Source organism: Ochotona curzoniae, unplaced genomic scaffold (genome assembly GCF_017591425.1).
Source record: "Ochotona curzoniae isolate NIBS_2020 unplaced genomic scaffold, NIBS_Ocur_1.0 contig_2688, whole genome shotgun sequence".
Lineage (NCBI taxonomy): Eukaryota > Metazoa > Chordata > Mammalia > Lagomorpha > Ochotonidae > Ochotona > Ochotona curzoniae.
Genome location: NW_024465553.1, coordinates 1899498 through 1969829, shown reverse-complemented (window position 1 = coordinate 1969829; position 70332 = coordinate 1899498). Strand labels below are relative to the sequence as shown.

Here is a 70332-nt window from a genome sequence, read left to right as displayed (position 1 = left end):
TGAGGGGCAGCAGAGCCGGGGGCGGAGGGCTGGTGCCCGAGAGCCAGCAGGGTCGGGCTTCCCTTAGGCTGGGGGACACAGCCTGCCCTCCACAAGTTCAGTCCCCAAGGCACCTACCTTCCCCGGGCCCAGTCCCGAATGTGAGGCTGGGGATGAGGCGATGCCGGCTGGCTTCCTGTGCTCGAGGCTCAGTCAGTCTGGTGGGGAAACAGAAGACAGGGAGTGAGTCAGTGTAAACCAAGGTGATCCAGTGGGGATACGACAGCTGAGATGCACAGAGCAGTCTCCAGGAGCCGAGCCCCGAGCTGGGCTGTCTGCCTGTGACTCTGCTGGCAGGAACCCCAGATGCCAGGATCATGAGCCCCATTTGATGGATGCAGAGACTGAGGCCCCGAAAGCCAAGAACCATCCTCACCGTCCACGCGCCCGTGCGAGGTTGGGTCGGGACGGAACCCCAGTCTCTGTGAGGCTCGCCAGCACACCCTGCTGCTGAAGTGGCTCAACGAGGCTGTGCAAGCACTGGGGGGTGTGGGTGGGCAGGCAAGGATTGATTAGCTGCAAGCACCTCCCAGCGGTGTTGGAGATCCCAGCTCGCTGTGGCCCAATCCGTTTGAAGGGCAGATTCAAAATTAGGTGGTAGCACCTATGGGCAGAGGCTTATGAAAATGGCATTATTAGCCTGCTGTGGGGAGGGCTGTGCCTGGCTGCACGCAGATAGCAGGGGGAGATGCGGGGCGGGGGGAGGGCTGGGGCTTGTTGGGGTGGACAGTGAGTTAGAGGAGCCCTCCAGGGCCCCCGCAGGACTGGCTGGCAGGGAGGGTCAGCCGCTGAGGCCCCCGGGGCTTCACTGTTGGCTGTGGGGAGCAGCTATGTCTCCAGCACAGCTGCCCCCCGCCCCGATCACGCCTCTGAAAAAGACCCCCTCCCAAGCCGCAGCTCTCTCGACCGGGAGAAGACACTCCAGCCCCTACTGGCTCACACACGGGGCACCCCAGCCTCCTTGCACCTCAGTTTCCTGTCTGCGGGGCTGAAATAAAAGCTATCTTTCATCCCAGGATAAGCCCCCTGATCCCCGCGACCTACCCCTGCCCCTGCCACGGCAGCCAGACACCTGTCTGCTTGTCACGAAGTCGGCTCCCCTTCCCCCTGCTGCTGCCTTCCCGGGGTGGGGGGTGGGCAGCGCGCGAGCCGAGGTCGGGCGGTCGGGTGAGGGGAGAGACGCCCCCTCCTCACAGGTTGCCGAGCCTGCCCCTGCATCGGGCTGGAGTTAGGCCACTTAAGATTTGTGCCAACTCACGGTGCGGAGGAATCAGCCAGTCTGAATTCTTGACACCAGCCAAGAGTCTGTGGCGCCCCCAAGTGCCACAAGGGGGCTGCCTGGGCCACAGTTTTGAGGAGGGGGAACCAGTCGAAAGAGCCCGAGCGCTTTTGCTGCTGCTGCTGCGGCGGCGGCGGCTCTCGGGCGGGCGCGGGGTGGCCGGAGGGGCTGCCGGCTGTGCCCCTCGCCCCTGCTCAGCTCCTCGCCCCTGCCCAGCCCGTCGCCCCTGCCCAGCCCCTCGCCCCTGCTGGCTGCGGGGCGGTGCAGAGGGCTGCAGCGAGGGTCGTGAGCAGCCCGAGCTGTCCGGCGGCGGCTCTGCGGAGCCGAGCAGCGAGCGCTGGCGGCGGGCGGCGCGGTGGCTGTGCGCCCGGGAAGCCGCTGGGAGAAGCAGAGGGGCGCCCCAACCGCCGAGGCAGGAACAGTGCGGGCGGCGGGCCCGCAGGGTCAGGGGGCTTAGGCGTGGAGGGCGGGCGGCTTGGCACACAGTTTTGGAGCAAAAGCACTAACTCTTGTCCTTTGGAGGCGCCGCGCAGGGGAGAAGCAGACCATTGGTTGCTCCCCAGCTTGGCTGATCTGGCCACCCCAGGATCTTCCTCTAAGTCTGGAAGTGGGTTTAAGGTGACCGGGCGGGCGGTGGCGATTCAGGGACTAAACACCAGCGTGGACCCAACGAGGACTTGTCTGCTGCCTGACCCTCTTAGAGACAGCCCAGAACCTGGGTGCCATGGGGACTGGGAGGCACCAGTTGGGTCCCCCTTGAACCCCAGCTCCTCCTTTGCTACTGCTCATCTCTTTCACCTTATGTTTCCCTGTTCATTTATTGCAGGGCATTTCAAACAGCCCAAAAGAACATAGAATATATGTACTTTTAATCAGTTGACACATCAGTCATGTCATTTACATCCCAACTCGCATGGTAGGCTCAGACCCGCAGGTGCCCCTTGGCAACCGTTGCCATTCCCAGCTCGTCTCGTCTCTCTCTGTAGGATGGCTCCAGGCCTCCTGCCACTGGCACCACTCCCCTGACATCTCCATCAGCCTTATAGCTCCCTTACAAATGTAACCACAGCACCATTATCAAAATTAAAAGACTAACAGCATTTTCTTAATGCCATCCAGCATCTAGCCAGCATTCTAATATTCCTGATTGACTCATAAATTTATTTTATTGGTGGTGCATTTGAGTCAGTGTCCAGATCTCTTTTTTCTTCAGGAGGCATTGGGGTTCTAGGAGGAGAGGGAAGCTGTGGACGCATGGCTTGGATGTCTGCCCGGATGCTAGTGACAAACGCAGACCTTGGGTAGTTTTGCCTTCTTTCTTGCTTTGTTTTTCACTGAAAATAAGGCAAATTCTGAGTGTCTCCAAGGGTCACTGAGAGCAGGACAGGCAGGTCATGTTGCTGAGTCCCCAGTACCAGACACAGCCACAGTAGTAGCTCTGAGAGGGAGTGGGGCTGTAGGGACGGTGGCATGGCCAAACCCAGCTAGCAATCAGCCAGGAAGCAGGAGTGACTTGCTGTCCAGATACCCCATAACCTGGCACAAGGGTGAAAGCAGTGCATGCGTTGGGCACCCTTTGGGCCTTCCTGCCCAATAGCAACGGCTTGGACCTCAAACAAAAGGATATCCACAGCATGCCAACCTGTGCTCTGTGGTGCCCCCTGTCTTGAGCTACCTGACCCCAGCCCTGCTTAGGGTGCCAGCGGGAATGCCCCCTGCTGGAACATGGCATGTCATGTCTGTTAGGCAGGAGGCAGAGGTTTCCTCCCAGCCTGCAGAGGGAGTGGACACCTGGTGAGCATGTGTAGAGGCCAGGAGCTGACAGGTTCTCATGCCCCTTAAACCCTCAGTACCCTCCTCTGCCAGCCGACTCTCACTTCCCCACATGGTACAGATGGAGGGGACAAGTCCAAGACTGGCCTAGGAACAGGAGATTGTTTTGCTTATTCTGAAAGCAGAGACACGGGATGCTGGCTGTTGGTTTTCATAGGTGGATGGAGGACTGCAGCAGCAGCCATCAGTAGAAGAGTGCCATGGGGGAGGTGAGTGGATGTGCAGATGGTGCGTGAGTGTATCTTGCTGGATGTGTCAAGAGAGATCTCCAGTTGATAGAGCTTGCTGGCTGGTGTGGTCCCTGCCTTCTGTTCTGACTCTGAGTATACCAATGGGCTCACAGGGCTCTTGCAAATAACAGGTGGGATGTCAACTTGGGGTTCTAGGTGGTGGTGGCTGGTGCTGGCTTTGTGAGTGGTGCTCACACACCAACTATCCTTTGGGATGAGTCCCTGAGGCCCCTGGCACACACTTGGACCTTTGCTGGCAGTTGGCCTGCTTCTCTTTCCTCCAGGTCAGAACCCTCCACTCCGCTATAGCAGTTGTCATCCTTGATGAATAGTCAGACAGTTAAGGCTAGAAGTACTGGGTGCCTGCCCCAGCTTCATGCAGGAAGCAAATGCAGAGACACAATTTGAACCCCAGCATTCTTGCCTTTGAAGTTTATACCCATGACCATTTCCTTTTCCTCACGCCCCTCCTTGAAAAATAGGAGCTTACTGATGTCAGGGTCACCCTCCTGGTCTGTTGGTTCCCCGAATGTCTTACCCAATCAAATTTAGCTGCATTTCTCAAGGAATGGCTTCTTTAGCATGTCTTACTTGTAATTATCACTTAATAAGGGCCACACCTGTCATTGGCATCCAGGAGGTATAGTTCATCAGATATCCGGTATCTCACATTTCCTCCATGTGCCAATGGAAGCACATGTGAAAGTGACTCCAGCACCTGTAAGCAGCACAAAGCAAAGAGAGAGAGGGGATCAGAAAGATGGCCAAAGAGCCAGTGAATATTTAGCCCCTCAGGTGGACTTCTATTTTGCAGTTGGGTTTTGAGAGCCTGTTTTTGGGCACACCCATCAGGGAAACTGAAAAGTCCTTCCCAGCTCTGCTGTTTACTACTTGTTTGGATGTGGTCTTTACTCCCCATGCCTCAGTTTCCCCAGTTGTAAGAGGAAGTTGCCCTGGAGCTGTATCTAATGGATACCTGGAGATTTTATGACTCAGCCACCTGAAGGGTTTAAGAGCATGCTTCCTACATGGCCAGCATGCAGTAAACATTTCATTATAAGTGAATTATGGTTGTTTGTGATGGTCCCCATAGAGAGGTCATTTCAGGTCTTGGATTGGTTTGAATGGGACTCCTTGAGACAGAAACACAAAATTCTGACCAGGTGATATGAGCTCTGGTTACAGAGGGAGGGAAGGGCCCCGTTGGAATACTGAGCCTCTCACTTTCCTGGCTGGCTGACCACCAGTTTGTCATTTAACTGCTTGGCACTCAGTGTCCAGGACTCATGATGTTTTTGTCATGCGTCACCGTCTTTCTACCCTGAGCCACTTCCTGCTGCTGTTCCCCACTCTTCCATTTCCGCAGGGGATTCCATGCACTTTGTTCACTGCCTCATCCTCTACAGTTTATTTTTTTTGGTGTAGAGGGGGGCCAGGAGGGAAGGAGACAAAAGGAAAGGCCTTTGGGAGGGTCTGTGTCTGCCGCCGTGTCAGTGTGTCGCTTGGCATCAAGGGCGCACTTGTCATCAACAGCTCGTCACGGGTCTCGGTCTGGTTCATAGGACTGCTTTGAGGCTCAGAGGTGACAGGTGCAGAAGTAGGCTGTGAACGCCATGTGCTGGGAGCAGGAGGTCCCAGCTTGTAATCCCTTCTGTGTAGTGGGTTCACCTGCAGGGTGGGAAGGCCACTAGGAGTGTGGCCAGTAGAGGCCTGAGGGAGGAAGAGCTTACCTCAAGGAAAGGCAGGCCTGAGGAAGAGCCCAGCCTGTTGCCTTTCAGTATCCATTGTCATGACATTACACGTGACATTAGAGTTGCACATGTAGCTTCACCCAGCATGATTTTCCCGTGCCCGAGTCAATGCGAGGCCTATGTTTCTGGTAGCTGCCTGGGACCAGTGCAGGAAGAAGGAAGCCGGCCATGCCCTGCTTGTCAGGATTGGCATGGAGGCTCTTTGTTCTTGGCAGAGCAGTTGGAGCATCGAGCATCTCATGGCATGTTTAAGCTTTGATGCCATGTTCTCCCCAACGCACCCCTTAAAAGAACAGATTCCCAACAGTTTCCTGCCCGAGATCAATCCTTTCCACAACCCTTGCTTCTACCTGAGCGTCAACATACCTTTGTCTCCTCTGATTGGGGGCTGCCTGGCTTACAAGGTGGCAAATGGGAGGCAAGCGGGGAGCAAGCGGGGAGCCAGGCAGCAGGGCGCACATGATTGCTCTTGAGGGCCAGCCAGTAGTTGCCATCCTCACTCTACAAATTGCACACGACGCGGCTCAAGACGGAGAAACCGGGTTACTTCTCTTCAGTTGCACAGGCCGTGAGTGCCTGCTGGCGTGGAAGCTGCTCTGCCTGTCTGTCTAGCACCACACCTCAGGTGCTACGATTTGGGTAGGGTGCCAAGTGCGGTGTATGGATGTCGCCTAGGATTCTCGAGCACAGAACCAATACCTGACCCTGCTGGGGCGCGTATTGTGAGTGCAGAGAAGTGGGCACAGAGAGGGCTGTTGGCTTTCCTGCTGCAGCCTTGTGGCCCTGAGCACACAGGGAAGCAGTGCACAGTCAGGTTGTGGGAGGCTGGGTTTGTGTCTTGTCCGTGCTCTGTCCCACGCCCTTCCTCATGGTGTTGGCTTCCTGTCTGTGACTTCCTGCAGAGGTCCAGGAGCCCCTGACCCTTGGATAGTTCCTTTTAAGAATGCACACAGGTATTGCTTTGGGTATCTGGCTGTGCGGTTGTGTGTGCTTGGTGAGTAAGTGAGTGACCACATGGGAGAGGGCCTAGTAGTGTTCATCCTCGTGGGGACAGTTGCATGCTGTGCTAAGCCACTCTGGGTAAGGCGGTAATCAGCATTTCTGTTCTGTATTACTGCTGGCTTCGTCTCTGTTCATGGCCTTTGAAAAGTAAAGGGAGGGAGTCACAGTGAGATTTGTCCACAGAACAAGAGGATTCCTACTCCTGGGCAGTTCCTCCTTTGGGAGAGGTACTTGTGATGGTCGCTGGCTTTGTTTAAGATTAGGGTGGTGAATGACTGCAGCTCATGGTAATAGCAAAAAAAGTAAGTTGGTGACTGTTGGTGACTGGGCTAACGGTGATGCTGAGTTTGAACCCAGAGGTTAGGATGGGCCTTGTTCCGCTCAGCTCCTGGTGGTTTGATGAGACTTGGGTTTTGTCAAGCTTTTTAGCATCTGCCTTTTGTTTGCAGAATGGAGAGTGCAGAGTGGACACAAGGATGGAGACTTTGCTTTTGTGACCCATGGTAGCAGAGCCTGAGACCCACCTGTGGTGGTAAGAGTCAGTGTTGGTTGGAGGCTGGGCGACTGGTACGTGGGTGTGTGCCTTGTGTAACTACACATGAACAGATACAAAGAAAATCAATGACCAAGCACAGATCAGCCATGACAGTAGTATCAGTCAGTCCCACTGAGCTTGTTGCCAAATAAAAAAACAAATAGTAATATTGCTTGGCTGTTCTGTGTGGAAAATGAACAAAGAAGCAACAACTAGATATTTCACAAATATTGTCTGCATACGCAGAGAGGTGCTTCACTGGATTTATGGAGAAGCAGTTACTGCATGAGTCTATCTTGATGCAGATTTTTGCCTTATTATATGCATTTTCCATGAAATTCTGGAAGGCTCTCTCTGTGTGGGTCTCCACAATATCATGTGTTGTATCTCATTTTGTTCTCGTTTTTGATGTGGTTGATGGGTTCATATGTGGCTGTGGATTTAAAATAAGTGTAAGCATGCCTGTGTGAGATGGAACAGGCTCAAGCATCCACTGATGCCGACAGTGCGTTGAGAGTGAGCAGGTGTGCGCAGGTGGGTGTTGTTCATTTGTTTTCATGACATCGACAGCTCATTTATGCACTAGGGTTGTGAGTAGAGTGGAATGCTCCTCTCACACGGGCACACCTTCTCGCTAAGGAGCTGAGTATAGCTCACTGAGGGTAACATCGTATAAACTGATTTACACACGATTGTGAGTGATTACTGAGGACCCAGTGTTACCTGATGGTTCCTTTCTGTTGCAGGGAATGCACACACACAGTTCACCTGAGTAATTTCTGAGGAGTTGGAGTTTTACACAGTCGGAGAACATTATGTGATGAAAATGTAAGAGTTGATATTCTTAAACTTTTTAAAATCTATTTTTATTTTTAATTTTAAATTGTGAGGTACAATTTTGTGTAGGCTGCTTAAAATTTAGATTTGAAAAGCCCTTTCTTTGAAAAGCAGACAGAGAGAGAGGAAATACCTTCCATCGGTTCATTTGCTCTCCAATGTCCCCAGCAGCCAAGGCCAGAGCCAGGGCCAACCTCTGTCTTCCCCACGGGTGGCACCTTGGGGCACCCAAGGGAAATTGGATTGGAGGTAGAGTTGAGACTTCAACTCTAGCACCTTGGTAATGGGTGACCGTTAGACCTGGTGGAGCACTCTGGTTAGGGGTGACAGATCCAGTGGGACTGGCTGATCCCTATCTGTCCTCAGTTTTCTTTTTATTCAAGTATTTTCATAAACTGGTAAATGAATGAATGAATGAACTAATTGGAGAGAGGTGATCTTCTTCCTCATAGTGGATTGAGAATCCTCAATGCTGCAGCACCTTGCCATGTTTCACTTTCCTGACACTAACAGTAGACTCAGTCCCTGTTGGGCCAGGCCTTGGTTTTCCACGTTGTTTGCATGCCCGAAGCCCATGCTGTGTAGTGTGTCCTGGCGACTTCCTCTGTAGCTCAGTGAGATGCAGCCCAGGTGGCGTGCCTCGTGGCCTTCCACTGCACATGGGCTGGGTGACTGTCCTGGCCTGCTCGACACCCACCGGTTAAACTCCAAGGAATAAGCCTGTTTGGGCTGTGTCTGAGGAACCCAGGAAGGGCTCTTTCCATCCTGTCTTCTTCCCGGGCCCTGTGTGCTTGTTGGCAACTCCCTCCTTTGTGTTGCCTGTTCTGTGACACACTGTCTGACTTGTTTTCCAGCTAGGAATTTCCTAGATAGAGGCTGTCCTGGCTGGAATCAGCTGAGCTTGATGAGACAAGTGCACCCTGGGCACCTGCCAAGGAGAGGGACTGCTGGTCCCAGGTGAGACATGCAGCGTCAGGGAAACGTCAGGTAAAGCTCAGATCTGTAGTTGCTCTCTCTAAGAGAGACCTCAAGCCGAAGTCAGAGGAAAATGGAATGCTGTTTATGCCAAAATTTACTGTCTTCCCTATTTTATACATCCAAGATCCATGTCAGAAATGTGTGAGGAGGTAGTCTGTATTCTTATTCTGGCATGGTGCTGTGTTGGATGTTGATTTGAGTCCTAAAAATAAGTAAGTAATTGCATAAAGGTACAAAATAAATAAAAGATGAAGCATGCACTGGTGATGAGAATATTCCGAGGATAAAAGGATTGTAGTTAATTTAATTTTGTCTCCCTGACCATATAAAAAATAATCTGGCCTGCCTCATCCATTTTACAGCTGTTTTACATTTTATTGTGTACATGTACACTCTTCATTTCAACATCTACTCGTAAATAAAGATCTAGGCTGTTTATTCTTTGGGCAAGAAGCACAAAAGAAGATGAACGAGAATGTTAGTGTTCTACTTGTGGAGTAAGAGGTTAGATTTATGGTTATGCGTTTAAAATTCTTAAGAAACATTAAATTAGAGTCAGAAGAAACCCTGAGAAACGTTTGACGAATCGGGGATCCTGAGCTCTGGGCTGCTACCTGAGGGTCAGGGCCATGCCCCAGCCCTGTCCAGTGGGACACACTGCAACACAGGATGAGCCGTGTCCACATGTGGCCGCTGGCACCTCTACAGGAGATGTTGCATATTTGCTTGGCTTCATTTTTATTAATTTATGCTTAATCTGTTATATGTTCCTGAGTGGCTGCTCTATTAGTGTGTTGTGTTGGTGGTTGGTTCACTGGGCTTTTGGGTCAATTAAATATGAATAAATAAGTCAGTTAATTAAAGAAAGGTAATTATGAAGTAATCATGTAATGTACTGTGACGCAGGTTCATAGTGCATCCGGTTCTTTGGAACAGTTGCGCTGGCCACAGGCTTTTGACTCATGAAATGACAGACTTCATCGTTGTTTCTGTGTGCTGCCAAGTCTGTGTGAACATTTCTCCAGTGTTTATGTTTGCAGTGTGTTTATGTGATGAGATCCCCAGTTACTGTTAACATCTTATTTGAATTGTCAAAGAGTGGTTTTTGCGGTATTGCATTATTGGGTATTTACCACTAGAAAGTGATGAGCAGCATGTGTCTCTGTGGTGTGTGGACGTGTGCAGTGGCGGCTGCCTGCTTCTTGTTCTAGGAGATCCCGTCAGTGGTGTTGATGACAGCTGTTACCTGATGAAGTTGACATGGTTTGCTAAGTGTGGCTCAATACTGAGATGGAGGGTCAACCATGGACCAGTGAGGAGGTGGGGCTTGGGATGGATTTCGGCAATCCAGTAACTTTGTAATTGATGTCCATTTAAATGTTTAAGTCAGGTATCTTCACCCTTCCATACCTGTATTCAGATTGGTGGATGAAGGCAATACAGCTGGTGAGGAGGTACCCACCATGGGTGAGGAGCTAGGGGGCTGATGTACATGGCAAAGTTCTTGTTCATTATTTGGTGCTGTGGTCATGGATGTTGGCTATTGTCTAAAAGATACCAACAGCCTGATATGGGGCTTTGTAAAACTGTGGATGCATGAAATTAAAGACAGGTTTATTTTACAGCAAAAAGTTTTCTGAAATCCATGCAGTTTTTTCACAGTATTCATTTCCCATGAACTGTTTAAAGATCCTCCCTCTCCACATATGCATGAATTTCAACTGTTTTGCAACAAACTGAACTCTTACCTTAATATATTCAAAATATCACAGGAAGTGCATCTGCCACGGGTGAGAATGTGACATGAACCAAGGACCATAAGTTTTAGAATTCAGCACAATTTAATTAACAATATACAGTTAGGCCATTTTCATGGTGTTATTGACATTTTAGCATTCCATATTAATTTTATGCAATTGTTGAATGCAGCAGTCTCCACTGATAACAGTCTGTGCTGTTAGTCACTGGCCAACGTGACTTGGGAAGACTGGAAATTTCTGTCCCTATTCTGTCCCTATTCTACCGCATTACAGATGTATTAGGAGAAAGACAGCTAAAGACGGGTGGATGACAAGTGTGGGATTTCTGGATATCAAGGGTGTTGACAGCTCGTTATAGAGCAAAGCCTTGTGCATTACTTCTGTGGGACAGTGCTCACTGGCCAGGATGCTCACGGGGCATCTGGATTGGACTTGTCCAGTTGAGGGAGGATGTACACGCAGCACACTAAACTTAGAAAACTCACTTTCAAATAAATACAATATGTTTCCAAAATTATATTAAAGCAGATGTTTAAATTTTGTATATTTAAATTTATAACTACATTGAAGTATTTATATTGCTCAAAGACTGTAGTGTTAAGATTTTAGATAATAAACACTTAAAGCCAAGGTTGCTTGTTTCTTTTTGCCTTGAAAAAAATGCAGCTACTCAAAAGTAAAGCTGTGCGGATATTGTGTTGTGTTTTATCCTGCTGCACTGCTGTAGTCCACCGAGACATCAGTCACTGGTTGTTTATGCTTTCCTCAGTAGGGAGTGTTGATTGTAACATCAACTGTCCAAGCAACAAATGAATCAGGAACGTGTCAATCAGTGAGAGAGTGTCCTAAAGCAACCACTCACGATACCAGCTTGAATCCAGCATTATCTCACATGTTGTTGTAGGCCACGACAAGCATACAGTGTAAGCACAGTCATATCTTCAAGTTAGGAGCCAACGAGCAGGTGGGTGTCAGAGGCACTGCTGTTGGGTTGGGTTAGTGGCAGCTTCCCAGTCTTTTTTCATTAAATGAATAAATACCCAATTAAGGCATTCAGTGGCAGGGGCTGCAGCCTGGAGCAAAGGTGCTGACTGACCTGTGTGGATTCCACTGGATCCACTGTGAAAGTTGTCCAGTGGGCCCGGAGCTAGTCGTCAGAGGTCCACGTAAGTGTGGAGCCTTGGTTTGAGGTTTTTATGGCTAGTGTTATTTTCCAAGTGAGTCAGTCTCTGAATTATTAATTTGCATACATGTACAGGCAAATTTTAAAAAGAAGGGGTGCCTCATTCATTTTCAATCAATTTTTTTTTCTGCACTACTTTCTGTGTTTCGTCCTCAGCGAAGACTTGGTTTTCTAGCTTATTGGGAGAGGAAAAAATAAACAAAAGACAAGGAAAGCTAGGGAAAAAAAGTAAAGTGAAATTAGAGGTTCCTGGGTGTCCTTTAGTTAACATTTATAATTTTTAATAAATCAAAGAAAGACTGAAGAATAGGGGCCAAGACAGGTCATAAGAAGCATGGAGTGCAGGCACAATGGCCGCCCCGCCTTGGACTTAACCTGTCCATTCTGGTAGAAACCAGCATAAACAAAGAAGTTAGTCCTAACTTGTAGAACTTAATTCTTGCTTTGCTGCAATTCTAGCATATTGATTAAGTAATTGCTAGTGAATCAGCTAGCAGATCAATACACAAATATATACATAAATAAAGGAAAACAGCCCTTAACTTAAATCAAGAGCAAGTGTGCCGGGGTCTATAATTCAGAACACCTGGGTCCCTTGTTGCAGCTTCAGTGGGACAGGCACTGGATCCCGTCCTCCGCAGGCCTAGAATGCAGCAGGCAGCAAAGAAACAGGACTAGCACCTGGGAGAGGTTGTGAGAGTGTGTTGTCCGATGGACACGACTCCTAACCTGTCCCTGAATGGCTGACCCCGCGGGCAGACAGGGCCAGGCTGTGGCGGTGGCTTGGAAGCACCCCGGCGAATACATGCACAAGTGGATCCTCCTGCAGCATCGGTGCTGGTCATTTTATTAAGAAACGGGGAGCAATAAATGGATTACAGAGCCACCTAATTAAAAGAAGACTGAGCACAGGCGAGTGTTAAGAATGTGTTATGATTAGATCAGTTCTACTCAGTGAGTTTCATTAGGAAAAAACAGCTGGTTTTCCTGTGAGTGTTGAGTCCATAGGCAGATGTTAGTGTTCCTGAGAGCTCTTTTGCAGAGTATGTATGTTCACAGATATTGGTGGTGGTGTTGTAAAGGGAACCTTCGAAGAAAGGTATTGCTTAAAAACACATATATGACTCCTAACGCTATATGACCCATGACGCTAGTGTCTCTCTCTTTTTCTTTTTCTTTTTTTTTTTTTGAGATTTATTTGTTTTTAATGGAAAGACAGATTTACACAGAGCCGGAGAAATAGAGAGAAAGATGTTGTATCTGCTGGTTCATTCCCCAGTTGCCTTCTTCTTGGTCTCCCACACGGGTGCAGGATCCCCAGGACTTGGGCCATCCTCTACCGCTTTCCCACCCTTAGGCAGAGAGTTAAATGGGAAGTGGGTGAGCCGGGACATGAAGCAGTGCCCATATGGGATGTTGGAATAGCATACTGAGACACCGTGCCAGCCCAATGATTAGTCACATCTAAAAAGCTGGTTAGTAAGTGCTCTGTTGTCCTCACATCCACACCATTGGAAGGGAACCAAGTTCTGTCCATTTTCATAGAGTACATGGAGATAGTTATCTGTCACAGTGCGTTAGGCCATTTTGCATTTGCCATGGAAAGATGGAAATTTGAACAAGTTATTCAGAGTGTAAATGAACATATGAGCAAATTCATCCAGTGGCCATTATCAAGAACAGAAGACGTTCACCTGCTCAGCTTGGATGCAGGAAGTGATTCTAGATCCTTCCCTGCATGGGAGGTTGATGTTCTAGATGGAGTGGGTGTAGTTCTAAGTCTGCTTTTAGTGTGTGGAGTCTTCATTTTTCTTATTGTATACGCTACTCATTAATGAAGTTAATAAACTTAGTGAAAGGCTAGTCATGTGATTGCTGTGTCCGCTGCAGCTGGGCTAAGTCTGTTAGAACTCCAAATTCTCACTTTTCCCCAGAGCTTAAAGGTCTGTTCTCCATGCAGAGGCTGAGTATGTGAAATGTGCCTGATATATCATCTCGTGGTCATGGCTGTAGATGTGACTTCTGTGGCTATGGAGCCGAATGACTTGGGTAAGTAACGGCGCCTGTGTTCTGCATTTGGGGTGGCTTATTCGTTTTCATTCTCCTTGGATTTATTTCACAGAAATTGATGGTTATTACAAATATAAATAAGACCAAACAATGGTAGTAGATCGGATGGTAAGTGTTTTCATGACAAAAATGACTAGTCGAGGTAACGGATAGGTCCGTTAACTGGATTTAGCCATTCCACAGCACGTGTATGCTTGATCAGTCTGAGAATTGTGTGCATGGACCAGTATTGCAGATGTTTAATGAACCGTGGATTAAGATGAATGCAGCTTGGTCTAAACAAAATCAGGGTGTGTTACATTCATTTCCCCTTTGGTTAGCAGCCCATTGCATTTTTGCAATGGATTTACAAAAGCATTTCTACCGACATGAGTCAAGGTTTTCCAGTTCTTGAGGAGAAGCATCTGTGAGGATGCAGGGTTGTCAGCGTTCCAGCTGCGGGCCGGGACGGCAGGTGCTCCGGTGCAGGCCCTCCGTGAGGAGGAGATTGTGGCCAGCAGGAGGCAAGGTTATTGATTAATGTATATGTGTGGTGCTGAGGTCATCTAGCAGCTCTGTGGCATGTCAGCCTAGACACAGCTGCCTGGGAGAGAGCTTTTTTGGGGGGTTTTGTGATTTATTTGTTTGTGGGTTTTTTTTTAATTGGTAAAAGCAGGAAGGAAACAGTCAATAGTACATAAACGGCTAGCTTGAGTCACTGACAAGCAGTCCTGGGTGTATGAATCAATCATTTTGATTAAGTTTAAACTCTGCTGTCTGTCAGAGACCTAGTTATTCCCTGGCAGTGACTGAAGTTTACTGTTAATTCAGGTTTGTTAGGGATGTCATTATAGGATTTCAGTGGTCTCCACATAGTGGTTGTGTTGGTGCAGGTGGATCAATACAGGCATGAGTAACCAGGTGCCCAAACGATGATCAATATTTTCACAGGTGGATTGCTTCTCAGAGTGTGCCATGGATCAGGCGTTATTGTTAGGTTTTGTGTAGTGATGAGTTACAATGAAACACAAAGGTAAAGTCTGTGCCCTCCTCCCCTCAACCTCCTGTGGTCGTCCATAAGGCACACGCACCTGACTCACAGACACTTCTCAGTGTGCAGCCTGGCTACCTGTGTGCAGGAGCTTGCCTCTCTGCTGGGTGTTCACATCAACAAGTGGTCCCAAACTGAGCATGCCAAGAGTCACTGATGTGTCTGAGAATGTGGTTCTCCAGTGTCCTCCAGGTTTGATGAGGACAAGTATCCCACTGCAAGTGACCTTGGCACACTCAGGTGCTTTTCAAATTTTTTGCAGATTTATTTTTATGCTAAACATTGACTTACAAAGTGACAGAGATCTTCTTGGGCGTGGGGTGGTTTTGCTCACTCATGAGGTTCAAGTTGAGATCCGGTGGGTTCCCATGTGTTCCCAAGTCAGTCTGAGACCCTAGGTGAATATGATTCCACCTCCAGTGTGGGCCAGCCAATACGATATCTGGGGTGCGAAAAAATAATAACAAGGCCACTGGCTGCTTCTAATCTCCCAATGACTGATGTGTGAAGCTCACCGGGACAGCGGGCTGGGCAGTGGGCCAGCTGCATGGGGAGCCCACATGTGGACTGCTGTGTGGCACTGAGTAGTTTGAGTATATTCCTTGAGTCTTATTTTGAAAAGGAGGATTTCGTTCATTATGGCCATGGACCATGAATGTTCAGACAGAAATTCGATGTTCTGGTCCCCATGTTGGCTTTCCCTGCTGACCATGTGGGTGTCAGGGAGTGAAGGAGTTGCTCAAAAGAAGGGCGAGGGAGGAGCGTGTGATACTGCCCCGTGAGCAGCGTCAGGCCCCTCCGCTTAGTGCAGTGTGTATGTGAGAATGTGCGTGGAGCAGTTCTCTAGAATAAGTGGGCTATGAATTATTCCATAACTACATACATGAGTAAATAAATAAATCACAGGAACACAAATTGGAACAATTTGCGCATCACTGGTGAAAAGGTGCCTTTCAACAGAGATGGCCCTGCAGCCCGTGTGTGGAGGTGAGCTCCACCAGGAGCGGGTCCACTCGCTGGAGAGTGTAGATGGGATTTATATTCTTACTCTCATTTTCACTACTAATATTTAAAAATAAGTCGTTGAGCGAGCAGTTTTAATCCGGGTAAACGTGAATTTGTGAGATAAGCCAAGTTTGTGATTAATACAGAAAAGCAACTGCGTATTAAGAAGTGTCTAACTGCAGGCTACTTTTTTCCTTTTGAAAGTGTATTTGGCTTCACCAAGTGAATTTACCCCAGCTGATTCAATCACCATCGTGCTAAAGGTCTTGCCTTTTACCTCTGTGGGCAAGGAGAGAAAAGATTTATGTAGGTAATAGTTGGAGTTTAATGTTCTTGGGTTGGGAGGTTAGTTTATGGGTGCTGACTGAATTTTTCACAGTAATAACCTGTTACATTCATAACTAATGCCAAACACCAGCATGGTCCATGACTAGAATGGGCGCAGAACTGGATCGTGGTTAGCTTCACTGTGCCCTACTAAAGTGCAAGGAAGACACTGCCGGAGGTTTCATTTGTTTTCAGGCTTCATGTTCAGATGAGCCCATTCATTTCTTGAGGGAGGAGTGAGATTGGGGTTCTTGGTTATCTGCTGCCTGAAGGGCCCACATAGTCCTCAGCAGGCTTTGAACTGTCGTGAAAGATGCTGATTGTGCTACGTGTGCCAAACACACAGACTTGTATGCAGAATGCCATGTCGGAAAAGGTCACAGGACTGTTATTACTGCCATTCAAGAGTGTTGTGGAGCTTCTAACTAAATGAGAATTTATCATATTAGCAAATAATATGGAAATGTAAATAAAGGAAGAATTGTGTGTTGAGTATAGTCTAGTGGTGAGCACCGTGAGACCTGTGAACCAAGGACTTTGACTATGCCCTGTTGCTTACAGATTTATCCGGCAAAATGCCCCAGGTAGCTCCCTGTGAGAGAGGACTTCTCGGTGCTTCATGGCTATAAATTGTGTTACAGATGAACCAATGCAAGAATAACTACACATTTGCAAATGAGGCAGGTCTCCAATGTAGCAAGAACTGTTATCTGTTGTTTTCTCAAGTCTGGAGTCTTGTAACTGACCCTGTTGCTGTTCACGACGCCCATGTCCTCTGTGAGAGTCCGCGTCCCTGTTCTGGGTTGGTGTGGGCGGTTGGTTGTTGGTTTTATATAGAATACAAATAAATCATTTGCATTCAATGTGATGGTTGCAATGATTGCTTTATGAAAAGAAGGCCTGGCATGGACTACTACTGTTGTGGCCCTGCTGGGAGTCATTATTAATCCAGATGTGTTCACCAAGTAGTGCATTTGGAACAAGTTGGAGATGTCTGGCCGTGAGCGAGTGCACAGGTTCTCACTGGGCTCTGTTGTTTGTCATGTGCTGCAGGGTCCCGCTCTCATTTATTCTCACTTGTTGCAGTATGAGAGTGAGTGAGGGCTACGTCCTTACCCCAGCCAGTTATTTGGAGGAAGGCAGAACCTGGGACAGGAAGCAGCAGCGGTCACAAGGCAAGCCTAACGTTGTATCTGTTTCTCCAGGTGAAGTAAAAGAAGTCTAGAATCATCTCTCAGAGAAAATGTGTGCCATGAAATGTGTTTGAGTTCTAGCCCCCTGGTAAGTTTATTCTTCTTTATAAAAAATGAATATGCAGATCTTTAAGAGTAATTAAATGGAAATCATACAAGTGAGGCAGTGAATGTGCCAATTGGGGCAAACCTTGGCTACACGCTTCCTGGCACATTCCTTGCAGTGCGCAGACACCAACAGGATGAAGGAGTCTGGGGTGTCTGGGTGGTGAGGGGGTATTCAGACGTATTGCTGTAATAGCCACATTTACAACTCTGGTGTGGAGTTTAAGTGTTCATTCTATGAACAATCAAAGAGTAAATAAATCAATGCATAAAAAGTAGAGTTATTCTTGAGCCAATAATGAGAGTGTGATAGGAACCACGGTTTATGATTAATCTAATCCCTTATGATTCAAGTCCATTACAAGAAGTTAAGGCCTTGTGTTCTAGTTTTAATAAAATGTACTTTTTATTTCACAGCATGGAAGTGCCACAGCTGATTAAATTATTCAATAATAACAAAGTTTTTTTTTCTTTTTTCTTTTTAAAACTTTGTGACCAAGGTGGTTAGAGCTTGTAGGCAGCAGCACGTGTGTCCTTGTCTTATATGGTGTGTTTATCATTCAACTATGTCCAAGGAATAAATGGCCAGATACATAAATAAAGTCACACAGGGACACATTTTGGAACTAAACCATCATTTATGACAAATCCAATTCAGCATCAATTAGTTAAACATGATGGATGATTTTTTTCATTTTTTCAAATTTTCAGTGTTGCATTTTACTTTGTCCCGTGCTTGATGACAAGATTGTGCTGGTAACAAGTGGGAAGAAGACAAAGAAGAGGGATGAGCATGCCAAGTGGCTCCTGGTTGTTCACACCCGGGCTGTACACCCCTAGCACTCAGGGCTCCTGGTTGTTCACGCCTGGGTCGTGCACACCTAGCTCTCAGGTCTCCTGGTTGTTCACTGAACAGGCCGTGCACACCTAGCACTCAGGTCTCCCAGTTGTTCACTGAACAGGCCATGCACACCTAGCTCTCAGGTCTCCCAGTTGTTCACTGAACAGGCCGTGCACACCTAGCACTCAGGGCTCCTGGTTGTTCACGCCTGGGCTGTGCACACCTAGCTCTCAGGTCTCCCAGTTGTTCACTGAACAGGCTATGCACATCTAGCACTCAGGGCTCCTGGCTGTTCACTGAACAGGCTGTGCAACCCTAGTACTAAGGGCATTCTCGAAGCTCCGATCACAGTCAGAATTGAGGTATACTAAAAATATCACAAAATTGTGCTAGGCTATTGGTGTTTAGCATGCTTCAAATGTAAATGAATCTTGTGTTTAGACTTGGGTCCCACCCCCCAGGCAGTCTCGGCATCTGTACCAATCATCCTAGCGTTTGGGTTGATTTCACCCCTGTGTCGTATAGGGCACCTGTTGCTGCATAATGCGGTACCCAGTGACATGGTGCTGAAAACAACAGTAAGCAGATGTCATGTGTCATCTCGTCCTGTGTGGCAGCAACCAGAGGTTGAGTAGGCAGCTTGGGCTTAAGGCCTCTAGTGAGGTTGCCGGCAAGGTGTAAGGAAGGGGGCAGTCACAGAGCTCTGCTGCCCCGGGGGCCCTGCCCCTGCAGCTCCTACGGGACTGGGGCCTTGATGCTGTTGTCGAGGGGACCTCAGTCCTCTCCTCCATGGAGCTTTCCTTCCTCCCAGCACGGCAGCCTGCTTCCTGCACAGGATTCCGCAAGGGCAGAGGAGGCGGAGCCCCAGCGCACGGGAACTGCAGCTCCAGCGCTTGGTGGTCCAAGGCCACGGTGCATCCCGAGGGTCGCCGGGGAGGCAGTGCCGCAAGGGAAGCGTCTTGGCTCTGTGGATGAATCCCGCCAGAGAAAGGCAATGCGGACACTGATCTGTGGGCCATTCAGGCCGGCTGCGCCAGGGACATGGTGTCTCGAGAGTATGGAACAGAAGCCTGTAGGTAGATCTTAGCAGTATTGGAGGATGTTGTTGCTAGGGTTTTTGAGTTTTCATATTGTGAGCAACTCAATAAATGGAATGAAAGACAAAATTCTGACTGAATGCAAAAGCGTGCCATGCCTTGACCAATGATGAGTGTTCTGGGGTGTCTGAATCAATGATTTTGATTAAACCCCGTGACTCTGAGGTTCCAAGAACAGGCCAAGTGAATGCCTGTAATAGTAAAAGCAAAAGTTAGGAATATTCAGGATTTTGTTCATAGGCTAGTAAGTAAGGTTCACTATTATGTATAAATTAATAGATGAGTAATTAAATCAATATATAAATGAGTGAAGACAAGTTGAACCATATGTGACCTAATTGTGAAGAGTGTGTAATATATTCATATTGTTAGTGCAGTTCTGAAACAGTCCGTTCCAACACAAGCTGATTAATTGTGATGCCCGTTTGAATAGGGAGCACATTGAGACAATACTTAGAAATCTGTGTTTTTGCTTTGTACTGTGTAAGTGGTGCTGGTGGCTTATTTATGGACAATAAAGATGTCATGTACCTGACTATGTCTGGGTGTAATGAGCATAGGGGCACGTTTCTTTTGGATGACGTTCTGATTTCTAACGCACTTTTTATGTTCACAGATACTGCTGACCTTATCGGTGAATCTAAAGCTATGCCGACACTTGAGTTGTCTTCAAGAGGGCAGAGCAGCTTCTCAGCCCAGGCGCCGCTGACATTTTGGGCTGGCTAGCTCTTGTTGCGTGGAACTGTCCTGCACATTGTGGGGTGTTTAGTAAGTTCACTGGCCTCAACTTACTAGAGGCGACGCTGTGGCGGTCAGTCACCTTGACATTGGGAAGTGTGTGTAGGGGGCAGTTTTTCTCAGTTGAGAACATGGGGTAAGCACAGACCGTTGAAGTGTGCGTGCTGAGTGCGGTATGTGCAGTTCTCCCAACTGTACCTTACTGAGACAGGAGGAAGAGGGGGAGATGCCACAGGGATCGAACAGCTCTAGGCTCTTCCCACTTTGTCCAAGCTCCTAAGTATAGTTTATATTTCTAAAGACATGAATAAATGAACAGTGAGTATATATCATGGAAAATGCAATTTGTTTTGCATAAATATGAACTCTGCGGCTTCTCATTGTATTCATTTTCCGTGCGTTCTCTGCAGACCGCTCATCCAGATGAGGCCCACTGTCAGGGAGAAGGTGCTGCACTGTTGCAACGTTCGTAATTTTTGTAACAGTCATGTCTTGTTGTCGTGTTGGCTGCTATATTAATCAGGGAGTGATATGCCAGGTCAGTCTTTTGCCACTGATTAAAATATAGCACAAATCAGGATTTTTGAATAATTTAGCACAGCCTTGCAAATGTCCCTTGAAAGATTTAAATGTTGGCTGCTCTTTCTTAAATCTGCATTTCCCCACCCCCTGAGTGTACCACAGCTAATTTAATTATTCTCCATGCTGAAAATTAGAGCTGTTAATTCTGCAGGTTAGAAACAGGAGTGGAGCTAAAGAAATAGATGGCATTATTGTTCTTGGGGATTTTGTTCATGGAGGTTTTATGTCAGAAACAAAGGGGCACACATTCAGATTAAGTTGAATGAGTCCTAGATAGCATCCAGGGTAGGAATGCTTTGTGAATGAAAACAAAACCGTATGATTCAAATTCAACACATTTGAAACTTGTTAAAGGGAGCAAAAGTGCAAGGAATTTCAGAATCAAAGTCATTTCCTTTTGTTTCGGCACCACAGCTAATTTAGATTTCCGGTGACCTTGTCTGTTGCATCTCAAAAGCAGCTCACAAGAAGATGGTGGCACTTTTGAGGTTTCGTTGATGGGGTAAGGTTTTGTTGTTGTTGCTGTTCATTATCACTTCATTGCGCTCTGTTTACATGATAAATCACGTGTCCTGGGACAGGCAGCTGCGAGGAGATTAATAAGCCATGTGTGGGACATAACAGTTCGCTGTGGAGACATAGCAGAGTGGAAGTGGCACAGCCGGGACTTGAACTGGCTTCTGTTACAAGGAATATGCATTTAAGTTCCTTGCATGTCACTCCCCGAATTGGGAACTCTTTCTTCTCGTGCTGAGTAATATTCCATTGACCAAACGGACCTTAGTGTACTGTTTTATCACTGGGATGACACCTCGGTACTTTAAATGCTGAGTGTGGGATCTTGTCTTGACCTGAGGGGCTGCTGTGTTGTGTGGCAGGAAGAAGTGGCCAGAGTGTTCTGTCGTGTCTGTCCACGTGGCAGCAGGCAGTGACGGTCCCAGTGCTCCATGGCTTCCCTAGCATTTGGGGCTGGCAGTATAGTGAATTTTGATCATTTTACTTTAAAATTTGCATTTCCCTTATGCGGTGTTACTTGGAGACCTTCACATGTGTCATGGTCACTTACGTGCCTCTTGTTTTCTTCATGTTGAATTGCAAGACTAGTTAGTGTATGTTATGAGTTCTTTATGACATGGATCATTTCCTAACACCACACTTTTCGTCTCTTGTTTTTTGTGTTTTCTTAAGTCTTGTTATGTTGTCTTGGACTGTTTTCTTAAGATTCATGTATGTTTATTGGGCAGGCAGATTTCCAGAGAGAAGGAAAGCCAGATCTTCTGTCTGCTGATAATGTCAGCTGGAAGTGGACAGTAGCTCTCTCTCCTGAGGTTGTACGAGGCTGGGTTCGTGGTGTGCTGCGGTGATGAGGTGCTGTGGGACACGATGTATGTTTACCAATTCTGCCTGACTTGGGTCGATCTAAAGGCCATCTGCCACCTGCACGAGGGGCGCTTGCATAGCAGGTCTTCTTAACTAGTTACACATCTTTTTATTAGCTGGTAGGCTTAATAGTGGCTATTACATCGTTTAGAAATAAGCTAGTGTGCTGGTTAAATGGTGGAAAAATGTATTTGTGTTGATCCCCATAACTGCTTGCCCCCCTTCCCCAGAGTGGCCACAGGCTGTCTCTTTGTTACTTATTTCCTAAGAAAGCAACTCTAGGCGGTTAGCTCCACAGTTCTTACACAGGAGCAGTGGACGTGACCCCTCACATCTGCACGTCCACCATGGGGTGCTTTGTTCCTGCGTGTTTAGTGATATTTCGAAGGAATTCACAGCTACAAAAGAAAGACAAACCACCAAGAATGCACCAGTGATCAGAATGTATTATGAATGAAAAAACAGGTTTCGCTTAATTTGACACAACTGGGGTGACTGATATTAAGCCCTCCGTGTTTTTGGTTTTTTAGTCACTTAGCTTTAGATCCACAGTTTGGCACGTGTGTTCGTTGCTGCTGATGCCTTGTGTAGCAACACAGGAGAACACCATGTAAGATGCTGTGAGTATTTGAAGGTGGTCACTTCACTTCTCATGGCATCTTTAAAATACAGGCAGGTTGAGTATGGGAAAGCAGCATGGTGACTGTGGCCTTGGTGGGAAGCTCCGATGCTGGTGGATGGAACGTGTTCTCAGAGGACCCCAGAGCTAGCTGTCGCATCTGGAGGGGAGAGCCAGTGATGAGGAAATGTTCTTCCCAGAATTTTGTGATTGTGTTGTCATTCGTGAACATAAAGGATGAGAAAAGTGCTTGGACCAATGATGAGTACCATGGGGTATCTGAAATCAGGATATTTTGATTAAACCCATAGACAACTCTGAGGTCCATTACCAGGAGACCCCCAAATTCTTCCTGTATTGGAGACCAAGTTCAGAGTACCTCACCCTGGGCCTGTAAGGACATGTGCTTTCGCTATAAAATAAACCCATAGATTTATGAGGGGAAAGGGAAATTGTTTAATCATTTAGGATTGGAATGAAAAGTGGATTTGTATTCAAGTGTGTCTGGGAATGGTCAGTGACTTGTTCCCTTCTCGTACCCCTCCCCTCGCAGAGGTCAGACCACACCTCACTGCGAGCCGGGCAGAGGCTGGAGCAGAGGCCGTGCTGAGAAGCGGGCGCATTGCCTCGCCATCCTGCAGTGAAGGAAGTGCAGGGAAGGCAGCCTGTGGCTGTGAGGCTGAGGGCCGTGGCCAGTGTCCCGTGTGGGGCGCCAAGATCACAGACCCTCCTGTGGTCGTGCAGGATTGCAGGTTTCCACTGGGATCTAAACAGTCAGCAAACCGTGGACTGATTAGGAACAAATGTTATGATATGAGACTGTCGTTGCATGTTTCGTTGGGTTTGTTTTGTTTTTCTTTTTTCCCCTGAGACAGATATTCTAAGAAAAACTCTAGGTTTTTTGAATGTTTTGGGAAGAGCTATGAAAACCTTTCCAAGTTGCAATCATTTGTTTCTTTAGAAAAACAGGACTTTTTCTTTTCCTTTTTTTCCCTTTCTTCCTTTCTTCTCCCTAGAATGTCAGTGACACAGCTGGTCTGGCTGCTGTCTCTGGACTCAGGGACACTGTGAGTGCAGTGTGTCTGCGTCTCGGTGGCTCTTCTGGGCTCAGCTTCCTTCCTGCAGCTATTCAGCCACACAAGGGGCATGAAGTAAGACACAGAATGAAGAAGTGTAAATTGTGGCCGTGGCATTTGTGAAGCCATTCAGCCTCCTGTTGCCTTGCTGCCCGCCAGTGGGTGGTTAGCTCTCTGAAGCGAGATGTCTGCTTTTTCCATAAGTTGCTACTTTGCTAGGCCCATGGCTGTGAATGAATCCAGATTTAATAAATAGACACATGACAGAGAGAGGAGCAAGTGGGCCTTACCCAGCAAAGGGACAGACTGGGACGGGGCTGCTCCTGGCTGCTCCTTAGCCACACACCAGAGGTTCCTTGCGTGAACAACTGCAGGTTCCACTGAGGCGGTCTGTTGTAGGTTTGGTGTCGTTCAAGGGTGCTGGTGTTACTGACTGTGAATCCATCTCTTCACAAGGTACCAAGAGTGCAGGTCTAGAAGGCGGTGCCTGGGTCAGTGGTGTGCATGGGTGTGCAGTCTGATCCCTTGGTTCAGCCTTCTCTACCTTTGAGATCCATGCCGAGCGAGCCAGATGGAACCCTCTGTAGAAGTGAACTCGCATTTGCTATGTTAAGGAACTTCACTAAACTTAATCTTGGCCTTTTGTTGTTCGGAGACAGGGAGTGAATGATTGCCTGGTGTTGAAGTGGGGAGATCCTTCCCTAGAATAGGGTAAGCAATCCTACCAGGGGAACAGTGAACAGAATGCAATAAAGCAGGTGTTATTTTTACTAATTCTTGCAGTATAACAACTTTAGTTACGAATCTAAAGTAAAATGAGGAAGCAGAATCCAACCTTTCATTTTGAATAGGGGACCTGTTGGTATCTGCTAAGAAATAATTCTTTGCTTTGTAGTTCACTGTTATTTTTCTTATTAAGAAAAGGGAAAGTGTGTGCATTAGTCAATACTTTGTTATTTAATCAATCATTTCATCAGTGTGTATGTGTACAGATGTTTGTTATTGCTACAGATGTCATTCTTGGGCTAGGTAGTGCGCCACAGAGTGCTGAAGATATTATTTAAGACTGAAAGTTAATGCAGAACTCATAAAAGTCTGCGATTGTGAGCCAACGCTTGCTGTAATGGGAGCCAGTTCTGCTCGACTGGCCCCCATCAGCACAGTTCAATCTGTCCCTCCCTCTGCTTTTCTCTCACCAGCACATCCACAGGGCAGATGACCCAATTGTTCCACAACCAGTTATCTTGATTAATGAGCACAGAAACTAACAGAAGTAAGTCCTTTAGCTCACGTTCTCCCTTGGTTTGTTTGTTCATGGGTGTTAGTTGAAGGGTTTCAAAGGAGCAAATTCTCCATGCATAAACTAAATAAAGTGCTGCAAGTGCAGGCCAGTAATGGAAATGTGTGATGAACCGCAAAGTGTTGACTGTAAATTAATACAGCTGGGCTGATTTTAAAGAGAGATGGAAGCTATTTGATTCGTTGTCAGAAGAGTTCACTGTTTCTCGCTGATTGCAGCATTCCCATGTGAGCAGAGGCCTTGACTGGGCTCTCTTGTGGGGAAGCTGATAGGAGCGAGGAAGAGTCAGTGAGTTCTGTAGAGGTGGCAGAAGGTGGCAGCTGTGACAGTAAAGGGACCCGTTGGGGAGCAGTGCTGGCATTGACTCCCCACCTGGGCTCCTGTGACTGCCGTCAGCGTAGCTTGGTTCGCTCAAGATCCCTACCTCTTGTGATGTTTTTGGAGGGATTCTGTGATTTATTTGAGCATCTCTAAATTAATCAGTAAATGAGTAAAACAATCCCAGGATGGATCAATGGAAAGTGTGCTGGGGTTTGTAACACGAGAATTTTGTTGCCGGCCATCTGCAATGCTGAGGTGCATTCCAGAAGGGCTGCTCGACTCTGTCTTTGTGGGGCGACAGGAGTCACATGTCATGGTCGTATCAGACCACCAGCAGTCACGATAATCAGTGAGAGCATGTGCTGGCTTTCATTTGGATCTTTATGCAAATACTTTGACTAAATCGGTGGTTAAGGCTCTGCCATCTTGGTAAGGAGCACATGACCACCGCTCTATTCCAGGTTGAGGCCATGTGCCAATTGACCATTTTATTGAGGAAAAAAAAATTCGTTTGCATAAATAAATAGTTGATGAAATAATTGAGAGAGCATGAGCAATGTTGAAACATTCCTGCAACCACACCTATTACTAATGCATATTGTGTTTGCTATTTTTGTTTAACAAACGAATACCAAACGAGGGTTTGCTCATTTAGTAAGAGCAGGTGTAAAGATTATTCAGGTAATTCTCCTTGGAGATGGTGTCACTTACTCTCAAATATCCTGAAGTACAATGATTATTATTTTTTCCTCAAAGATTTATTTTTTTTTTACTGGAAAGTTAGATCCATTGAGAGAAGGAGAGACAGAAAGATCCTTCCTCCACTAGCTCATTCCCCAACTGGCTGCAACTGCCGGAGCTGAGTCAATCTGAAGCCAGGAGCCTCCTCGGGGTCTCCTGTGTGGAAGTACCACGCTTCTGGCCATCCTCCACTGCCCTCCCAGTCCGCAAGCAGGCAGCCAGAAGGCAAGTAGAGTAACCAGGATACAAACAGGCGCCGGGATCCTGGAGCATGCAAGGTGAGAACTTTAGCCACTAGGCTGTTGCACCAAAGTAGAATTACAAATGAAAAAAATTCATAAACTGTTTTCAATCATCTTTTAAAATTTCAGCAAACAATGAAGCAGTGGAAATCCTACGTTTGGTATAAACCTAATTATTGGTCATGTTGTATGTAACTAATTTCCTTAGGAACACCAAGCTTTGTAGGCCTTTCAACTTGTGCCTACAGGTGGTTACCATATTAGTGTTTCTGTTCTGTTTCGGTGGGTTTTGAAACTTTTCAAACTTTTATTCTGTAAGTGATTTAAAAAATCAGTTATTGAGTTGAGTACTGAGTATCTCAAGTAGGCTCATTCCTGGACCACCGTCGGGGTTGGACCACAAATCGAATTTCTTGTGCATCTGATTTGGTCCCAAATGTAACCAAATGATGCTCTTGCTCTCACTTATGTGGGTGGCAAGTAGAGACAGATTTTCCTAATAATTTTAATCATCTTCTCTTGTTTTTACTGCTTGACTTTCTATGTTATTTAAATAAAAAAATACGTCAGTTAATAAATATAAAGTGTTGTTCTCGCTTCCAAAATTACGTAACTTTATAAATATCAAGTGCTTTCTCTTCCTAAGTGTACATGTGAGGCCATGAACTAAGGCTTAGGATTAATTGATTACCATGCAGCCAGGGTTCATTTAGAGCAATTCAGTGAAAATTGTTAAATTTTTGTAAAAGTTTTGCTCTTTACTCCCCAGAATGAACCCATTTCACCTGATTCACTGGCTCCCCTCCCAGGAGGCTCTGGGAGACGTTGTGTCCACCTAAGCCCTGCTCGGAGCTCATGTGCTTGCCTGGGGCTTGGGTCAAGCCTGTGTAGTGAGTTACTGCAAAGGGATGTGTAACTGTGTTCATAAACAGTACCCAACTGGTCATGCATTGACCAATGTTGACAATATGGTATGAGTTAGGGTTTGTTATGACTCTAATTTAGCACAACTGGATTCATTAGGACAAACAGATGAGATTCATTTCTGTTAGTTGCAAATCTTTTGGGTGAGCCAGTTCGTTTTTATACCCCAGTGGACTGAAACACTTTTTTGTTGATAGTGTTATAGACTGTGGGCCTGTCAGGGGAGAAAAAAGAAACGGAGACCCCTCTGCCTTTTCTTCCACAGCAGTCAAGGTGGTGGTCCATTGCATCATCTATGAAATGTAAATGTTAAATGAATGAGGCCCAAGCATGGTGCAGTGTCTAACAGGTGGCAACACTGTGCAAAGAAATGGATTAATTCACGATTCGTACTGGCGAGGTGCATGGTGGCCATCTGGGCCTCTGCTGTCAGGGCTATGGCCTCTCACACCTTTTGACATTTTCAAGGATTGTTTTTCACTCTAAGTCATACGCAGTGAGTCAAGAAGTGAGCACAGAAAGCAAGTCTGGATCTGTGATGAGTGTGCGTGGGGCATCTGAATCAAGCATTCTGATTAAACCCCGTCTTTGACTCTGAGGTCCAGCAAACGTGTGGGAAATGTGCCCGCAGTGGAATTGCTCCGCAGCATGCTTGGGATCTTTTGTTGATGCTGGGTGTAGAGTAATGTCATGCAGGAAGAAAGAAAATGTAAGTAATGACAAATATGAAGGGAGCTAATGAATCCAGAGTGATGACTAATACATTTGTGAACTTTTTGAGTTCAAATAAAGCAGATTGAGGCTGCCAGCCCTTTGAGAGCCCATGGACAGAGACGCAATAACTGTTGTCTCTTTGTGACAAGCTGCTTGTGGCACGTCTCGCCTAAAAAGTTCATTGTTTGTTTGTCTATTTGTTTATTCTGACAACAGGAGGATCAGAGACAAATGCACAGGCATGGAAACACACGCAGACCAGGCAGGTACAGGTTTCCTATCTAGTGACTCAGCAGGTGCTCAGCGCAGCCAGGCCTGGGCCACACGGAGTCAGGAGCTGGGCTGTTGGTGTCCCACACAGATGGCAGGGAATCAGTGACTGTCAGCCAGGAGTACTAGCAGGAAGCTGGAATAGAAACAGAGCCAGGCCTTCATCTCAGGCGCTCTGATTTCAGATGTGGGTGTCTCAAGTAGTGGCTTTCTTGTTGCTCCACACACCTGCCCAGCACGTTTTGTCTTCAGAAAGACCTCCACAATTAGCATGAGATGATGCACTTAGTATAGTAAGCAGTGGCTCCTAGGATATTCAATAATATAAACATCATCCTACATGTAACATTGAAAATGTGAACATAGTAGTTATAAATCCTCACAGACTTGGTGATGTTTTATTCAAAAAGAAAAGTGGCTGTGGAGGCTGGAGTTGAGCTGATTTTGGAGCCAGGAGCTTCTTCCAGGTCTCCCACGCGGGTGCAGAGTCCCAAAGGGTCTGGGCCGTGCTCTACTGCTTTCCCATAGAGCTGGAAGGGAAGTTGAGCAGCTGGGACGTAAACTGGCGCTCATATGGTTCCTGGCACGTGCAAGGTGAATACTTTAGCCACTAGGTTACCACACCAGCCCCCACTCCATCTCAGTTTTGTCTCCTTGCTAATGTGCCAGGAAAGGCAGCTAAGAATGGCCCGTGTACCCATGCACTCACGTGAGAGTCCTGGGTGGTTTCAGGAGTCCTGACTTCAGCCCAGCCCAGTTCTGGTTGTTGAGCCATTTGAGGAGTAAACCAGTGGAGGACAGTTTTTTCTCATTCTCTCTGTCCTTTTCTCTCCCATACTCTGTTGTTCAAATAAATAAATACATTCATATACAAGTATATGAAGAAATTGATTAAAAATCAAATTTAGTTTCTTAGGCAAACTGGCCACTTCTGTAGCGCTTGTGGACGATGGTTACCATGTTGGACAATGCAGGGAATGGCCGTTCACGCACAAAGGTCTGTTCGTGAACACAGGCCCAATACAGAGATTGGCAAGCACCTGTATTTAGTTTCAGGTAACAGGTGGCTCTACAATTTGGTTTTCCTTAGAAAATATAGGAGATAATGAAATTATTCTGAGAATGATTAAGGAAATGAATCAGTAAGTATGTGAGTTAAAATTCAGTGTGACTCCATTGGCCAGATTGTGTCATAAGAGAAAAATTTAAATGCATCTCATTTGTAAAAGTTTTCTCCATTAAAAAACCATCTGGTTTTATGCAATTTGGTGGGGGTGTCTAGAAAGATATTAATCATGGTCTTTGAGGAGTTGATTCAAACCTTTTCCCTATTTTACATCATACTAAAAGCTGAATAATAGATAAAAAGATACTACCCTACAATTGATGATAATGTGATAAAAAGCAACGCCTATGATGGTGCTGGTGGTGTAGGGCTAACTGCTCTTTGAAACCCATTAAAACGTTTCCCTTTTTATTCTTTTGAAAGTCTTCTTGTTCCCCGTGGGTGTGCATGCCACATTGGCATCTGTTGCTCACACTCAGGGAAGATCTCAGCTTCTGTTTCTGTGGGCAAGGAGCCATGTTGGTCGCCATGAACCTGCTCTGTTCATGTCTGGTAACTGGAATACGGAAGTGATGGCTCTGCAGGCACATGTTAACAGGAACACCAAGCGTGTACCCAGAGTGGTAACGTGTCATGGGCCAAGTGTGTACCCAAACTGGTAACGTCTCATGGATCAAGAAGTTGGGATAGCTCCTTCTCGCTCCTCCATGGTCCATTTATAAAAAAGACAGGAGGTATTTTGTGAATTTTCACAACTATTAGCTCTTCCATATTATTTCTGTGCCAAAGCTGAATTTTGCATTTCCATTTGGGTCAAGTTCCAGGGTGTTGCCTGCTAAGGGGAAGCTCTTAGATGTGCTGGTGCTCTAGCTGTGGGGTGTCTCTGTGGATTTTGATTGCTGATTATACTATCTGTTGAGTCAGCTGAACGCAATCCACGCAGTCTGGTTGTCAGCTGCGTATCCTGCTTGTGATGACATGAGCCTGAGCAATGCGGGGACAGAGTGTAGGACGTCCTTCCTGGGAGTTTGTGATTCCCAGGGGGAAGAAAGGTATCAAGACGCGAAGGATCTGCGTGCCAGCCCTGGACCAATGCTGAGACTTGATTAAAGCCATCTGGAACTCTGAGGTCCATTTTAGAAAGTGGCCTTGCTTTTCTCTGTATTAAATGGATTTATGGTAGAAAACCAGAGTAGTCTTGAATCTTGAACATGAATGTTCACAGTTCATAAACTGAATTTTTGTAGTAACTCATTCAGATGTATCCCAAAAACTGAGTGGCCTAGTGGGGCAGTAGGGAGTGAGACGTGGGTTATCATAGAGGTGTCCATGGTATCACATCTCAAGGATGGATGCTGGGAGTTCTGCTACTGCTTTCCAGAAACAATAGATAATCATTGTTCTGTGTGTGTGGTTGCATGAGTATTCCACCAGAAAAGGGAAAACAATACTAGAAGAATGAGAATAGCTCAATTTAAAGATCTGATTAAAAAAAAAAAAGACTGCCATTCCAACTGTTTACTGAGTTGTGCTGGAAAAAGGGGAGAACTTGTGGTTTGAAGTCTGTGAGTGGCGGAAAGGCCACATGGAGACGTGGCCAGCCTCTTCTGAAGTCTTCCTTGACCTTCACCTCTGCCCCTGGTTAGTCTGAGCTGTTCTGTGTGAATGAAGCGTACCAACACTACACTAAATGTTTTCAAGTGGGCCAAGTGCAGCCAAGGTTTCAGCAGGAGGGTTCATTTCTGTGCATGCTATCCATGCTATCTTCCCAGCTTGGGGGCTGTGGAGCCTGCAATATGAAATCGTCTCTGCTCTGGGTTGTGTGTGTGCATCTGTGTAAGTGATGGATGCTGAGATGTTGCTGGAATCATTTCACATAAGAATAAACAGACCAACAGTGAGAAGACGAGGCTTGAGCCGACTTGATGATTACTCTAACACCACACAACTGAAGTTCTTTTTAAAATCAGTCCAAATCTACACTTCCCTTTCTTTTGGAAATTGGTATTTGATTCCACAGAATGAAGACTGACTGTCTGAATTGGTCTCTTATTGTTGCCTTTGTGGGCAAGGCTAACAGAAATCATAGTGAAAACACTTGGGCAAAATTTGTCTCTAGTTTTCATTGAATTATTTAAATTAAGCCATAAGTAGAATAATGATGCCAGTGTGCTTTGGAACAGATTTTGGTTAATTCAATTAAGTGCAGTTGTGGTTAAAAATAAGACAGAAGATATTATATTGATTTTATGAGTGTATTAATAATTCATCCTGTTTTTCTACTTCATTTAACTTAGTGTTTATTCAGTAATGAAATCTATCCTTGGACCATTCAATTCTCTGTCCCTATGCACACGGGGCTACTTTTGCTTAAAATCGCAAAATGCCAATGCGTTTTGAGTTCAGTTTGTATTCAGTTTCTCGGCTACAGTATTCACATTTCCAGTGCTCTGTGGCTGTGGGCAGTGGGGGTCTGTGGTGTACAGATGAGGTGTGCTGGCTGTGTCTGCACCAGCACGTCAGGTCCTGGCGGACAGTGCCTCCTGGAGGGCGGACAGTGGCCAAAAAGGCTTGCTGTAGCACAGCTGGGAAGCCTGGGAGGAGTGGGAACTGACCCTGCTGGCCTCACTGAGGCACAGTCCAGAGGGCATTCGCCCCCTGGGAAAAGATGCAGTCTACTGAAGAAATAAAAGAAGAAAAAACAACTTAGAAACAGGTGCTACTTATATTCAAAGATACTGTCCTTGCCTTTTTTAAAAAAATTATAGTTATTGATCTTATTACTGCTGGTGATGCAATGAACAGATCAATAAACAAAGGTACAAAAGATGAAAAAGATTGCTTATCTTGGATCAATGATGAGTACCCTGGGGTGTTTGATCAAGGATTTTGATTAAACCCTCTAACTCTGAGGTCCACTAACAAAAGATCCCTATTTATCATCTCAGTGGGAAATGAGCTTCTACCCGGAGCTAAAAGTAATCAGGGTTTCGTTTTTCAGCTTCTGAATATAGATTATGTTATTTTTCAGTAAAACAGTGCGCGAATAAATCAAGGAACATATAAATGAATAAAGACAAAATGGGCTATTCATGGTCCAAATATAAGAGTCTGTAATGCAATAAAAACCATTACTGATGTATTTCTGGAGCCCCGAGTTCCAGTAAAATAGATAGATCAAAGCTGACCCTCTTGGGTGAGAAGCCTTTAGATAATTGAATGTTAAGGACCACATTATTTTTCTGGGTTAGGTTGCTAGGTTTTTGTTTTGTTTTAATTAAGTAAATGGTGAAATATTAATTTAAATTAATTATTGATTAAACTAACTAATCTAGAGAGTGCTCACTTGTGGAATCTGTGTGGAGATATTTCAGGTGTGTAGTTTGGAGTTCTCCCATATTCCTTACTCTATTTAAACTCAACTACTTAGTTTAGTAATAATTAAAATATTTTGGTAGCTTTTCCACATGAAAAAAGGACACAGACAAGCATTCATATTGCCCCGTTTCTGCGGAGTTCACAGATATAATGGTGTTATTATACCTGTGAACAACAGGATCTGTTATTGTTTCAATGAGTTGAGCAGAAAGCAAAGCACAGTTCCGGAGATGAGAGAGTGACTGCCGGAGCCCTGAGGAACTGTTCTCACATGAACAAGGGAGCCCGGCCCCTTTACATCTTTGCGGTGGCAAATACGGGTATAGATCTGCGTTGGCTCTTCGTTGTGTCTGTGATTTCCTTAGGACATGGGCCTGTTGGCAGTGACATCCCTTCCCTGAATACCTGTGAGCATGCATGGTTGCCAAGAGCTTGCCTACCCTTAGGCTGTGATGAATCTGATTGCTGTCATAAGCTTCATTGGGAAGCAGGAGTTTGCCTTGACCTTGCAGGGGAGGGAGTGTTTAAGCACACAGAAATGTGTAGTAGTAGCATTCTCAGTGTTTGTTCATCATGGTCGTTAAATGTCAAACGTGAGTGAATCAATAGATAATGTCATTCATAGTTTCCTTATTGGCGACCATCAAGGCTTATTCCTAATAATTTTTTATTAATTTGGTCCCAATTAAAAAACCCCAATCTAGGCTATCTATGTATGTAACCATTGATCCAGCTAACCTCCCTATTCTTCTCTTTGCTCCATGCTCCACAGAGTGGAGATACGATGATTCAGTCATTCTCTAATGAAGGTCTTGATTATTGTTCTTTTGAGTAATGAGTGTAGAAACCCATGTAAGTAACAAAGTAATTGCTTCTTGTTCGGTGGTTTGTCTCGGGTGTTAACTCTGTTATTGAAAATAAATAAATAGCCAGACACAAAGGTAAAATGAATCAAAGCCATTTCAGAGTAATTTGGTACATCTGTGGTCAATTAAGGTGATAAAAGCAAGACCATCTTTTTAATTTCCACAGTTAATTACTCAGTTGATTAATATAGAAATTAACCATTTTTATTTTGAGGTCACCTGATTTAAATCTTCCTGTTTCATGAAGACATAGTTCAGCCACCTTTCAAGATGCGAGAAGTTGTCCTTAGTTAAGTGTCTTGCACAGTGGTTGGTCATAGAGTTTACTGTCGTATCTTTCAAATATAGACCACTTGTCCTTGGCTCCAACCTCATCATGCCTGATGTCAGATCAACTCTTGGAACGCATTTAATGTTGCATTTCTGTGAATATCCCCTGGCTCTGGTAGCTGTGTCACTAGAGCTCTAGGTCCCGGGTCCAGACTAATGACTTGACCCCAGGAGAGTTTAATTCCAAGATTATTTCAGCTGACTTCAGGGTCTGGTCATTTGTGAACTGGAGTGATTGTCCTAAAAGGTTACTGTCAGTGGTGCTCACGCAGGTCAGATTCTGAGGCTAAAAACACAGGACTTCTTCTGTGCCTGGGAAGGAAACATGTGCATGGCGGTCAAACCCCATCATGATCTTCTGGGAGAGGAGCGTTGGAAGTATAGACCCTGTTAAGCCTGGAAGATGCAGGAAGGGATAAAGTCACATAAAGAGAGGCAAGACTTGACCTGTTAAGAGGATGGGCAGGGAGTGTGGTTCATTTTCTGACCCACAAAAAAGGCTTTTGCACAAAGGGGACCATCTTCTTCCTCTGTGAAATGTGGATGCATGTGGGGGTGCTACGCGTTCTGTTGTAGTTCTTGTTGGATTGAGGAAATGGGAGATGTCTGCTCACAAGGCACAGTGCTGGGTTTGTGTTTGATATAAACCCAGGGTTATGATGATTCCAAATCTACATCCATTACATCCCGTTGCCATGTGAGAAATGAGCCTGTAGACAAATATTGTAGTGTTCACAGATATTTTAGCATTTTGGTGGATATTGATAGCATTGCGGCTGTATCGGTGCTTGAATCAATGTAGTAATGAAAGATTGCTTGCATCTTTTATGGAAGTGTGTAGTGAAACAACCAATTTCCTTAAAATTGTTGTGACTCATTGATGCTCATTAGCATGTCGCCTCTTTGGATATAAAGAGATTTTTGTAACAGTCCATGTGTTTTTTCCAGTTATAGTGTGAATTGGAAACTTTTCATTTTTTTTTTTAACAAAAAGGAATAGGAAGAGGCTGTTAGTTAAGTAAGTAGTCAAAGATTAACCCTGTACCTAAACAAACAGGTCACATATGGAGCCAGGGAGGTGTGGGTTTAGAAGCAGAAAAGTGCTTTGTCCTGTTTGATGTATGTGCTGCCTTGAACCAGAACAAACAACCAGGTCTGCCCACCTGCACACTCCGGAGGCAAGATGCACTCTCGCGTTAGTTCTAAGTTGGTGCTTTGTTTGTTTTGTTGATTTTTTCTTAGATAAGTGAATTGATGACTAAATGAATCCATGAGAAAATACACACACAAGTTGATATAGATTCAGATGTGTAGAAAGTTACACAAACATTAACCAGGAAGGTCATGGACCATCGATGTGACCTTGTTAGGAAATGTCATTTACATTGATTCTGTTTAAATGCTGAACAATCAAAAGTTCTCACAGTACACAGAGCTCCTTTTCTTGCCTTGCAGGTTGGCATTCATTAAAGGTTAACTTGGTGCCACTCAAAAAAAGCCGCTCACAAGTCAAGGATTTTAATTAATGCCGCAACATCTGTCATCTAGCACAAGTGGAGTTGTCCTTTCCCGCGTCTCTTACAGACTCCACAGATGGGCTGCATGGCGTCTGTGTGCACAGTGCTCCCTGGGTGACCTTCCTCGGGCTTTCCTGCTTGGAAATGCTCTGCCTCCACTGAGCATTAATTGTGATTCTGAAGTCTCACGGTGGTGATCTTGTTATTAGAGCTGAGTTACTGAATTTTGACCTTTTATTATAGAGAGATCAATCACAGAACAAAAAAATGAGTAAACAAAAAAATAAATGGAGCGTTTCAAAATATGAATATACGTGGTGAGGCAACAAATAATATAAACACTAACATCTTAAAAACATGTGGATCAAGGATCTGATCACAGTCTAAGGACTTTAAGGACAATGTTTGTAAGTCAAGGTCAGTATTGTTCCATGTCAGATCAAGTTTGTGTTTTTAATTTTATTAGGAAGATAATTTATTAGTATTACTACAGATTAATTAGTAAATTGCCAATATGAAAGGGTAACATAAAGCCTTTTGAAAGAAAGATTGATTTCTTATCAGCTTCCTCTGTCTTCTTTAGAATGAACTTGCTCTTTGTGTTTTTTCTGAGCCACAACCATGGAGTCCATGGCCGCTGTTGTGTCCAAGCATGCCTCCTCCGGTGAGTAACCATCCACTGGGTGACCTCACGTGGTCCAAGTTTGTCCTCTGCTTTATCAGGGACTGTGAAATACACTGAAAGAAGGCTTTTGCTGCCCATCATCTTTTATGTATAAAGTCATTCTTCTGTTTGCAAAACTATTCTCATTTTACTCCTATTATTGTTTAAGACTGTACTGAATTGGTCAGTCAGTGGAGGAGGGCCATCTTGGATCCGTGATGAGGACTGGTGGCGTGTGTGAGTCATGGTGGATGATGACTACTGCTCTGGAAGTCTGAGGTCCAACATGTTAAGAACATCCCAGAAGGTTGTTTATGGTGTTTGTGTTCATGCAGGTTCATTGTATTATTGTATTGGATCAGTGAAGTACTCATTTTCCAATTATGAAAATACTATGGCAAGGAGAGAAATGCTATTACTGTGTGTTACCATCACCTTCAGGAAACAAGGCTCAGACTTCATTGTAATAGTAACAACCAGACACCTTGTTCAAGCAGCCGTGTTCTGTTTCCTCAAGCAAACCATGTCATGACTTTAACATGTCCTCCACTGGATAAACATCAAAGGAGGAGTTCAAGGGTAAGGGGACGAAGATGACGATTTCTGTCGTCTTTTCTGCTTTGTGCTCTCAGTGGTGTTCCCAAGGCTACGTGCGTCCTCCTGCGCAGGCGCTGCTGTGCGTTAGGGGCATGGTGTCAGACGTGAGCAAAGTCCTCCTTTCCTTGATTTGGGTGGTTATTAAACCATATTGTCTGAATTGTTAAGCATATTATGTATAAAACTGTGAAGGTTAGCCAGGGCCCATTGCCATGGAGTGCTATGTTGATGAAACAGTACTGCACAATTAAAATTGAGTGCAACGCCAGATGTCACAAATGTTGAAGATTGTGTAGGCAGCCATTAAAGTACACAGTAGGCTTTTATTCTTAATTCTTCGTAATGCATACCTACATGATCAGTGCTAGTGAAATGATCAGTGACTTAGAACCAGTAAGATGAGGGCGGCAGGCCGATGTTGGATCAATGATGATGACTCGAGTCGTGAGTCGTGGATGCGTGATGACCGCTGGTCTGGAAGTCTGAGGTCCAACACGTTGAGATGACGCGTCAGTGCCTTCCTAGTCTGTGGTTAGATGTTGAAAATCTTAAAGGCAAAAAAAAAAAGAAAAACAAAAAAGAATTTTCAAGGATGTCATCCTTAGAATTTTTGCTAATGTGTTTTCATTTTCATCATTGAATCAGTGAAAGAATTCACAAATAAATAAAGAAGGTGACATATTGTCTCATTATCCAAATACTATGATGAGGAAAAAAATACTATGAATGTGCATTAAAATATCAAAGTTCATTAAGAAAAAAATAACCAACACTTGTTTCTTGCCCACTTAGAAGGGTTGATGGTATCCGTCCAGGGCTGAGACGTGAAGATGTGTGCCAGGGTGTTGGACAGCAGGGCACTTGCTGCGTCCCTCCTCTCCAACCCCCGCGTTGTGGTGGACCCGGTGCTCCCAGAATGATCTGCTTCTCTTCCATCGGCTCAGCTTTCTCCATGCCACTACGCACCAGGAACTTGGAGTCCAACGTGAGTATAGTCCAGTCTTGGCCTTTAGTGTGTGAACCATGAAGGCAAACCATGGCCCAGTGATAAATAGGGCATTGCCAATGATTCATTAAATTGCAAAATTAAAATTGTGTGGAGCAAGAGATAGGACTGATGCTGGAGAGGAGCCTTTGGGCAGCCATCAGAGTGCGTGTGAGTGTCTTGCTCCTAGTTTCTCACGAGGGGCACCTGTGTGATCAGTGAAGCGATGGCTGAGTTAGAACCAGTTAGACGAGGGCGGCAGGCCGATGTTGGATCAATGATGATGACTCGAGTCGTGAGTCGTGGATGCGTGATGACCGCTGGTCTGGAAGTCTGAGGTCCAACACGTTGAGATGACACGTCTGCTCTCTCGTCCTTCTGATGGGAGTGGTCAGGGGTGGTCCTGGTGTTCCTTCCTTCAAGTAAAAAACTTCTGTCAAATTTGAACCATCATTAAATGACTAATCAGAGCAGATTTCAAAAGTGAAATGACCAGAAGACTGACATTGTTGTCATCTGCCTGGCTTTATTCTCCCACGGCAGGTACCCCGAGAGCTGGTGACATCGGCTTCCCTGTCACAGCACTGCAGGCGTCCCATGGGTCAGGAGCACCCAGGTCAGCATGAGTATGCTTGAAATCCTCACCTCGGTTTGGATGGTTTTTGAAAGATATTCTGTCTGTCTGGTTGCAAACATTATATATGCGTAAACTGTGATGACTAACCATGGCCCAGTGATAAATTTGGAATTGCTATGAAATACTATGTTGATTAATCAATATTATAAAATTAAAATTGGGTATAACAAGACATATGACCCATGTTGGATAAGATTCTATAGTTAGTAATTAAACACACCTAAAGATTTGTTCTTAAGTCTTTGTGATTCATAGATAAGTGATTGGTGCTAGTGAATTGGTGAATTAGAAACACTAGAAGAGAGAAAGAAGGTTCGTGTTGTTGGATTGATGATGTTGACTAGTGGCGTATGAGGCACGGATGCTGATTGCTGGTCTGGAAGTCTGAGGTCCAGCAGAACTAGAAGTGAAATCTCTAGCTTCCGATCCTGTGGTTCGGTGTACGGTGTCATTCTTCATGTTTGTATTCATGCATTTTCAGCATAGTCTTAGAATTTGCTCAGTGAAATAATCATAAAGGAGGATCAGAAAGGTGCAGCATTAATTCTGTGGTGAAGTTAAAAACTATGTTACAATCACCAAAACCCACTAAGCATACCAGCTCAAGCCTACACAGTGACCTCTGTCCAAACGCTTGTTTGGGTAGATTCCTGTTTGCTGCTGCTCATCTTCTCAAATATTCTCAGGATTAAGCACATCCTGAAGTCGCTGGTGAGGTGACAGGAGATGTGTCTGTACCTGGACTCAGAGTCTGTGTTTCTGTTGTGTGTTCTACTCCATGCTCCCAGAAAGGGCACTCCCAGCTGAAGCTGACTTGGATGTGAAGGCTGCAGTTCTGCAGGTGCTGCTGTGTGGTCCAGGCTGAGTCCCGTGTGAGTACAGTCTAGTTCTTGCCTTGGTTTTGTGGTTTTTCTAGGCATCTTTCCTCTATTATTAAGAGCATCCTGTGTTTGTGATCATTAATGAAGGCTCAGTATTAAATATGGCATCGTTAGCAGTATGTTTAATTAGTATCACCTGATTAAAATTGAGCATAGCAAGAGATTTGACAAACGTTGGAAAAGACCCAATTGAAGTATACCCAAGGACCTTGTTTTTATTTTTTCCTGATTTATGCTTAAGTAATTAGTGTTAATGAAACAAAACATTAGTTAGAAACCAGCTGAGTGAGAGGAGGAGAGCTGATGTTGGGTCGATGATGATGACCGTTAGGCCTGATCTGTGGACAGTGATGTCTGCTGGCCTGGAAATCTGAGGCCCAACATGATGTGGAAGTTGTCTGTGCCTTCTCAAGGGTCCGCCTCATGTTTGTGTTCATGTGTTCATTCTGTTTTTGTAATTGGTTAAAGAATCATTAAACATAATAAAAGAATTATTAAACAAGTGAGAAAGTGAGGCACTAACTATGGAAATGTATGGACAAAATGCCATTAATATGTATTTACAACATCAGAGTCTATTAAGCAGTAAAGGTTCCAAGGTGTGACTCTGAGGATAATGCCTACAATTAAAGTAATGAGGAAATCCTTGCTTGGGAAGGGTCGTGTTCAGTGCTGTCTGTTTGCCCAAGAACAGATGGTATCACAGCTGTACTTATGGAATTTCACATCTATAAATGTCTAATAGGACAAAAGGAGCAATGCCAGGTAGATGGACAAAGGTTAATATTCCCATTGCATGTTCTGCTTTGTCCTCTCAGAGTGGCAGCTCCCGTAGCAGCCTTATGCCCCTTTCATGGTCACAGCTCTTTGAATGCCACTGCGTGTTAAGTCCACGTGAGTACACAGTTCTTGTCTTGGTTTTGTGGTTTTTAAGCCATAGTCCCTGTACTGTTAAGAGCAGTGTGTGTAAGCCATGAAGGCCAGCATTGGTACAAGGATAAATATGGCCCTGCCATGAAACTATGCTGACTAATCAATATTGCAACACTGAAGTTGAATACAGCAAGAGATAGGACTGATGCTGGAGAGGAGCCTTTGGGCAGCCATCAGAGTGCGTGTGAGTGTCTTGCTCCTAGTTTCTCACGAGAGGCACCTGTGTGATCAGTGAAGCGATGGCTGAGTTAGAACCAGTTAGACGAGGGCGGCAGGCCGATGTTGGATCAATGATGATGACTCGAGTCGTGAGTCGTGGATGCGTGATGACCGCTGGTCTGGAAGTCTGAGGTCCAACACGTTGAGATGACGCGTCTGCCCTCTCGTCCTTCTGATGGGAGTGGTCAGGTTGTGCCTGCTGATGGTGTTCATATGTTTCATTCTGATGTTTAGTGGGTCATTGAAGGAGTCATTAAATAAATATTTAAATAAGTAGAAATGAAGAAGGTATGGAATTGTCCAGTTATGTAAATATTGTAAGGTAAATAAATACTATTAATATTAAAATCCCCAAAACCCATTAAGAAAGAAAAGCTCAAATAATGGTTCATTTGCCTGAGTATGGCACACATAAAAAGGAAAAGTTATGGCCCAATGTCTTGTTTGGGGAGGCCATATTTAGGGCTGTTTGTTTCCCCACCTCCACCAAAAAAAAAGTCTTCACAATTCAACACATTTGTAAATGGCTAATACAATAAAAGGGGTTGCAAGGATAAAGAGAAAGCCAAAGTTTTTCTCATCTGCTCTGCTTTGTAGCCTCAGCATGGTGGTTTCCAAGGTGACGTCCATCCTCGTCCATGATCACAGCTCTGCAGGTGCTGCTCTCCCAGCCACACAGAATCCCACGTGAGTACAGTCAGGTTTTCTTGCTGTGGCTTTGTTAATTATAAACCATATTGCCTGCATTGCTAGTGTTGTGTATACACTTGGAAGGCTAGCTATGACCCGATGCTAAATATGAAATTGATAATTGACAATGATAAATATAAAAAACTATGCTGATTAATCCATATAGCAAAAACTAAAATTGAATACACCAAGAGATATGACTGATTTTTTTTTTTAAAAAATATCCCCTAGATAGCTGTTAACGTGTGCTTGTTCTTATATTTTCATGATCTGGTTCTGTGGTCAGTGAAGCGATGGGTGAGTTAGAACCCAGTCAGACGAGGGCGGCAGGCCGATGTTGGATCAATGATGATGACTCGAGTCGTGAGTCGTGGATGCGTGATGACCGCTGGTCTGGAAGTCTGAGGTCCAACAGGTTGAGATGACGCGTCTGCCCTCTCGTCCTTCTGATGGGAGTGGTCAGGGGTGTTCCTGGCGTTTGTGTTCATGCGTTTCGTTCTGTTCTTATGATTGGACCAATGAAAATTTAAACACTTCAATAGAAGATGTGATATTAACGTTTATTAAAATGTTCCAGTCTATTAAGAAGTAAAGGCTCAAAGACATTACTTCTTTAGCTGATGGCATTTATAATAAAATAATGACTAAGTCCTTGCTTAGGTAGGGCCAAATTCAGTACTGTTTGTTTTCCCTTACATGACTAATAAAATGAAAGGAGAGGTGTAATGGACAGACTTCCATTATTTCTGTCATCTGTTCTGGCAGGTGTTCACAGAGAGCGCTCCCAGCCAACATGTCTCCTTCCATGGTTGCAGCTCTACAGGTGCTATTCCATGTAGGAACGGAGAGTCCTATGTGAGTATGGTTAGGATTCTTGCCTCGGGTTTGGTGGCTTTAAACCATGTTCTCTGTATTGTTAAGAGTATTGTGTCTAAATTATGGAGGATACCCATGGCCAATTATAAGTGTAGCATTGTTCTGAAAGATTGCATATATTAACTAATATTAGTTAGGAATCAGTAATCAAAGTGTTATAATGATCCCGCTGATAGCTGTAAAAGGTATGTTAGGATTTTATTCTGAAGTTTGGGATGTTCACGACTATTTGATCATTAGCATTTGAGTGATTAGTAAACAAATAGATTCAGAAACAGCAAAGCGGAGGGCCATCTTGGATCAGTGGTGAGGACTGGTGGCGTATGAGTCACGGCCGCTGGTGACTACTGCTCTGGAAGTCTGAGCTCCAAGCAGTGGAGTGTTTTGCTACTGCTTCCATAGAGACCAAAGAATGCGCAAGGACTTCTCTGTTTTCCTTAGCAATCTAGAGTATACCGACGCAGTAGCATTCAGGTGAGTGATGGTAAGGAGGAACACAGCATCAGGAGAAGAGGATATTCTGACCTGGCATCTGTTCTGTTTTTCACTTGTCAGAAACACACCCTGTGGCTGGCTGTCGGGTCCCCCAGTGGTCACACTCTGGGAGGAGGCCCCGGATGTAAGGACACGGCAATAACTATCGGTAATAGTCACCGTTCTGCAAGCGTGAATCTTTTTTAAGAGGCTGTTCCATGTAGTTAGTGTGATCAAAGCCAATTGTGACCTAATGATAAATATGCAATTACATGAAATAACCTACATCAGGAATAATGGGTGCTCATCATCTTTGATGATTCACAGATGATGAATAATATGTGTCTGAAAATCAGAGGTTTCGTAAAAATGAAAATCTATTCTAGTGCCTCTGCTGGAAATGACCCTTCAGACAGATGATGGAAGTAGGGCATTGTTCTTCCTTTGTGTTCACGGGTTTTGCTTCTACCAGTATGTTTTCATATATTGCCATTACAAGATTAACCAGCCAACAGATGCAAATAAATAAACATGAATAAGTGAACCATCAAACAGTTATGAAAATATGCCACATAGCAAGTAAATCTGTTAATATATATCAAAAACACTGAAACGAAGGTGGTTGCTTTTTGGGTAAGGAAAGGTAACAGACATCACAGTTCTTTTTACTAGTTTAGATCAGTGAAAATCAATAAACAAACATAAGCAGGTCTAAGTGAAGTGCCCCCAACTGTGAAAAGTAATAGCACAGATCTCAGGGAGCAGGTGAAGTGTGGGCCTCCGGGTGCATGCAGACAAGGTCTCCATTTAAAACCGCCCCTTGGCCTTGTGTCTCAGGGTGCTTGTACTTGGGGTGATTATAGTGGCCTGCATGTGTTCTGGTGTACTGAAAACAAGGCAAGAGTCTCATTCTTTGTAGAACTGTTTTTAAAAAGGACATTCACCCTACATTTAAAAAATATGAAATATTCTCATCGGTGGCACAGTGCATTACTCGGCATAATCCATGTATGAAACTCCGAAGTAGTTAAAGAAATTAAAATTAGACGACAGGATATGGCATAATCCAGGTCCTTTTGCTTTTTTTCTTTTGTGATCCACAGTTACTTAGTTTTCTGGCCTAGCAAGTTAACTCATTAACAGGGAGAGGCAGGAGTGATGTCTGGACCAAGGATGAGTGTGCGTGATGGACGTCCGATGTCCAAGCCTGTCACACGAGTCATCCATTGCTGTGGTGAAGACGGGGCCTGGGGGAGGATGCTAGGAATTTGAACGGTACGGCCTTGGCTTTGTGCTCGTTGATTTTGATTTTATTATGGTAAGCTGCTATTGACTATTTATTATTCAACTCATTCATGGCAAACAGTGCCTCCCGGAACTCTGAGGTCCAGCACAGCGTGAAACCGCCTTGGGTACTTCTGTTTGAAATTGTCTCTAGAGATTCTGGAATTAAGGGTCACTTGCTTCAATAGTTTTTAATGAGCTTGGACTATAATAATTGCATCAGTGTCAGAATCGTGGAAATACTAAAATGAAGGGTCCTTTAGGAATGTGTGATCTGATGCAGTGAAAACTCCTAGCACACAATAAGGGTGATGAGGAATCAGAGGCAGCCGAGTGTCCTCGCTCCTGGCCATGAGTGAGCCAAATGGGAAAGAATAAGGTTAAGTAGTATTGATTTTGCTGAGTGAAATGTCATAAACTTGGTTGCCTTTCCTGCCTGCCACGTGACGGGGTACGTGAAGGTGGAGTGTGTGTTTGTGCCTGTGTCAATCTTGCTGGCATCTGCCCCGCTTGGCTTGGTTGTGTCAGATCCAGCCATCTTGCTGTGCTCAGGACCCCAGGGGCCTGAAGGTCATGGTGAGTAGCTGCCCGTGTTCCTGCCTGGAGTTGTGGTGCCTTCTGCACACTGCTGACTATGATAATGTTTTGAAAGTATTAGACATATTTGAAAGAGGTTCATCCTTGTCTAATGATAAATGTGGACCTGATATGAACTGTTATATTGATTATTTGATACTTGCAAGCAGAGGTGTATTTAGCAGGGCAGAAGAATCTAAGTACATGCCTGGAGGCCATGTCGTTGTCTTCCAGATTCCTGATAATCTACTTCATTATGATTAGTGACTTAGGAGACTGGTCGGTAGTGACACACCGGTGAGGGTGAGGACACACGGTCCGTGCCTGAATCCGTGCTGCCGCCTGTGGCGTGTAGACCGCTCACGGCATTTGCACATGGAGCATGGGGTTTACCACTTTGTCTAAAAATCATAACAGGCTCTAAAAGTTAGATTCAAGTTTATTTCCTGGGTCAGTCTCCTGTTTGAGAGTGTGCCCCGCCCCCCTGCGACGTTTGTATGCCTCAGTGGGTAAGTGAAGGGGGTCTGGAAAGGACCCGTGAGAATGAGTCTTGGGGTTTTCAAGTCATCTGCTAAGCACAGCATTCTGCAGAATGGGTGCACTCTGGCACTCAAGGTCATGAGGAAAATAAAGAACACTGCCAGTAATGGTTAATGCTCAGGTCATGGGGGGCTGCTTAGAGTATCCATTCTATCATCACAGAGTGAAATACGATCCAGGAGGAGACCTGACCGAAGTGAGGAAGTGACCAAAGGTAGGGAGGTGAACGTGTTGTTGTTATCAACACTCCTTTATGGAGAATTATGAAATAAACAACATGGTTCTGTAGGCAGATATACAGATTCAATGCCCTTATCATTTGGTTATTGTGATTTATAGGGGCTATAAAATGAATGCTAGTGAAGTAATGAATATTCAAATGTAGATGAGAAAGCAGTCCCGTGTCTGGACCAGTTGCGCTGACTGCTGTGTGAGTCCGCGGGCGATGAGCAAAACACCCCGGAGCCCTGCGATGCCGTGGAGTGGGAAAGGCAGTGCTGCGTGTCTCTCAGGAGACATCCTGAAGAGATTGGATTGTTTTAATGAATTTCTGTCCTCAATCTAAATGCATCTGTGTAAGAATACATATGCAAGGTAAAAAAGACAGATGTGTGATATAAACCTCCTGTATTTGTGGTGACACAGTGGCGGGAATGGGTGGGGGTGTTACATTCCTCACTAAAGATCACATATAGGGTAATTGAATCAATCTTCTTAGCTTCATGTGTAAGATTAGTCCTTCTGTTAAGAAGGAAAAAGCACTACAATCACCGGATAAATGATACACAGGAAAGCAAACGCTAGAGATCTGCATGTTTGGGATCACCGCTTCCTGCTCCCCAGCACGGACGGCCCTGTGCCAGGCTGCTTGGGCACGAGGTCTGGGCTCTCTCATCTTGGGGAGCCTGTCCTCCACGTTCTTCTTCTGGCTTCGGTGTTTTATTTAGTAGTGTTCACTGTATTATTAAGATGCATCTCCTGTAATCAGTGAATACCAACCATAGCCTCATTGTAAAAGTATAATTAGTAGGAAGCATTGTATTGATTGATTCCTGTATAAAAATCCTGAGAGCTGTTAATGAAAGAGAAATGTTGATATGGGTGATTATCCAAAATGCAAATGTTAGAAATATTTCAGGCTCTTGTCTAGTTTTTGGAGCACTGGGTGTTTATTGTTAACAATGAATTGCTATAATATTGGGTAGATGATGTGCACATGAACCGTGTCTGGACCAGTGATGACTGCTGGCGGCGTACGAGTCGTGTACGATGAGTACAGGCTTGCAGGAACTCTGAGGTCCAGGAAGGACGGCGTGTCAGTCATTGGGTGCATCGTACACAAACAATGTCTGAATCTTGTTTTCTTCTGATCTGCTTTGCATTTCCCGGTGCAGACATGCCTGAAGTGCTGGAACTTGTTGCTGTGCGGTCACACCTGCACGTGCAAACAGGAACACCTGTGTAAGTTACGCCGTGTTCTCGTGTTCTCGTGTTCGTGTTCTCGGGTTGTAGTGGTTACTTTAGGATAGTTACTATATGTCGCCTCCAAACACAGCAAATGTAATTAATGACAGCCAGCCATGGCCTAGTGACAAACATGGAATGGACATGAAAAATTTTGTTGATTTTGTTAATGAGAATGATTAATGAAGGATATGCAAGACACAAATGATTCTAAAGATATGTTAAGGATATTTAAGCCTCATTTTTTTACTGCAAATTTTGATTCTTTTTTTTAAAATTTATTTATTTTTATTGCAAAGTCAGATATATAGGGAGGAGGAGAGACAGAGAGAAAGATCTTCCATTCATTGATTCACTGCCCAGTAGGCTGCAATGGCCAGAGCTGAGCCAATCCGAAGCCAGGAGCCAGGAGCCTCTTCCGGGTTTCTCACATGGGTGCAGGGTCCCAAGGCTTTGGGCGGTCCTCCACTGCTTTCCCAGGCCACAGCAAGGAGCTGGATGGGAAGCAGAACTGCTGGGATATGAGGGCTGTCAGGGTTACAACCAGTGCCCACATGGGATCCTGGTGTGTGCAAGGTGAGGACTTTAGCTGCTAGGCTATCACTCTGGGCCAAATTTTGATTCTTAATTTTGTTTTTACTCAGCTCATAAATCAAAAAGTACATTTAGTATGAAGAAAACACACCCAGTGATGGTGATTGGTGGTGTGACTCAAGGGTGAAGACTGACAGCTGGGACTGTGAGATAAGCAATAAATTAAGCCTTGTCCACGAGCACGGCGGCAGAAAGCAGAGGGCCGGCACTGAAGACATTGCTGTAGTGAGTGCTATGAGACACCAAAGGACAGGGAATGGACGCAAAACTAGACATTGAGGGAGTGTCAAGTTCAGAGACTACTACTACTACTACACAACAGAGTAGCGACAGAATGGGAGCAGGTATTTGCAAGCAAATTGTATGTCAGGGGATGAATAATCAGAATATATCATAAACTCCAAAATCCAACAACAAAAGCAGCCAATCCAAGTGAGAAACAGGGGAAGAGAAAAATCCAGAGCTCCCCAAAGCGGAAGTAGAAGCGCCAATAGATGTGAGGGAGATGCCTGGTATTCCCAAGGTGTCACGGAAATCAAAGCCACAGTGAGATTCCAGTTCACCCAGTGGGCGTGGCTGTCCAAAAGACTGGAGTGAGCAGTGTGGCTGTGGGTGAGGAGGGAAGTGGGTTCTCTCGCCGGGTGATGAGTGCAGCCACCAGGCAGAACCGTAGGACTGCATGGCTGTGGAGTTGGGCTGCCCTGTGGCCTGGCCTTCCGGATGTCAGAGTCTGTGGTCTTGGTTCTGTTGCATGGTCTACTCCCTGGTGTTCAGAATAAAGTGAATACATGGCTGCACGTCAAATAAAATCAAAGGAGGTGAAAGAGAGAGAGAGACTGGTAGGAAGCAAGAATTGGAACCAGTGTTTAGCACAGGTGTGGACAGTTTTGAAAGATAAAAATTGATGGTCTTTCAGTTTTGCCCCAGCTGTCCAAGGTGCCATTTTGGATTTTTTGTGATTTCTTTGTGTTGCGCAGAGCCCATGGGGACGGAGTGATTAGCAGCCCTGAGCAAGGGCAAGTGCTGCCTTCTTGTTTACTGTTGCATTGTAGTAGAAGGTATAATTTTAAAAAGAAGAATATACAAACCTGTGCTATAAATGCAAGCAGTTCTGCACCAAGGGTGTGAAATTACATGTTCACACTCGTGTTGTAGTTCATTCAAGACCTCTCTTGGAAGTAAGCCTGCCAACCAGTATTAGAAATATTAAAAAGAAAACTCCTTTTTCAGGTTTGGTGGGTTGTTATCTGCATTGGCTTTGTTATAAGTGAGCTGGTACATGAAAATGCCCTTCAATTGAGTGTAGACAGATCTGTTAGATTCGCAGCTGTGCCAGAGCGTACTTAGGCAGATAATCACTCCCGGGTTCAGAGACAATAAACAATAGCTCAGGCTGCGCCCAGGTCACCAAGCAGATGTGCAGATACAGGATGATAATGTCTTTACGGCAGGGACTTGGGCATTCATGCCAGTTTGTTCTATTAGTTAGTTGGAAAAATATATCGAATTGTATCAAAAATTGATAAGAAAATTGAAGGAAGCCAAGCATGGATCAGTTAGGAGGATCTGTTTTGGAGTCAGTGTTATGAGTCTGTTTTAGCACAATGAAGCACAATTTAAAAAGAAATAAGAGCTCTTGGTTCATGTTCATAGGAGTGTATTATTCCACTTTAGGTTTTTTAAACTCCTATGTGTACAGCATTCATTGTTTGGCTGGCGTTTGCACCCCTCTCCAGCAGGAGCCAGCTCATGGAGCCAGCCGTGGTCTGCATGACCACAGTGCTGTCAGTCCTGGCTGTCGCTGCTTCTCTGCCTGGCTCTGAGGCCTCAGAACAGGCCAGGCGGACAGCTGATGGCATTTCATGATGATGACGCAGGCCTTGGCTCTTAGCTGTCTGGGTCGCTTAGAGGCGAGCGGGTGTAAGTCGGTACTACCGGATTTTGTTCTCGGAGCGAGGAGTTTCTCTGGATGTTACTGGACTGTAAGGATGAGCAAACAGCCGTGTACACAAATAAAATCGGAGAAGACCAAGCATGGATGCAGATATGTGCGTGTCATGGAGCAGGGCTGATGAGCGTTGCTCAAGTCCTGACTGCTGGCCCCACTCTCGGGGTTTCTGGTGCAGGAAGCTGGGAGGGGCAGAGAATCCACACGTCTAGGAAGGGCCCATGGCATGCTGATGCCAGCTGTTAGGAAACAAGGCTTTGCACACACTGTGGCAGTGAGACAGACACATATGGACAGGTCTGTGGGCCATGGCTCTTCTGGGTGGCTCATTTGCTTCCAAAAAAGAAGGTGACATGTCCAGTAGTTACAAATATTCCAAAGTAGATGTGTGGAAGGGAAAGGTTTGGCTCAATGGAAAAAATCTGCTCTGGTGTTTTGACCTCGTCTTCCAGAACAGAGCAGAAGTGGAGGTCGTGACTCGGAGGTCGTGACTTGGCTTTCTGCTCTGCCCCTGCACTCAGGAGCTTGGGAGGACAGCCAGGGGCTTACCCTCGGTGTAGATTTTGCCAGGTTTGCTGTGCATACTTCACGTGACACCAAGACATGAATTCTGACTGTTCTTTAAAATTCTAGTTTGGGTTTCACACATGCACTTCTTAATGGGTAAACTGAGTTGGTTTGATCACTAAGAAACTGCACAGAGACGATATACGTGCCAGTCGGTGGGTGCAGGGCTGGCGCCAAGCGGACATGCGCTGTCCCAGGGCGGACTCAGGATGTGGGGCAGTACGCTGCTCCGACATGGAAATCCCATTTCCTGCGAGACTTGCTCTGTTACGAGCTGTGGGATTGTGCCCACACATAAATTTGCGAAGCTGCTAAGGGTTGTGGCCTGTCTTGGATGCTTTGTGGATTTCAATTTTCTTACTCTCAGTAATTTAAAAAATAAATACATCTATATTTTGGAGAAATGCATATGGCATGTTCTGTGAAAATGTGTGATGGGGTTGCCTATTAATGTAAATTGAGCTGATATACTCATTAACTAAATCTTAAATAGACCCCAGGGGTAAGGTCGTGATTTTAATGATTGGGGTTCTATCTCTATGCCAGTCCTGAGCTCAAGTGGCTCCTTTATATGAGAGAAAAGAAATAGGTTACATCATTCTGCGACTGACTAATGGAAGATCTAGTCGTGAGGGACGTTACTCTATAGAGTCATTACGGGTACTTAAGGGGATGCTCTGTCGTTTTAGTGATCCGCAGCAATTTATTTCATCATTATTAGTCAGTTGAAGCATTAATAAATCAGCAGATGTGTAAATGAAGGCAGACTAGGAAGGAAATCGTGCCAAGGGCTCCCTGTCAGTGCCCTGACAGTCATCAAGGATGCCGGGTCTGTAGCTCAGTTTGTAGCCCCTCAGGGAGGGGCTTGGCGTACACCAAAGTCACGGGCTCCACCTGCGGCCCTTGTACTTAGTCTGCGTTATGATGAAAGACCAATTGCCAAGTTGATGCGATAATGTAGGTGAAGTTAGAGAGGGTGCCAACAGTAAACTGGGAAATGCTGACAGCAGAGGGCGTTGCCCTGGGGCCCAGGACCCCATGCACAGCAATCAGTCATGGTTGGTGTTACCATTGTGGGCGGCGCCAGGTACTTCCTCGAGGAGCCAAGGCCCTCATTACTGTCAGCCTGGGTCAGGTTCAAGTCTGAGGTCGATCCTTTCGGTACAGACACAATGTATGTGTTATGAAAGTTTAATAGGTGCTAGATACTTGTTGAAAAGGAGGTGACAAGTGGTCAGCTCTCACTGTTTGGTCTTGCTCTGCTTTGTCCTTCCAGATGGAAGTGTGGCCGGCGTTCATCCACTCTTGTGCTGTCACAGGCTCTAGAGTGGCCCCTGTGAGAGCAGCTTGGAGGTGAGTGTAAACATGGCCATGCTTCCTTCCTTGGGTTGGGAGGGTTGAATGAGGGCATTCGCTATGTTATTGAGAAGTAGGCCATAGTATTCAAGATGATCTGTAGCACAGTGACAAATATGGCATTAATACAGAGTATCCTATGAGAGAAAGCTAAAGGTAAATAATTAGCATAGTGACAAAGCTGTCAGCTGCTGCTGCATCAAGGTTTTCTCAGGTTTCAAACAATTACTCAGTAGTCAGTGTAAACGTGATAGGGTTCCACTCACGGATCAGCGGCGACCGCTGGTGGTGCATGGCATCCGATGCATACACGAGACGGACTGTCCGGCCCTTTCCCTCTGCCAGACAGATTCCAGAAATACAAGAACGTGTTTGCTTGTCTGTTGTTTCCTATTTCCGTAATTGGATCAGTGCAAGAATCAATCAGCATGTAGTTAGAGATTAAAAGGGACATCATTATCCAATTATAAGAATTTGTGGTAAGGCAAGACATACTACCTATTGACATAATCACCCCTGACTAATGATGCAGTTGGTCTAATTATAGTCAGTAGGCATGCACTGGGTCAATTGTTGGGTTGGATTGCTCAAATTGAAAATGAAATAAAATACGCCGAATAATGATTGCCTCGATGGCTGGCTAATGGCAGGTAATGACGATGCTCATCAGTGGCTCCTTCTCCACTTGTGACCACCTTGCCCTCTCTCCAGCCCATGGAGTGGGCGTCCCCATGATGATTGCAAGGTCCTTAATTGTCGGACACTGTGTTTGCCTTCTGCCTGCAAGCAGCTTGCAGACCCGTGCTCAAAATTCTTACCTCCTTCGAGGGTGTTTAAGAGCATTGAACAAATTCTCAGACTCATACATAGTAAAGCCAGTTGCACTGCTAAGACAGACATCAGATTATTAATATGAAGGGTTGTATTATAATGCGTATGTGAAAAGCAAAGTTAATGAATGACACGGTGTGTTATTGCTGGAATTAGTCTTTACAAGGTTAGAAGTACCAAGGCTATTCCCTGGCTTTTGAGATTCAGAAGCCTTAAAGTCATGATCCCTGACGCAATGAAGTAATGAGTAGGCGGTGTAGACATGGTGGGAGGTGAGGAACACCTCACCTGGGTTGGTGATGGCCATGGGGGCATATAAGTTGCACACAAGGCACGCATGTCTGCAACCCTGAACTTAGTCACAGGAGAAATCCAGTCACGCCCCGTGTTGGGAGGACACTGAGACAGGGGCCGGGAATATGAATTACAATGTGCATTTGACGTTTCCATTATTTGTATAATTACATCAATGTGAGGATCAGTAAACCTTGAGAATTCATAAACGCACTGACACCATGAGCTGATGGAGCACTACCAATTCCTGCAGAAAACAGTGCTGTCCTGGGAGCGCATTGGCTGAGGATAGACAGTGCCCAACTTCCTGGGCCATGGCAGCTTCTAAATTGTTTGTGCTTTCAGAAACAAAGAAGCATACACCCTTCAAATCACAACTAAACGAAAAGTGAAATGCAAAGATCAGCAGAGAGTCCATCTCCATCTTAAAATAACTTTGTGCTGATTTTGGGAGTTTACCCCAGCTAGGTTTGAACTTTGAAATCAAGCAGCAGTAGCAGCAATAGGCACCTTGAGCCACAGTTAGTTTTCTTGTGCCTGCGTAAGAGTATTCAATGTATTATTAAAAACTGTGATAAAGTCAAAATGTGAGACATAGTCTAAGCCAGCTGTAGCCCAGTGATGAATACAGCAAGGATGGTATTCTGTTGATAATTCATATGTGAAAAACTGAGGATACTTCATCAAATATATCAATGTTAAATGGTTCTAAATACATATCAAGAGTGTGAGTGCTGTTCTTGGTGTTTGGTGGTTTGTAGGCCTGTGAATTGATGTGTTAATAAGCATCTAAATTAATCCATAGAATAAGTTACGAGTTGGAGGAAGCTCTGGTCAGTCTCTGATGGACGATGACCCCAGTTACAGGTCGGTCATGTGAGATGAAGCCATCCGGGCCTCGGAATTCCGACCGTCAGGAACTCCGGCCCTTCCCCTTGTTTCTCGTGGTCCAGTGGACTGATACCAGGCACATAGAACGTGCTTTTAGTGTTCATTCATCTTCATTCTGCTATTATAATCAGATGATTAAGTAATCAATATATTGACACTTTCCACACACTTGTATGTACACACATTCATGTGTACAAAGGGGATGAAGCTTTGTCAAATTGTAAAATAAATGATGAATTATGATGCACTGTTATTAATTATGGGATGCATTGATGTTCCAGGAAGTGAAAGTTATAACTCTAACCTGCTTGGCTAACGAGGTAGACTGCATGTAATTAACAAATGGTATTGAGCATCTGGGTCAGGCAAAGTTGCATCTTAAGATGAACTGCAACAGAAAATCTCCAAATAATGGGTTTCTAAATGAATGTAACCGAGGACCAGGCGACGGCTAAGATGTGGGAGGAACATATCAGTCTTAGTGGATGTGTGCAAGTCGGTTGGCCCCTTCTTTCATGGCCGCTGCTCCTGTGTTAGAATTAAGAGCGGTGTGAGTAATTGCTGCTGTCAGTGTCTAGACGGGTTTCAAAAGGTACACCCTGTCTCAGTAAACAGTGTTAATAGAACAAGGAAGGACTAACCTGCCAATATTCAACATCAGATTGATGTGTGAAGCGTTATACTGAGTCATCCCCATATGAAACACCACGCTTCGTAAATGAGCCAGCTTTGGTCTCTGTGGATGTTCAAGAATCCTGTTCTTGTGTTTACATCTCTGTGTATTCCTTTACTAAGAAGTAATCAATAACAAATCTGAATTGAGCAGGAATGGAATAGAGTTGATCCTGGGCCAGCAGTGAGCCTGGTGGCGTGCCAGTCACACATGAACACCGTGTTTCTGTTTTTGATCTTTTTAGTTCTGAAGTGGCAGACATGGTAACACAGGGAGTTGACATGTGGCCGTGCCTACATCGCCTATTGGTGTGCTGGTTCAAGTACCACTTCCTCCAGCTCCAGTGGAGATATTGCTGGTGTCTCTTGCGAAACAGTAAGTTGTTGTTCAAGTGTTTGGTCTCCTGCTGCCAACATGATAGACTTGGGTGGAATTCTGTGCTCCTGCTCTCCACCTCATCCAGCCTTGACTACTATAGCCGTTTACAGAGTGAACCAATAGGTGGAAGAGCCTCTGGGTGTGTGTGTGTGTGTGTGTCTATGTTGTTCTAGCTTTTGTGTAGATGAACTTAAGTAAACATTTTGAGAAATTTTAAAATTATTGAAATAGAACCAAGGATAGGAATTTAAAAAAGCATATGAAAATTGAGATTAAAATGACCAGGCATTATTTATCACTAAACTAAACTAAAACATATGTTAGGGAAATAGAGTGAATAAAATGTGAGGTGGGGGAACAAACATCTCCATGCTTGTTATCGTTTTCTTGGACTGGAACTTTCCAGGATGGGTGTGCTAGAGGAGTATGGCTTTTAGGGATGTCATTTTGCTTGTTTCATCATGTGCCACAAGAGGTTGATTCCAGAATGTGATGTGTGCTGATATGGAATGCCAAGCCACCTGCTCTTGGGTTGCTGTGGATCATGTTTTATTCTTTTTTTTTTTTATAATTTTATTTTTTAAAAAGATTTTATTTTTATTATTTTTTATTGGAAAGGCGGATATACAGAGAGGAGATACAGAGAGGAAGATCTTCCGTCCGATGATTCACTCCCCAAGTGAGCCGCAACGGCTGATACTATGCCGGTCCGAAGCCAGGAGCCTCTTCCGGGTCTCCCACGCGGGTGCAGGGTCCCAAAGCCCTGGGCCATCCTCGACTGCTTTCCCAGGCCACAGGCAGGGAGCTGGAAGGAAAGCGGGGCTGCCGGGATTAGAACCAGCGCCCATATGGGATCCCGGGCGTGCAAGGCGAGGACTTAACCACTTGCGCCACCGCGCCGGGCCCAATCATGTTTTATTCTTAGAGATGAAGAAAATTGAGAGGGTAACGTGGAATAAGGGTGAAGGCTGGTGTTGTCTGTGACCCACACACAGTGAATAAAACATGTTTGCACTTTGATTTGCAAAATAAGGCCTGTGAGGCCAGAGGTCATCCTAAGCACTCATGTCAGGGCTCTAAAAGCCTCTCAGTTTGATCTTTGTGCTATGATTCTTTCTGCTGTTACAGTTAGACCAATGAGCAAATGAGAAACATTCAATTTAAGAATTTCATGAGTCAAAAAATTTTGTTAATTTATTATGAAAATACCAACGCTAGCTTGAAATGTCACATGACTGGGGCCTGTCCTTCGGCTTGGGTGACACAAGCAGTGCCACTTGTACATGATATTCATGTCAGGATTAGGGGAAACATGTGTATATTCTAAATCAGTTATTGCAAAATGACTGAATGAGTGTTAAGGCTCTGTGGCGTCCTTATTGTGTGGTTTTCACAGGGTCCACCCTCCCGAGCCCTTGGTCCCGTCTCTACCTGGAGCTTGGGGATGAAGGTGGGTAACGAAGTTCTTGGTGTGAGTGGAGTGTTTCACCAAGTGGGCAATGTCATCCCAGAAGAGCAGCTGCAATTGTAGATCTGGGCCCAGTTTGTGGCATGTGAGTCACCCATGATGGACATTGCATGTATGGGATGCTGAGCAGCAGCTTGCGTGGGACGCTGCCCAGTCCCTCTTACTGTGCATAGTCAGGAAGCCCAGCGCTCTAATACTGTTATCGCAGAATCTTGGACAAGAAACATGAACAAGTGTACGAAGGAACTTTGTTGAAGAGTGTGAACCATTGTTCAATGGGGAAGTCGGTGTTGATCAGGTGGGATACACACTGAGCTGCTCACGTGTTTCACGTCTTGAAGTGAAGATGGCACAGAGTTACTTGTGAAGTCTGTTTTATTTCAAGAAAAAGACATTTTACCTTAAACTAATGAAAGACTCAAAGACCGTATTTATAATGGTGGGAGTCAGGGGCCCTGGAAGAGACTGCTTACACTTGTTCATTGGCTGTGACCTTGCATCCTTCAGAAGACCCTGAGTTCTTGTGTGGTCACGTGGGACCAAGGTGAGTCAGGGCTTGAGTCATGTTTCAAAGGAATATATGGTATTAATAAAAAGTGTTCAGGAATTCTGTTATATTGGAGGAATCAATTCCAGAGCTCCATAGTACAGCCTGGCATCCACGACTAATGACAATACATGTGTCATATTCTTATAAAATGGGAGTCTCATCTTAAGAGGAAAGTAGCCATATTGAATCATTCCATACTGAGTATGAATATGTATGTGTAGACTCTGAAACATGATATAGACATACAATTTTATCTTTCAGTTAATAGCACATTAAATGTAACTCAGCATTAAGTATTAAGTATTGCCATGATGCTGTTAAATGTGTGTGTGCAACAATGGTATAAGTTAATGAAAGCTGTAGCCCATGTGGACATGAATTGTGTAGGTAGAGTTTCTTGGCTTTTTCTGAACCATGGATTTATTTTCCTTATTGTTAATGGCACAAGGATGTAAAAACGTAAGTAGAAAATGCAAGCCAATGGGGGCCAGCAGTGCCCGCCTGTGCTTGAGCCCTGGGCAATGAAGCACATGGATCCGAGCGCTTCGTCACCTCCCTCCGTCAGTATTGATTCTGTTGAGAAATGCAAAGGATGGACTAAGGGAGTGTCCTGGCGTTGATCTGGTACTTTTTAGAATTTTGATCAATGGATTGATACTAGATTCGTTAGCCTGATATGAATAAATGCATATAGAAAATGGCAGTGAACCATTGCCCAAGTATAAGCATATGTGTTGAAGTTAAAAAAATGTTGTGAATAAAAATTGAAAGCACAGATGGCTGCTTATAAATAAATGGGTGAATAGTACTCTATTACTTGGTATAAGAATCATAGGTCCATTGTGGAAGTGTCGGTGTTACTATTCTGGGTTAGTCGATTTTTTAATAGCAAAATCACATATATGTAACACACCATGAAAGCATTCTACATCATTTCAGTGGAGCAAGTGAAATGCGCAAGAGAAAACTCAGGCCCCATGGAGCAGAAGTCTGAGGTTTTCAATCTTTGCTCTATCCTGCTCTCTCTGAAGGGCCTGGATGCTCCTGTCCTGCGCTGTCCTCTGCAGGCTCACCTGCAGGGTAGCCGCCTGTACGTTTTATTAAGGCCCAAGATGAGCAGGAGTGGTGGTGAAAGTTCTTTCCAAAGTTTGAGTGTTTTTTTTTTTTTTAAGTCTTTACAATTACTCACTCTTCTTAGGATTACTCACAGTATGACTCACTCTGTAGAGTGTGAAATATGATTAAAGTCTACAATTACAGCCCTGTGACTAATGCAGGACACACAGAAGCACATCTATTAATACATAGATGGAAAACTGAAGATAATTAACGAAAGTGATACTGACATGAGAGTGATTGGCTGGACAGATGAGGAATGTGAGGCTCTGCTCGAGTTTTCATGCATGCTAGCATTCTAAAAATATTTTATGACTCAAAGAAATAATCAATAATGCATGTAGACGATAGCAGAACTCGGGCCGGTTCTGGGTCAGCGCTGACCACTGGAGCGGTGCTGACCGGGCCTGGAGCTCTGAGGTCCTGATAAGGGCACACCTTCCATCTCCTGTGGCCGATGTGGCCCTGGAGATGCATTCAGGCACATGCAGGGTTCTTGGTTCTGGTCTCTGGGTTTAGATGTTTTTGATTTATTGTTATTATTAGATCAGTATCCAATAAACATGTTGTAAATATGCAAACGAGTACGATAAAGCATTTTTCTTTACTAAATGGAATGATGAGGGAAAAAAACCAAAATCCAAAAACCCGCAATTGTTCCTATGTTATGAAAACCCCAAGTGTCTTTTAAATAAATGTTACCTTTTTGACAGTAGGTGATGTGGGCAGCTTGTATGAAGTGATTTGATTGGTGGTCATCTTTGTAGGAGAAAAGGACACAGTGTTTGTGGCATTGCTGTGCATCTCCATGCACAACATAGAGCGTGGACCGCTGTATGCACTGTGGCTGCTTCCTCATTCATTGTGGTTTATATTTTGCACAGTGGACCCGCTTGGACCCATTTCAGCATTCCTCCTTGGTCACGAGCCCTCTGGCCACAGCTTGCAGGAGCCTGAAGAGCAACAGTGAGAAACAGTCCTCCACTTGCTTGGTGTGCTTTCTGTGGGAAAGCATGCCCTCTCTGTTAGTCCAAGGTGGAGAACTCACACAGGCGTGTTTGTGGGAAGCCTATGCGAACTAATGTACATGTAAAATATTAGGGAGAGTTAGTGACAGATACCTGTTGAAGTGAGGTTGGTTCTAGAAGTGTAGGAAGCATTGCAGGCCTCCTGAGTCAATCATAGAGTTGTAAAATTATAATTTTCAAATTAGTTAGCCAATCAGTAATGTAGAGTGGTGGAAGGAGCAATGGGCCTTTCTTGGACCGGTGATGACACCTGCCAGTGTGAGCATCGTGGATGATGACTGGCACGTGAACTCTGAGGTCCAGCACACAGGAAGGCCCGTAATGTGTTCCATGCACTTTCACCCTTTTATTGTGATTGGATCAGTGAAGTTATCAGTGAGCAATTGTTTAAGTAAATTGAGATAAAATGGATAAAACATTGCCTAAGTAGCTAGAAATGACATTGTACCATTTGTACTGGTAACCCATGTTAAATACTGTTGATACAAACACCAAACCCAGCGACAGTCATGGTGTATGACAGTTCTTGGGCAAATGGTGATCCCAACTGCACAAATTGTAGATGGCCTTTATGCTGGTGTCAACAGTGAATCTGAACTCCTTCAGTTTCTTAAGAATAACCTGGTGACTGTTGGGATCACAGGTGTCCTGCAGGAATCAAGGGACGTGAGGTCTGAAGTCTTGACTGAAGCCCCCCATCCTGTGCTTCTGGATGAACTCAGGAGTCCCCCACCATCGCCGGCTGAGTGCCTGCTCCTGTGCCTTGGAAGCCCGAGGTGGGGGCCAGTGTGAGTAACCATCACTGTTCTTATTGTGCAGTTGGAGAAATGGGGCAATGTGGTGGAAGCAGGCCAGCTGGGGCCCAGGGACCGAATAGGAGACAGGGATGAGGGGTTCTGCTCTCCAGTTCGTTTGTGAAAAGTCAACATGTTCAGTAATAGCGATGCGTGGGTCTGAGAGTGACTCTGCTGGGGCTACGGGGCTCTTGTTTTCCATGATTTCTTGTGGGTCAGGCCTGGATCTGTGAGGAGGACGCTAGCTTCTGGGCTGTGGATGGTGAGCGATGAGGTCCAGGACATGGGCCAGTGTGCCTAGCCTTTGGGGGACACCCTGGAGGGCAGCAGGCATCTGTGAGAATTGGGCCTCGGGGTCTGATGCGCACAAGAGATTTAAGATTCTTTTGCGTGTCAATGAAGCATTCAGAGTGGCTTGCCAAGCAATGAAAGGGACTTACTCCAGTCCTCGATGGCCTTACATGGCTGATGGGATGGCAGGTGGGGAGCGGGGGTCCGTGGAGGTGCTTCCAAATGTTTAGAGGCACTCTGTCTGTCCTGTCTAGATGGACCGTCTGGTTTCCGGGTTGTGCAGTGGTCCCGGTGCTGCGGGATGGCAGCGGCGTGAGTACACACTCCGTTTCCTCTGCTTAAATTTCCTTTGACCCTTGTGTTTATGCATTCTTAATGTTACAGCGAGTCAAATACACACAGAAGGTTATAACAGAAATGTTTATCAAAATACACAGTAGAGGGAGATAATGTAAATGTAAACTGTTGTCAGCCAAAGCTGATGACAAACTGGTGATAGTTTTCCATTTTCAGTTAATTCAGTATGATTTATTTAGAAAAGCATAGCGCCATCAATGTGTACCAGCAATGATCAGTTAATGTGGGTGGGATTGACGAGCTTAAGGTATTGTTCATTGCTAAAGCATATAGTGGGAGAAAACTCATGAATGCCCTTTGAGATGATTAAGAAATTAACCAAGTGAATAATATGTCCACTATTGATATAGGCACTCATAAATGATAGTGAATTCTTGCCTGGAGTCAGTCACAGCTTAGAAAAACAAGTCACTGTGTATTGATAAATATCAATGCCTCAAGGAAAGGCAGAAGCGGCAGAGCAGGTGGGTTCTTTGCCTTCACCTCCAGCTGGCCGTTAGAACACACCCACTGGGCTCCTGGGTGCATTTGTCACATGGTTAGATTCCCTTTCATTTAGAAAGAGGCAGGTGTAAGTACGCTCAGTGTTCTGTTCTTGGTTTTCGTCATGACATTGTCAAGAAGTTGGAAACGTTCTCTATGGCCTGGTAATAAATACATGCAGCGTCACAGTGACTAACAAATGAGCCCCAAATCAATATTAATATAAGATTAATTAATGTGAGAAGTGATTCTACTGAGAGTTGAGTTTACGACTCGTGTCTATTTTATTATTTTTGAGGAATTAATGGTTTAATAGCCAGTGTAACAGTGAGTAACACAAAAGTGAGCCATGAACCTTCACGGGCCAGTGAGACATATGTTGTTGCAGATCAGGAAGACTTTTATAAAAACATGGAATTTTGTGATAAATCTATTTTGCTGCAAAATTTTGAATTTGATTCATTTTCATAATGACATATATTTTTTATATTATTTTGAAGTCTTTTATGCATGGATTTAAAATTGTCTTTCACCAAAATAGGTTTCTGTATCAATTGCAACTTTCACAAACTTTTGAAAATGCCCTCATATATGTATAGGACTTTGAGCCCTCATATAACAGCACAGAACTCCAGAATCAATCTATTCATTTTTTTCTTAAATGCCCAATGGCCATGTTTTATTTGGATTCATGACTTAGGTTTCTGGTTATTAGGGAATGTGTACTAGACCCATTCAGAATGTCGCACTGTGAAGTATGGTCTAGCTGGGGGGAGTTTATCCCGTTATAACGATCAGTGATAAGGACAAAAATCCCAATATTAACTGTGACATCCACGAGAGAAACATGACATACTGTGACCTCGTGCCTGGTGGTCTAGTCAGTGTAATATTTGACTGTGTTTACATTCTGGTGTAGGAGCGCCTTTGAAATGGCACATTTTCCTAATGGAGTGAAAGAAACATACTCCGAAGTCACGCTAGAAAGCAAGGATCAGCTGCAGCTGGTCATCTCCCATGTAACCGTCTTCTGAACCACGGTCTACAGCATAGACATGCTGGTGTTGGGTTGAGCATTCCTCCCTGGCTCTCTTGGGCACTGAGCACAAGGAGACAATGTGGATTACTATCAAATCCTTGTGCTCTGTGGGCAGTCTGTTTAAGAGGGTTTAATGAGCTACTGAGAAGCATATAATACACTCCTCAGTAGCCAGCTGGGTCCCTGCAGTGTACTTGAACTTCTGATTTAGGTGATGTATGTAAGAATCCAAGCGTAGTGAAGGAAGAGGTGTATTGGTGTTGGAATGGTTTTTTATGCAGATCAGGAGTGTCAAGATTCTTTAGTGATTGATCGAGCTTTGAGTTACTTGTAATGATTTAAGAAATGAGTGAGTTAGTGAATGGGTTGATTGATTCAGAGCCAATGTAGAAATGGGCGAGGAAGAGACCACCAGCCTCAGATCAGGGATGGCCACTGGCTGTGTGTGAGCCTGGAGCTCAGACGTCTGTCTCACACCTTCCCTGTGTTTCCAGACAGCAGGAAAGCACACCCTTTCATTTTGCTTTTTAATTAGATCATTGCAAGAAGTAGCGAACATGCACATGAATAAATGATGGTGAATAAAGTTAAGCTTTGTCTAATTATCAAAATATATGGGGAGGTGTGAAATGCTGAAGATATTGAAGACAAAGAAATCCAAAGAAAAGCTGAGTGTGTGTGTGTGTTACCTCTTTGGTTGGCAAGCACATCAATAGTGATAAGTGATGGATGTTGTCATGATTTGGATCAGAAGCAAATTCAAAATTACTTATTTTATCAATAGAAAATAAAATGAGTCTACAGAAGATGGATGATGAAATAAATGGTGGCTGACATCAGCGTTTTCCTCTGCAGTGTGACTGTGTGACTGTGACTGGGTTGGAAACATGGAGACCAAGCTAGGAATAGAGTTGGCGGCCTGGCCGGTCTGACAGCTCACAGGGCAAGCACTCGGGCAAGCCACTCGGGCACACAAGTCCCTTGTAGCCCAAGGCAGCACTTGGCAGGTGCACATGTGTGCCCACTGGATGGGAACGCCACTCTCAGTGTCCTCTCCTCGCTCAGCTATTATAAAGGAAATATTCACACCATTGTTCAAAAAGTACGAAATATAATCATGTAGGGTAACCCTTGACATGATTGTAAAAAGGGGATTAATTTAAAGCATTATGTCAATGTAACTATAGAACAAGTTGGTAATGAATGAAAGAAAACATTTCCATGAGCAATAATTTTATAGACAGGCATAGAGATATCTGAGGCTCTATTTCCAAGTTTTTGTGACTCTTAATTATTTTTTACTAGTGAACTTATGGTTTAAAAAAATAATGTTTGATGTCCGAGTAGTATTCTGACGAGTGAGTACTCGTGTCTGGAGGTCTGAGGTCTGCTGTTACGGAGGTGCAGTCAGAGCTTCTGTCGGCGTGGCCGTGATGGCAGTGCAGGCACTCCCGGCTTCCGGGGTTCCGGTCTACACGGCTTCTTGTGTTTAAGTGAATCAGTGCAGGGATCCGTCAGCATGTCGCAGTGATTGAAGGTGATAACAGTGAGGAAGGCTTTAATTGCTAACGTATATGGCAAGGAAATGAATGCTAGTCATGTATTTTTGGAGTGGATTAGACGGGCCTATGGTTTTAACCTCTTTAAGTATCAGTGATCAATCACCATTTGATCAATTTTAAGTTCAGCGTTTGATGAAGAATATGGCAAACATTACAGTCAATCAGTACCTCCTAACGGGATATGAGAACTACTGAGATGAGCGTCTTAAATCCTTCCTTCTCTCCCTTGCGTTGTTGGGACAGGCACCACGCCCTTTGGGTCATGGAGACATTTCCAAAAGAGCGTCTCAGAATTATGACCTTGACTTGGGCCGTGTCAGAGTGCTCAGTGTTTTCTCAAGGAGAAAATGGAATCAAAGAAGTGCTGCTGTGTGCCAGTGACCAGCACATGCTGGTCTGATGTATGTCACACTCCACAATGCGTACGTGGGACATGACATGAACTCCGCAGGCAGATTTAATTTGTATGGGAAATGATCAGTAGGTGATTGTAGAGCCATCACGGATTGCTTTTTGGTTAGATTTTGGATTCATATATATTTGTTGATTGCTTTGTGGTAAATGAAAGGATAGATGGTTAGACAAGGTGTAAATGAAGAAAGATGTATTATTGAGTGATGAAGATTCATGCCAGCTGAGTCACAGGTCATGAGTGACATGTGTCAGGAAGTTTGAACTCCAGTGTTAAGGAACAGTGGTTTATTGCAGTGTTGGAAATCATACGCTAGGCAGTTGCTGCCATGTTTTGGTCTCCTATTGTACTTTTATGGCTCATGGGTAATGGTCTTATTGTTACAGATAAAAGAGTCCATGGAGTTCCTGGGTTAGGAATAAATAAAGCATGACCATGCCTAGCCAACTGCAGTGTTATTAAGCAAATGGTTATCTATTTTGGAGAAGTTGGTATTTATTAATATGTTTTTTGTCTCTCCGAATGAAGCATACATAGACAGATGTATGAATCATTCATTTTGGTGTCCTGGGTTGTCGTTAGATTCCTGGTGTTTTATTCTTAACCAGGAAGGTTGTTCATGTAAAAGTCTAAGTGCTATTTAAATTCAAAAGGGCCAGTGACAAACATTTGTTACACAACAAGATCTCCGAGGCCCATAAACATCGTGTTCCGAATCGGGGCGTCTGCGTCCACTCGGCGATAAGCGAGTGTGCATGTGTTCCTGCGATCAGTGTCATTGCCTTGGGCGCCTGGAGTTACATGCTTTATCTGTCACGAATCACTGCAAACCGAGTTAGCTAAATGGGACAGGGCCGATAATGGACATGTCTGGAAATACCAGTTTCTGACAGCATGTACTTCTGAAGACAAACGTTTTGACTCTTACAAGTTTTTGGATAGTGAGAATATGAATAGGCACTATAACATGTATTTATCTTTAAAGAGTTTTGACATTATTTTATTTCTTCAAAAAGAATGGGTATTTGGCCAAGGTCCTTTATGAATTATGAATAAAGTAGGATCAGGTGAGATTACATTGAAACAAGCATTTCCACAGATCTACATTTGCACGAATAAGGTCCCGAGGTTGAGATGGGTTGGTATAAGGCTGAAGGCATGGAAAATGATGTCTTGTAGACATCTTTTGACTTTAAAAAGTGTGTTTATTTTATTTTAAAGATAGTGTTACAGGGAGATGGAAAGATAGAGAATCTTCCATCCACTGGTTCACTCGCCAAATGGCTGCAGCAGTCAGGGCTGGGCCAAGTGCAAGCCAGGAGCTGGAGCTCCATCCGGGTCTCTTGTGGATGACAGTCACCTAAGCACTTGGGCCATCTTCTGCTGCCTGCCTTTGAGCATTTATTGTGGGCTCGGTTGGAAGTGCAGCAGCTGGACTCACACTGCTGTTCACATGGGATCTCTCGTTGCAGGTGGCAACTTAGTGCACTGTGCTCCTACAACTGCTGTTCTCCACTCGGGTGATGAATTTATAGGTCCCTAATTGTAACTCGAAATTAATGCTTGAATTAATTAAGCAAAAGTAGAGATTTAGTTTTTAAGTTTGGTAAAGGAAGTGATGCAGAGGTTGAGATTATTCTGACTCTGGTTGGCTTCTGCCCACTGGAGTCCCAGATGCGTGATTCTTCCTGGCAGTTGTTTGCTCCTGTCCATGCTGGTAACCTTGACCTTGTAAGAGGGGCACTGAGTTCTAGTCCTGGGGCGGGTGGTTCATGTCCGTGGGAGTCAGCATGCTTTAACCAACAGAGGAAGAAGAGCGTGTGACAGCAGGACCAGAGGCCGAGGAGCCTGCTTTGCACCAGGCTCGGGGCTGTGTTTGATCTGTCTACCTGGCTTTACATTGTCTTTATGTAATCCTGGGACACTGGGGCGTGTTTAAAAACAAGCTAGATGTGTTCTTCATTTGCATCAAAAATACAAAATACAAAAATACAAAGTTTCATGTAAAATACTGAAATACAATGATTTTATTTTGAAGTTATATTGAGGTTTTTTTTTTTTTTTCATGAAAGACCCCTCATGCAATCATAGTGCTCTGGGACAGTGGTAGCCTTAAATTTGTTTCTTTTTATTAATTAAAGCAGAAGCAATTAATTTCACAAACTAATCAGTCCCTGATTGTGTAGCGTTGCGAGGAGATGCCCTGTTCGCTGTGTGAAGTTATGAAGCAATGAGTGTTCATTTCCTTGTTCACACGGGTTTTGCTGTCTGTCTTCAACTCCACAGCACGGACGCCTTCGCTCCGATAGTCCTTCTGGAGCCACAAAGATCTTTGTGATTCAATGTGAGTATTAAGTGGAAGTTTCCTTTTTTTATCTTTTGGGAGGTTTTGTTCCACGTGTGGAGTGCGTGATTAGGAAGTGTGGAATATAATTAGTGAAGGCCTTATTCGTAAGGGCCCATGGATGTGTCCAGGTAGCACCGGAGGCCCCGTAGTGAAGGAGCAAAGTCTGCTCCATCCCAGTGTGGCGTACAGATGCTCCAGTGGATCACTCGGTAGTTCCTTTACTACCCTGCGCCTGCACCAGGAACATAGCTCATTGTTTATTAAGTTCTCTGACAGGCACCTTGTGTTCTCTAGATGGAAACAGCACCCAGGTCTTTCCATTGTGACCGTCCTCTGTGCGCAGCACAGGGCGGATGTCCCCTAACTAATTGAATTCCTCTCCAGTCATGAAGATCTTATCCCTATGGCTATGGAGCACACCATGTGATGTACGTGACCAAGTTCTTGGTTTGGGTGATTGTTTCATGGTTTCCACTCTGTCATTAAAAAAGATAATTGAATTTTAAAGGACCATGCAATAAAATAGCCCATGATGAGAATGTTTTGTGAACTGAAATTAACCCAATTTAGCACAAATGAAGAACAAGGGAGGGGGGGGAGAAGAAAAACCAAACTCGTAGCTTTTCTGTTCAGTTCCAGAAATCTCTTGTCCCATTTTCATCCCCTGCCCTGTAAGAACCTGGTTATTCTTTGCTGGGAAAGTTGGTGTTTTTGTGGCTAAGGGTGCTTGGTTCCTGGCTGCTCATTGTTTAACACCCAAACAGGTTCAAGTTGAGCTCTGGAGAGGCCCATGTACTACAGGTGTAAGTGGGACACATTTCAGCTGGGGGGTCCAACAGCACAACAGTGAGCACCGTGGCCAGGAGTGGGGGGGCTAGTCCGCGGGCAGCTTCAGAGGATCATGCATGCGGATGGACACGACAGGTGAACACACGGGGTGGCGGTCCCCTCTGTGGTTTGCAGAGGCATTTAAGCAGTTTCGTGCTAAAGACAACTGTGCTTGGGAGAGCTGGATATCCCCTGGCAGCTGTTGACCATCCTGCTCGAGCCGTTCGGATTGCTAGGAAGTGAGGTGGCAGGTGGGGCACTTACTGTTGCTCAGTCTCTGTCACATTGTCTCTCAAATCAAGAAAAAATTAAAAACGCTGATGGAAAATGGGTGTTATGATTTCAGGGTCTTTTTGGTAGGAAACATTTTTTAGGCAAAATATTTGTTCGTTTGTTTGAAAGGCAGAGAGAGACGTTGCATATGCTGGTTCACTGCCCAGATGGCCACAGTTGCTTGTGCTGGGCCAGCCAAGACCGTGGGAACTCAGGTGCTTGGGTCTTCCTCTGCTGCCTTCTCTGGCACACTAGCAGGGAGCTGGATCGGAAGTGGAGCAGCCGGGCCTTGAATCGGCACTGCGATCTGGACTGGTGGTGGGCCAGTGCTGGGTCGGTGGTGGTGCTGCCCTGTAGTGCCCATCCAGTTTTCCAGGAAGCTCTTGAAGTATTCATATTCACAAATAAGGAAAAAGAAAGATTTTTAAATGTGCATTAATTTTGAGGTTGTGCTATACAGCAAATAATATTAATTTCAGTGCTGAAAGACTGTTCAGGTGAAAACAGGTTAAAGTTGTTCTCACAGTATGTGGAGTAGTAGCTACAAAGGGTTCGTGCTGAATGTTCTGGTCTTAATTGGCACCGAGTCCTTGGGTACTTGATTCCTGAATTCACAGGAGCTGAAACTGAACAGGAAACAAGCAAAGGCAGTTACATGAGGGCATACAGTGTGCCCAGTGATGGGGAGACCCCGTTTCTCTGTCCGTCTGCTCTCTCCCACAGGCCTCTAGGGTGCTGTCAGCGCTTGCGGATGAGGACAGCGGCTGGCTGCTGCTGCTGAGCTCAGCGAGCGTAGAGATCAGGGTAAGTCATGGGCTGTTTTATTTTTTGAAGACTATTTATTTGAAAGCTAAAGTGAGAGGGAGATCTTTCATGTTCTGTTTCACTCCCTACAATGGTCTAAAAGGCCTGGGCTTGTGCAGGCTGAAGCCAGGAGCTTCATCTGGGTTTACCACAAGGACACGGGGCTGAAACACCTGGGTTGTCCTCTGCTTTCCCAGGTGCATTGGAAGATCAGCTGGGACACCTGTTGGTATCCATATGGGATGCCAATCTGCAGCCACTGGCTTAACCCTCTATACCACAACATTGACCTCAGTAGATTGCTTTTATTCTTGGTTTGGTCTTTGGTTTGTCCTCTGTGGGTGGTGACTTTTTTTTTAATGAATTAAATAACTTCTTGAAATCATAAGATAAACAAAGGCCATGATGCATGAGCCAAATACAAAATTATGTCCTTGATAAACATGGTTAAGAATTCTGCTAAACTGAGCTGCATGCAAAACCAGATTCTGGTTGCTACCTCTTCAGTTAAGGAGACTGTAGGCAATTCGTGGTCTTAGTTGAGCATCCTTGGTTTCATTAGTTTGTTAATTAGTATTTTATAAAAAATAAAAGCAAAAAATATATTCATAAAAATAGAGTGACAGGAGGCTAGGATGCAATTAACTTGGATCGGCTCTTCTCTGCTTAATGAGACCACAGAATGGTATGAATAATATTTTCCCCACTGTTTGGTAATAGATGATTTGTTGGTGATTGTACAAAGTAATAATTTTTAAAAAAATCCCTATGGAAAGAAAATTAAATGGAGACTATTCCAGTGATAAAATTGGTGAATGAATTATTATGATCAACCCAAGACTGTCTGAAATCCACTTATCTGAAAAGGTTTTATTTGTTTCTTCTTACATAAAATCAAGTTGGGGGAAGAAGCTAAATGTTCACTGCTTTTGCTCCTGTATTTTAGTGGGCTGATGGTGCTGATTAGCCTACGCTGTGTGTTGTTTCATTTGAAAGCGAGAAGTGAGAGGGGCAGCCAGAGGAGCTTCCTCCCACGGACTGCTCCCAGAGGGTGCCCGGGTGGGTCAGGCTCACGCCTGTGCTTGTTCTTGGAGCACGCCCTCTGGAGCACTGTGCCTCCCAGGGGTAGTGGTGTTAGGCAGTTGCACCTGGCAGCCCGAGCTGCTAACCAGAGTGTGGCATCGGGCCTGGCAGTTTCGGTGCCAGGTCAGTCGTCCTTCTCGTCACCGCTCGTGCTGTGACTTTGACAGGAGAAATCGTGGAATCATGATTAGAGCAAGGAATGCAAGTATTAGGGGTCCAGACTGCTGACAACTGCTAACTCGGACCGTAATCTAGGTCTGTTGCAGTATAGTGAAGTGTAGGAGCTGTTCCCGTCCAGCAGATGACACAAGCACCAGGCTTACCCTGTCTTATGCTGGGGCGTGGGGGTGGGACACATACGTCTCTTACCCGCCGTGGTGCCCCTTGTGCCTGGCACATGGAGCACATGTCATGGATGTGCGTTGAGTGAGTAGCTAAATAAACGGTGACAGAAGGAAAGAATGAATGATGCAGTGAAGTAGTGAGTGAGCAAATCTCTGGGTAAATAAAGCAATGAAATGTGGGGGAGTGGTTCAACAATGGCTCAGCAGTGACTGAACATTGCCTGGTGGGTAAACAAATCGTGTGACCGAGCGATGAGATGCCAACTGCGCACACACTGCTGAGATGGACGCGCAAGGGCGATGCGCGAATCCGTGAGTCAGCGCATCCTGGCGGGAACTTGGGAATCTCGGGCTCAATGAAAGCTGCCTGAGTCAGTGCATGGCTCAGTGAGTGAATGCGTGTCAAGGCATAATTGGATGAGAGAGTTAATTAACATATCAAGGAAGGAGTGCGTGGATAAATGAACAGTTCTGTGAAAGGGGAAAAATGGAATAAATGAACTGAGTAAATTAAATAAATGAATGAATGCGATGATAATGAGTGCATAAACAGGCGATGAAATGGGTGAATATTATAGTTAAAGAATAAAAGAATGCATTGGCAAGTAAATGAGTCAATGGAGCGAGTGTGTAATCATGGAATAAATTAACTTCCCTGGAAATGAATGAGTGAATGAGTCAGCCCTCCCAGTGTGAGGCTCTCCAAGCGACTGGCTCTGTCCCAGCTGCTCCAAAGATAGTGGCCACCCCAGCTCACACCATGAGGTCAAGGTCTTCATCTCCTCGGGGCTGGGCATCTGTTTCCATGTCAGCTTCAAGCTGAGTGCCTCCTGGGGCAGGAACTGGGTCAGAGTCCTCAGCCTGCCCAGCCTGGAGCTCAGTAGGCGCCCAGGGAGTCACTGCGGAGTGGATGAGCGAATGGCTAAAAATACGTGTGCTTTTGTGGAACTGGGATAGCCCGGCAGGCCGTCCTGTGGTAAGTGTCGCGTGTCACATGGCCCGAGGCACAGGGATCCTCCCCGGAGGCCAGCTTCCTGTGCCAGCCAGCTGGCGGGCCAGCCAACAAGGGCACTGGCAGCTCTCACTCTCCTGGGTGCTGGCCCATCCTTCGCTAGTGCTGGTTTGGCGTGCTAGAGTGGAAGCCCTGGGTCTTCCTGGAAGCTGCCCTTGGCTGTGCCAAGCCAGGGGACTGTAAATAACACAGCCTAGGAACAAGCCTGCAGTGAGCGCCTGCTCCCCGACCTCCTTGCTGCCAGGCATGAACCCGCTCCCCTCTCGGCGCATTTCCCCTTCTCCGAGGAGGCTGGCTCCTACTTGAGCTGCCTAGCTGGAGCAATGTCGTGCCCGGCAGGCTCATGCTGTGGCCCTCGGAAAGTGACCAGTTCCTCAGGAATGCTAGTTGCCACTTGTCCCCTTCCCACTCCCAGTGGCTGTGGTAGTTGGGCTCAGTTGCATGGCGCTCCTGCCCACACCCTCGTATTCGGGGAAGGCCACGGAAGGCATTTGGAGGGGACTGGCCATGCCCCCCGTTCATGTCCAAGGCAGAGCCACATGCCCTACTGCCAGGAGAGTGTGTCGGCAGAACCTTGGGGAGATGCTTGCCCAGGACCCACCCTTGCCTGCTCAAATGTGTGTTTGGCGCTGGGGGCTGTCTGGATGCCGAGCCTCCCTCTCGTGTCTTGGCTGGTTCCTGACCCTGGGTCCACCGCGCACGCGTTGCCCAGTCCTTGGGTCCTACAGACGCTTCCTCTGCAGTAGATCCAGGTTAGCTTCCTGGCTCTTGTCAGGAAGTGAGTAGCCAGGCGGCAGCACAAAGCCGCCCTCCGCCCCTCAGGCCCCACAGTCCCTTGCTGTTGTCCATCGCTGCCCCTTCTCACTTGTTCGTCCCTCCCCCGGGCCCAGGAGAGCCCTGGTCACAAGTCTCTGGCAGTTTCTCCAGAGGACAGTGAGCTGCCCGCTGCGGCTGTGTGCCCGTGTGTCCCTGCGCCTTCGTGCAGCTTGACCCCCATGCCGTGGCCCCCCCGTGCTGCCCCCTTGCCTAG

At 45.3% G+C, this 70332-nt stretch overlaps 1 long non-coding RNA gene, 12 other non-coding genes and 2 pseudogenes across 13 annotated transcripts; all 15 read left to right on the top strand.

Annotated features, from left to right (window-relative positions):
- Positions 1-19194: 19194 nt before the first annotated feature.
- On the top strand, positions 19195-19266 carry LOC121153286. The gene has a single exon (XR_005883371.1). It is a non-coding gene; the product is annotated as a small nucleolar RNA SNORD113/SNORD114 family (small nucleolar RNA).
- A 3399-nt stretch (positions 19267-22665) lies between these two features.
- LOC121153284 lies at positions 22666-22742 on the top strand. Its single transcript, XR_005883370.1, has one exon. It is a non-coding gene; the product is annotated as a small nucleolar RNA SNORD113/SNORD114 family (small nucleolar RNA).
- A 4804-nt stretch (positions 22743-27546) lies between these two features.
- On the top strand, positions 27547-27623 carry LOC121153277. Its single transcript, XR_005883365.1, has one exon. It is a non-coding gene; the product is annotated as a small nucleolar RNA SNORD113/SNORD114 family (small nucleolar RNA).
- A 4293-nt stretch (positions 27624-31916) lies between these two features.
- On the top strand, positions 31917-31987 carry LOC121153283 (annotated as a pseudogene).
- Positions 31988-36031: 4044 nt separating this feature from the next.
- Positions 36032-36108, top strand: LOC121153275. Its single transcript, XR_005883363.1, has one exon. It is a non-coding gene; the product is annotated as a small nucleolar RNA SNORD113/SNORD114 family (small nucleolar RNA).
- A 731-nt stretch (positions 36109-36839) lies between these two features.
- LOC121153282 lies at positions 36840-36913 on the top strand. Its single transcript, XR_005883369.1, has one exon. It is a non-coding gene; the product is annotated as a small nucleolar RNA SNORD113/SNORD114 family (small nucleolar RNA).
- A 762-nt stretch (positions 36914-37675) lies between these two features.
- Positions 37676-37749, top strand: LOC121153281. Its single transcript, XR_005883368.1, has one exon. It is a non-coding gene; the product is annotated as a small nucleolar RNA SNORD113/SNORD114 family (small nucleolar RNA).
- Positions 37750-38365: 616 nt separating this feature from the next.
- On the top strand, positions 38366-38437 carry LOC121153274. The gene has a single exon (XR_005883362.1). It is a non-coding gene; the product is annotated as a small nucleolar RNA SNORD113/SNORD114 family (small nucleolar RNA).
- Positions 38438-39230: 793 nt separating this feature from the next.
- LOC121153287 lies at positions 39231-39304 on the top strand. Its single transcript, XR_005883372.1, has one exon. It is a non-coding gene; the product is annotated as a small nucleolar RNA SNORD113/SNORD114 family (small nucleolar RNA).
- A 476-nt stretch (positions 39305-39780) lies between these two features.
- On the top strand, positions 39781-41612 carry LOC121153088. The gene is made up of 3 exons (XR_005883339.1): positions 39781-39817; positions 40673-40762; positions 41531-41612. It is a non-coding gene; the product is annotated as an uncharacterized LOC121153088 (long non-coding RNA).
- LOC121153280 lies at positions 40140-40213 on the top strand. Its single transcript, XR_005883367.1, has one exon. It is a non-coding gene; the product is annotated as a small nucleolar RNA SNORD113/SNORD114 family (small nucleolar RNA).
- Positions 41104-41177, top strand: LOC121153279. The gene has a single exon (XR_005883366.1). It is a non-coding gene; the product is annotated as a small nucleolar RNA SNORD113/SNORD114 family (small nucleolar RNA).
- A 325-nt stretch (positions 41613-41937) lies between the features above and the next one.
- Positions 41938-42012, top strand: LOC121153276. Its single transcript, XR_005883364.1, has one exon. It is a non-coding gene; the product is annotated as a small nucleolar RNA SNORD113/SNORD114 family (small nucleolar RNA).
- Positions 42013-45743: 3731 nt separating this feature from the next.
- On the top strand, positions 45744-45818 carry LOC121153273. Its single transcript, XR_005883361.1, has one exon. It is a non-coding gene; the product is annotated as a small nucleolar RNA SNORD113/SNORD114 family (small nucleolar RNA).
- Positions 45819-57906: 12088 nt separating this feature from the next.
- Positions 57907-57976, top strand: LOC121153285 (annotated as a pseudogene).
- The last annotated feature ends 12356 nt before the right edge of the window (positions 57977-70332 follow it).